This window comes from Lactuca sativa, chromosome 3, assembly GCF_002870075.4.
Source record: "Lactuca sativa cultivar Salinas chromosome 3, Lsat_Salinas_v11, whole genome shotgun sequence".
NCBI classification, from domain to species: domain Eukaryota; kingdom Viridiplantae; phylum Streptophyta; class Magnoliopsida; order Asterales; family Asteraceae; genus Lactuca; species Lactuca sativa.
Genome location: NC_056625.2, coordinates 75,627,109 through 75,699,197, shown reverse-complemented (window position 1 = coordinate 75,699,197; position 72,089 = coordinate 75,627,109). Strand labels below are relative to the sequence as shown.

The window sequence follows — 72,089 nt, the reverse complement described above, 5'->3', positions numbered from 1 at the left end:
TATAGCTGATCATTATACGTTGGTACTTCCTGAAACTGCAACTGAATTTTTGAATGTATGAATGTACATAACTTTTCCTGTCACATATGGTGTATGTAGTATAGACATATATTCTCAAAAGAAATGAAAACAAAAACAACTTTTTCATTTGTTTTCAACATTTTTGAATGTTTGGATGTACATAATTTTTTCTACATAATATGGTGTTTGACTGTTTGTAGTGTCGGAAGACACATATACTCAAAAAAAAATGAAAATATAACCAACTTTTTGCGTATACTTACAAAAAATAACAACAAACTTTCTACTACTACTTAAATTCATTACCGTCGCTGCAACGCGCAGCGGGTAAAATACTAGTTTTTTTTTTTTTTGAAACGGCAAACTATCTACTCCTAATTTAATTCTAAACATCATTTAAGTCTCGTAGTGAGACTTGAACCCATGACCTCTCATTTGAGAGTGTCTCGTTACCGCTAGGCCAAAGACCATTTGGTGTAAAATACTAATTATCTTCTATGAATGTTTTAAAACGACTAGAATCCTTTTAATTTAACAAGGATTATGGAGTTTCTTATTATTTTTGTTAGCAACTTTTCCTATACGGGGAGGAGTACTGCTTGTGTGCATTCAAAACCCACTTTTAAATTTAGTTCATTAATTATAATAACTAAAATTGATTAAGGTTAATTAATTTATAATTACGTCTTCGCGATATTTTAATAGAAACATGAACAGTAAGACATGCATATTCAACCACCATGAATCACATGATCAAATAGTACTTTAAAAAAATCTTATGAGTAGATAATATTTGTTAATTAACATAGTTATTTTGGGGGGAGGGGGGTATATATCAAAGGGAGGACATCTATATATAAATGGTAACGATGTGAGCAAGTAATCCTCATTCAAATTCTAACTAAAGAGATATGGGGCTAAGTAGTAGAACAGTTCAGATTAAGATCAAGTCAAGCGGTGATGTTTTTCACGAGTTATGGAAGACAGACCCCCATCAAGTTCCCAGCTTGACCCCGACTACCATCCAAAATTGTCAAACCCATGAAGGTGAAGTTGGAACCGTGGGCTCTGTGCTTTTATGGAACTATTTTCATGGTAAAAAAAACATATATATACATATATATATATATATATATATATATATATATATATATATATATATATATATATATATATATATATATATATATATATATATATATATATATATATATATATATATGCCCCTGAAATCTTTCTTTATGATCTGTTAGATGGAAATTTGATGTAAACTAATTTCTTTGTCGACACATTTTACACTTGAAATCAAAGTTTTGGTTGATATATATATTTTGTTGTAGATGGAAAAGACCGTGTTTCAAAAACACAAATCATGGAAATCGATGAGGGCAAAAAGTCAATCACCTTCAAGCTACTTGAAGGTGATCTCACGGAATTATATAAGACCTTTATTATACATGTTCATGTAGACACACATGGTTTAAGCAACCTTGTCACATGGACTGTGGAGTATGAGAAGCTAAGTCCTGATGTTCCTGATCCAGATACGCTTATGGAATTTTACGAGAAGGTCACCAAAGACATAGAGACTCACCATCTCAAGAATTAATCTAAGTCTCCATCTCTAGAAATTAAATAAACCAAAATCTAGATCGCATCATTTAATAATTGATTTTGGATGCGTCACATGTTGCATGCGCTATCTTGTTTATGCTATGTTTATTGGTTGTGTTATATGTAAAAATGGTGTTGCTTTAAGTAATCGTAATAATTTTATATGCTAAAGTTTAATTATGTAGCAAACTACTGTACTTATAGAAATTGGTTTAATTTTTTTTCTTTTTTTACAGCAAATTAATGGTATTATTAGTAACTAGTAATAACTAGTAACATGCTATGACTCTAAGCAAAACTAAGATCCATAGTTAACCTCTCTCAAGCCATCTACCGACTGATTACTGATGAATGAATTTGTTTGCAATTATTGATGTATATTTTGTCGCTAAATGTGATTAAAAGTCCCTTGATGTTTCGTCGATAAAATTTGTCATAATTTTATGATGATATAAGCATTTTGTGATGGAATATTCTGCCATCATTTTTTTTATGCCTAGTTGATGCAAATATGTCGTTTTTTCCATTATTTTGCGAGCGTGTTTATGATTTAGCTATAGATTTTTCCATTTTATATTTATCTTTAACATTTTGTAATCATAGGAACTAAAACGTCTTAATCAAAGAAAGCATAAAGGAGTATGTTGAAATAGTACAAGAGGCAAATAGGAAAGTCAACTAAGAATCCATTGGTTATTTTATCTGGTACTATATTTATAAATAAAGCATTTTTCCTATCTATCCTATTATATTTATAAATAAGAACCCATTGGTTATCTTATCTCCTCGGCTCTTTCTTCCTCTCTGTGTCCACCACCACCAACTCTATCATCATATTATCATATTATATTTATAAATAAAGTATTTTTCCTATCATTTCATATATTTTAAAGCCTCATACAAATTTACAAGCACCTTACATTTGAAACCTCCGCACATTTGAAACCTTCAAAGTAATTAATCACACATCATGATAAATTTAGAGCATGACATGAAAAAACAATTGATGCTACAAATTATATAATTATTTTCCCTTAAATCAACATAAAAAAGGCAATTTTGGAATTTTGTTTATAATTATTTTAATAAACAAAAATAAATCATATATTTATAAATTTTCCCTTAAATCATGGAACAGTTACAAATTATATAGATTAAGATCTTCTAAACCTTTTCGATCTGGAACAATCGTCATTACCAATTCACCTTATCAATCATTTGGTTCAACATCACCATACACGTCATCATCGGATATCTCAAAATCAGCCAACACCACCATTATCAGACCAGTTCATCTCCACCAACATACCATCTACAGCAAAGAACGACATTATTAGCACCAGATTCATGTCAAAAAGATCGATACACACACAGACTCGATTTGGTACTATTGCTTCAATCCAGAGAGAGAGACTTGATTTGGTACTATTGCTTCAATCCTTCCTTTCTTTCTATAACGACAATGATTTTTTTTCGATTATCATGACCTTAATGTTGTCACCCCAAATAAGTGGTGGCGTCAACCTTAATTTGGTTAGAATAAAAAAGAAACAAAAAAGAACCAACTCCGCAGAAACAAAAAACCAAGTCGGCAAAAAAAAAAGAAGGTTTGCTACTTTGCTTCTCTTTCAAACCCTACACAGCAACAAAGAAAAAGAATAAAAAAATCAGTGGCGAATCTAGAACAAAAAATCACGTGGTTCCTAAATTAAATGAGATCAATAAAAAAATCAACAACACTTTTGGGGTCGGGTCGGCTCATGTACCTTAAAAGAACTGAACCAGTTCAATCGGCTCATGTACCTTGTGCCACCGATTAAAAATTTTAAAAAACCGATTGAAATATAACTAAAAAATACGTACGGTTTAACGAAAAACTAGTTGATTATTAGTCCATTGATAAAGCGGCGAACTGAAAGTGTACCTTAAAAGAATTGAACCAGTTCAATCGGCTCATATACCTTAAAAGAACTGAACCAGATCAATTGACTCATGTACCTTGTGCCACCGATTAAAAATTAAAAAAACCGATTGAAATATAACTAAAAAATACGTACGGTTTAACCAAAAACTGTTGATTATTAGTTCATTAATAAAACAGCGAACTGAAAGTGAGTCTTTGGCATGTGGGCTTTCATTTTATTAGAGCTTATTTATTTATTAATATTTTGAGAGTGCCTATTAAGAGTGGTTAACTTTTTGTTATCAATCTTATAATTTAAAATAACAAATTATCCCTAATAACTTATATTTTTCTCTTTTTAAATTGGTTTTTTAAGAAAAAAATTTAAAAAACAAACTCAAGATAGGTCCTCTATTTTTTCTAAGGTAGTTCATAATTTGTCTACTATATACATTTTAAAAAAAATTAAGAATTTAGGTAGGTCCTAGGACCTAACTAAGCATATGATGGATATATACGCCCTGAAAAAAATAGCATATTTTGTCTTTGTTAATAGCAAAATAAGTTTATTTGGGATTTTTTACGTATGTTATTTATGAAATTATAAGGTTAATTATTTGAATTTAAATAAATTATTTTTATAATATATTGTTGTATTTAATTGTGTTGTAATCTATGAGTAGGTTATACGATTTTTCTACTTAATTGTGTATGTGTTTTTTGATGATTTTTTTGTTGGTTATAAAGTATTGTTGTATTTTTTCTTTAAACAGGAAAGGAAAAATAAACCATATGTTTGTGATTTTAAGTGTTTGATAAAACTTCCCAATAAAATGTTAATGCCATGGTTTTTCTTATGTTTTTTTTATATTTCCCTCTTTAAACCTTTATTTCATATGGTTTTCTTTGTGATAAGTAGTATAACATAGTTGAGGATTGATTTTTATTCTTTTGAGCATATACTTGCCTGATTTGTTTTGATTTGGTTCTTGTTGTGTTATATAATTAGGGTGTTCACGGTAAAAAAAAAATTATTGCTTATTAGCTTATAAGCTAATAAGTTAGAGTGATGTAACTTATAAAAAAATTCTTTATTAACGGTTTCTCACTGCTATAAATTATTTTTATCCAAACATTTTTTAGCTTAAAACTGTATAGAACAGCTAATAAGTTATTAAACTCATTTGCCAAACACCCCCTTAATTAGTTGCTCTATTTTTCATCAACACACAAAACATATTGAGATCGATGTTCATTTTATTAGTGACATGGTGTTTTCTGGTACTTTACGAGTTTGTTATCTTCCTTTGGTTGCTCAACTAGCCGATATTAATCTCACTAAGGGCTTATATGTCCCTCGTTTTGAAGATTGTATGTAATAAGTTTCGTGTTGCTCATGCCGTTTTGCCATTTCGCTTGTGAGGGGATGTTGAAATAGTACAAACATAAAAAGTCAAATAAGAAAGTCAATGAATAATCTAATTGGTTATTATTCAAATAATAAACTCCTTTAAGGATTCAAATTAGTATAAACATGTACTCAAAATAACTCTACATATAATCTTAGTTTATAAATACTAATGTGCTCTTTACATTTACAACATAATTTACGGTATTAAAATTACTCTCTTTTTTTCTTATCTATTTTTGAGAGAGAGAGAGAGAGAGAGAGTAGTTTTGGTGTTTTTTGATGGTTGTCGTTAGAGAAAGAGAGAGAGTGCATGGGCCTAGTTTTGGTGTTTTTTTGACGGTTATCGTTGGTTAAGTGGTGGTAGTCATAGTTGTCGACTCGTAACTCGACTCATAAGAGTTACACGACGCTAAAAATATAAAAAATTATATAACATCATGTATATACAAAATATAAGTTGACTATTTAAGCACATTCACTAATATGTTACACTAGCTATATAGGAGTCATACAGTCACAATTCATTGTCGTATACGCGTCAAAATGTATCAAAAGACACATATATAGTATTTAAATATAAAATAAAAGCAAATGACAAAAGACTTGTAGTGTTATAATCATAGAAATAATCTTTAGGATTAAATTGGTCGTCATTTTCATCTTCATCTTCAACCAAAGTTGTCTCAAAACAATCTTCCTCCTCATCATCATCTAAATTCTAAACCATCAATTGTGCTTTGTTAGACACTTTGTTTAGGTTCCTTGGTCCTACAAATTATAAAAGTAGTATTTGTTATTTGTTGGCACTTTCCAAAAGGTTAATACTTATTAGTTCTTATAATATATAGTGAAATCTTAGTGTATAATTTATCTCTCCTTCCTTTTATTGGCACTAGTTTCTTCTTCCTCTTTAAAGCATTCATGAACATCTCATCTATGAGATATCTTTGGGGAGACTTTCGGTAATCTATTCACCATCCAACTCTATGTTCGATAAACATATTGGATCATAGGTCTCTGTTCTTTTTTTTATATCTTGTGGAGTCTCATTTCAATGTTTATGAAATCAAAAGTGATCCAATTCCTCTCAAGAATTGGCATGTCACACCACCAAACCGGGACGGGTGAAACGTTCGGGGGTGGTTGACGTCATGCGTAGTATCACAACAGTTGTATCATAGCAAGCATAGTAAACACAACCAAACATTGAATACATATATGAAAAAGGTTTACACTGTCTTAATACAAAATTTTGTTTTTATCGAAAATAAAATAGAAAGACATGACTCTAACGCACTGACTTCTCCAAAAGTCCTGGAAGTACCTGTCTACTAATTCTCTGAGAATACAAGCAGTTTTGAAAGAATATCAGTATAAAGCTGGTGAGCTCATAAGCATTTAGTTTTGGTGGGAAAATGTCTCTTTGATCTTTTTGAAAAGTGTTACTCAAGAAAATCCTATATTTTCTTATGAAAAGCATGTTTGAAAGCTCATTCCTTCCATGACTTCCAGATTCGTACAAGGTATGTACAATCCAAGGGGTCGTGGAATGGATATAAATATCCGTTAGTTGCATGTTAAACAATTTGTTTATGAAAAGCCGAGTTATCCTAGGAAAATCCTATATTTTCCCTAAAAGTTGATGCTTGGTTATCCGTTCTAAACTGAGGTGTACAAGTATCTACCATACTTATATCGATAAACGTAGTTTTCATTTAAAAACTCTGGTTACTCCCAGTGAGGTATATTAGCCCTATTACGTAAATAAAACTAATAAAAGAAAACATGATTAACTAAATCCTGAAGGTATTGTTAATACCCTCCAATAATCAAATCGGTTATTACCATGAGGTTAGTTCACTTGATTCATTATTACAAAAGTAAATTTCTGCTATCTAGGTTGCGAGTTTCATAACCATAACTGACGGGCTATGCCCCGCAACGGCCGGTATCCTTTATGACTTTGTCACCCGTAGACCTGCCGGTCCGACTGTAGCTAGCAGTCAGGTGCGGGGTTGTCAGTCCGGTATAGATCTATACATAACAGTCACGCTCAAGAGATTCTGGTCACAAGTGCTAGTCCTACACTCTGTTTCTTGGGGTGAGTGTTACCAAGGACGTGTCTCCAACTTAGACTAACAAATTTACAAGTAATAAGATAGAAAATCCTTTTGTGATTAACATGAATCCTTTATAAAACGATACATTTTGCTACATAATTCATAAGTTCATTGCTCTACTTTTGAAAACTATTTCTACGAGTTGATTTGTTAATCGTTTGGTAAAACTGTTTTCCGTGTTAAAAGCATTCTAAAAATATAATTATCTTAAAAAAAATAATATACTTTGCGCACAAGTTTCCTTGTACTTTTGCTTGTATTCCCCCCCCCCCCCCCTGAAAACATGAAAAACTCGGAAAAACATACGGGTATGAACTCACCATGGGCGATTTGAATGAAAGATCGATACGGGATGTCAGATGTTCAAGTGAAGCCTTGAATACGATTTGATCCTAATTAACATGTAATGACACATAAAGGAGTTAAATGAAGGTATTTCTCTACTAAATGTGATGGAGAACCACTCTAAGAACTTGGGACTACCTACATTAAGTGCTAGAACCTTAAAGGATTGTGTGAGGGAGGTGTATGGACACCTTAAAGGTGTGTACGGCCATGGGTGTGCGGCCGTACACTCATGATAGAAGGTTCTTTTGAGGTGTTTTCAAGGTCTATACTTGCGTCCATGAAGTGTTCTAGGTCCATACTAAGTTGTAGTACAAGTTTAGGGTCTTAGAAATGAGTTTGTGGTCCTAGGGTGTGTGTGTGGTCGCACACGGGAGTGTGCTGCCGCACAAGGGTGTGTGCGGTCGTACACCCCACATGAAGATGCCCAAAATGTCAGCAAAACTAGGTTCATGTCCAACTCGAATATGGAAGTCCAACTCTCACTTTGGAGGGTCTTTTAGGAGTGTCCGACCCACCTTATGAAGGTGTGCGGTTGTACTCCTTCAAAGAGTGAAGAACATGATGATTCAAGGCTTAGATCAATAGGTCCTTCATGTATGATAAGCTAGGTGATGGAAAACTCACATTTTTTAGGCCTTGATAGGGTTTATGGTTGAAGAATCTTGAGAGAAAAGGAGTAGTGTGCTGCCAAGGAGTGAAAGTAATAAAGGGAAAAGGGTCTATCCTTTATATAGGGGTGGGTGTGTGGCCATGAGGGGTGTGTACGGCCGTACACCCTTGTGTGCGGCCACACACTCCTCCAAAAGGGGTGTATGGCCTGATTTTGTCACTATTTGACGTGTTGGTTCGTTCCTAATATCGACCTTGGTTGTACTCAAGTTTAGAATGCTTAAATGAACCCTTAATCAGTGTTAGGAGTTAAAAGAAACGAGTTTAACTTAGATTAACTGACTAGATGTACCAGGTGGAAGTTTCGGGTTGTCACATCATCCCCCCGTTAGAGGGAATTTCGTCCCGAAATTCAAGGACAAAGATATAACTCGTGGACTTGGAAATGATGGGGGTAATTTTGTTTCCTTGGATTCTCTTCCTCTGAAGTGAATTCAGGTTCCCGCTTGGCATTACAGCGGACCTTCACTATCAGGACGTGACGTTATTTCGCTGGCTTAACTTCTCGATTTGTGTATCCAATGAAGCGTAGACTCTTGTCTAGCTTGATATCGTTAAGTGAAAATCACAAGTGTCTCATCGGACAGACACTTCTTTGGTCCGACATAAGGAAGATGAGATGAATGCTTGCTAAGTGCTCGAGGTAACTGGAGTTTTTATGCTACGGGATCGATCCTAGCAAGGATCTCAGACGGTCCAACGTATTCTTGGATTTAGCTTTCTACGCTTTCCGGAGCGTATCAGGCCTTTCCAGGGTGAGACTTTTAAAAGGATAGGGTCACCAACTTGGAATTCCAAAGGTTTTGGTCTCTTATCGGCGTATCCCTTTCGTACGATCCCTTTTCAGTCGCCTTTCGTATGATTTCAGGACTCGTGAGGGTACTGGCGTGGACTTGACTCTTGACTAGTTGTGTGTCGCCCACCTCGGCCCAACACAGAGGGGATCTATACCTACAGCCATAGAGGGCTTCGAACGACGAAGCCATGATGCTAGAAAGGTCGTCGTTGTTGCAAGAAAGTTCCAGTAACGGTAGATGAGTGTCCCACGACTTATCTACAATTATCCGGATTGTCTCTTACTTTGCCCATTTCTTTGTGGGTGATACTCTTTGCATGAATACTTTTGGGTTTCGAAGAGAGAGGAATTTTCGAAGTTCACATCTAATTTGTCGTTACGAGCGGCAGGAGTTTTGCGATCGAATGATTTAAGACAAAAGGGTTTGGTATACATAGACCTAGTCGGACTAAGCGGGACGACGTCGTAGAGTCGCACGTTAAGTTAGTTTGGAAGGATCGTTTTGTTAGGACATTGTTGCCCTTGGGTGAATGTCTATGGTTTTTGCTGTGTTTGATTCAAAATTGTAGAGTACCGCAAGTACGAGGGTTCTGATGTAACGCCCGTAGATTCGGGCTAGTCAATTTAGAGGCAATAAATGTCGAAAATGACTTTTCGGCAAAATATTATTTAGAATAAATAATCTTAACCAAGTTGTAGTATATGTTACAAGGTTTCCGTACATATAAAGACCACCGAAATCCGAGTTATAACGAAGACGTTATGACTCGTCGAAGTTTCGCGACGGAACCAGCACGATAGCGGGAAACGTAAATAGTGAATTTACGATAGAGCGAGATTTAGCCTTAGAGATCTAAATGAAAGTCATAGAATATGTTAACCTGAGAACGTTCATAAAAAGAACGCCTAAATCTGATTTCTTATGAGGAAGTTATGATTTTTCGAAGTTTCGACTTAGCGGTGTACAGCCCGAAGTTCGAGTATTAGATCGAGCGGTTTTTAGCCGACACAACCTAAACGAGAATCGAAGATCTCGTTATTAGTAGCGTAACGATAAAAAGACATACGAAAATGGACATCGGATGAAAAAGTTATGAGATTTTAACGGACCAATCTTGTCCCAGCCTGTTAAAAATATAACTTCAAAAATAAAGTCAAAATTAGCCGACGGAGTCTAAACGAAAGTTGTAGAGTACGTCTCTACCTACACGTGGATATAAATAACGTCAAAAACGGAGTTCGTATGAACGAGTTAAAAATTATAATAGCATATTTACGTATGAAAATAAAATATAAATCATATATACGTACACATATATATACATATGTATATATCATTAGAAATGTATCGACGATGCGGTCATTATAAGACTAATGTTGAGTTCTTTCGACATTAGTTTAGTACAAATATCATTAAATCTATTTAAAATAGCATTATAAAAGGGTGTTTAGTTGTTTATATAACTAAAATGTCATTAAGTAATTATGGAGGGTAGTTTTTAAAAATTCAATTAGTATAAATAAGGGCCTCTAGCTCTCATATTTCTTGCACCATTCTCTTGATTCAAGAGTCTTTCTCTTCTTATCCCCCGAGCATTTTCGGTCCCTCGTGATTCGACTTCTCTTTCTGTAGTTTTAGTATAGTAAGGTGAGCATTGAAGCGCTTCACGAATCTTTCTTAGAAAGATTCAACAACAAAGTTCTGCCCCTGCAGAGCCCGACTCCTAGCTAAAATATCCTTGTAAGGAAGTTATGCTTACCCTATTTTAATATAGCTTATATTTAAAATTAATATTGTTATTATGAACTTATAATAAATATTTGAGCTATTATTTTGACTTATATAAGTGTCGTTATAATATCTTTTTAACTACTCGTGGTATGGGGAATCTGGTTTAAAGGGCCGCATAGGGTTGTTGGATTTCAGAAGTGTTATACGCCAAAATGGTCCTGCCCTCCGATGTTTTATGTCTGACCCTGTCTGTACATAGTGGTTGGAAAGTATTGTTTAAACGCTTATATAATAATAATAATAATAATAATAATAATAATAATAATAATAATAATAAGACTAATAATTAGCCACTATAAATATTAGACTAAAATCTAGTGGTAATAATACTAGGTTTCGTCGAAGGAAATTATTTTAAAGTAAACGAAGCGTTGTCCGAGTACCGAGTCACCACCTTCTCAGGTGAGTGCATAGTTACTTTCATCTTACACATAGATATGAAGTATTTTATATAAATTACGTGCTATGTGTGCATATTATCTGAATACTTGTTGTTTATGTTGGATGAACGATTTTATACATGTTTTAAATGATTTAAACTGTATATGTATTTTATATATACGATAATGTTGGGGTGAAACATGGGTAGATGTAATAGATGGAATATGAGTTGGATGATGAGTTGAGAGGTGTTATAGACCACGAGGTGAGGGTGAGAGGTGGACGACGTGAGAAGCATTTTCCCAAACGATGGCCCCGTCATTCAACAGAGTATGGATGACAACCACGGACTATTCTAGACAGTCCAGTAGAACACTAGCAGGCTCGCAACCTGTAGGTGTTGTGAACGATGTGTTCACCCGGTGTACTCTAAACCTTGGCGACCATGCAAACTTGGTGCCTAAACCTTGGCGATCATGCAGACTTGATACCTAAACCATGGCGACTATGTAGACTTAGTGCCCGTTGTGTAAACCTTGGCGATCATGCAAACTTGATACCTAACCCCTAGCGACTATGCAGACTTATTGTCTGTTGTGTAAATCGTGGCAACGATGGACTTCGTGAAGATTCCTTAGGATGATCCTTAGGAATAAATGAATGAGGAATAGCTGATTCTTAGGGTAGATCCTTAAGAGTAAAGAAGATAATGGGGATGGGTAATTTGGTTGATTGTTTAATGTTTAAACATAATAATTATATTATTGTGGGCTGAAAACCCTATGTACTCACCAGGTTTCCCAACTTGACCCACTCAGTTTATTTGTATCACAGGTGTCGATATCAAGTTACATTACACTAAGAGATTTAAAAGAGAGGTAGATCACTAGTGATAATGAATGTAAGTTCTGTTTATGCTTATGTTTATGTATTGACAATGATATCCCAAATGTTTTAAAATGAATAAAATACGTTTCTTCGGAAATGCTTTGATAACGTATTTATCGTGTTTTTCTAGGAATAAATTCCGCAACATTTTTATTAAAATAGGTACTCTGATTTTCATAAAGCATAAACAAAATCGGTCTTTTCTGGCCGTGAAAATGGGGATGTCACATCTGATACTTCGAAATCATGAACTTTTTATGAAATGATGCTTACTAGATCTTCCTATAATCACTTGGTGTATACAAGTCATGTATAACTACAACTGACCTTAGCGTTTTCACTAAACTATCATAATTTGCTCATTATGGCTTTAAACCTTATAAGGATTTCGTGATTTAATCCGGACGAGAAATTAATCACAATTATCGGGGTTTTCGAAAACGTATCAAAATATGGCAGGGTCCTTCAACGCCTCCTCATTCTCTGAGGTCGAACTCCTCCTGTTTCCTCATTGTTCTTCTCTGTTGGGCAGTCTCTTTTGAAATGTCCCACACTTCCACAGAGGTAACAGGTTGGACTTATCCCAACATTGGTAGTCGGAGTTATGAACTTGACTAGGGTTTTACAACTGCGGGCGGTGTGTCCCTTCCTGTTGCATCTAGTGCAATACAGCACTCGGCAGACTCCATGATCATGGTAGTTGCATTTGCTGCAGTGTGGGAGATTTCCACAGTAGGGTATGGTTGGTGTTGGAACAACAGGGATGACTGGGGTACTGACTATCCCGATTCTTTGCCTCTCAGTAGGTCTTTGGGTTGAACAACTCCCTTTGAACTTTCGTTTTAGGATGTTAGGTTGGAGATCAAGTGTGTCCCTTCTAGTAGGCACTTGTTTTTGAGATTGGTTAACACCAAGATTTGGATTTCCATTAACACTTCCACTCACATTTGTATTGTTGGCGTTAAGAACAGCTAGGGCGGCTGTCACCGCTGTTGTGACAATAGCTTGGAACGTAGCTGAGTCCATCTGGAGGATTGGCGTCTTACCGGTGGGTTGGTTATGTTTCTTCGGAGGCATGATCTGCCACATGTCAAAAAAAGAAGCTTGTAAGCAATGATGGTTGCCTCTGGATGTATCCTAAATGTTTGTCTATGCATTAAATTTTCATGTTTTGCTATCTGACTATCATTGATTCGACTCACATCCCTATGATGTGGTCCTAGCAAGATGTAACATCCAGATTTTCAGAGGTATTATGGTGTAGGTTAATCTTGTGATTAAAGGAGAGACTCGACGAGTTGAGGGTCCAACTCGCCGAGTCGAGTCGGGTTTCTCCCGTGGATTTAAGGAATGGACTCGATGAGTCCGAGGAAGGACTCGTTGAGTAGATGTTGGGCAGAGAAACCCTAATCTCCGGGGTTTGGGACCTATTTAAAGGCACTTATAGCCTCCTTGGCCCCTTCCCAATAGTGTCTTCGTCCCTTGAGAGAAACCCTAGAATTATTTATGATCTAGAGAGGAAAGAGGCTTCTTGGAGGTCATTTCTTTGAGAATAAGATCAAGGGAGTTGCAAGGATCTCAGAGGAGAGCTGGTGGATCAGTCTCATCTTCATTTCAAGCTTCAGATCTGGTACAACTCTTGCCTCCCTTGTGTTTGAGTAGATTTCCTTGGTTGTAAAGTTGGGCTTGTATCCATATTGATGGGGTTTTGGGTGCATCCAAACCCTTTTTCGAGTCAGTTGTAGATTTGGACCTTGTGAGGTCCAGAGATCCAGAAAGTAGGCAGCCATGAGTGAGTAACCTTGGAGCTTGGAAGCTATGGAGCTTCAATGGAGTCAAAATGGTGTATAGAGCAAAATACACCATGCATGAGCCTCAAGTTCAGACCTTTGCATGACTTTTGGGTAGTAGAAGGTTAGATCTATGATTTTGGGTTACAGATCTGGCCCCAAATGGCTGAATGAGAAATCTGTGGGAGCCAACTCGCCGAGTCCATGGGTGACTCAACGAGTCGTAGCGGGTTTGACCGAGTAGTCTTAACCAGTGTTGGCTTGCCGAGTTGGGAGTCAACTCGACGAGCTGAGTGACTCCTAGGTAGAGTTCAGTTGATGCGAGGGGACTCGACGATTCGCACGGGTGCACTTGACGAGTAGGGTCAAATGTGGATTGTTGACTTGAGCTTGACTTTTTTTGACTTTGGGGTTTTGGTCAACAAAAGTAATAGAGGCCTTGGAAGGGTAAAATGGTCTTTTACCCACTTTAGAGAGTCAAAAAGAGAAGGAACTGCCTTCGATTATCTGAGTCATGAAAAAGAGTTATTATAAGAGATATTCATCCTATGTGTTAGGCGGTGGCGAGTTCGAGATTTAAGTGTGAGGATAGCTGCTTTCTGCTTGCCATGTGAGTCTTCTCACTATACTTTACCTAGAGTGGTAATTAGAGTTATGTGACAGAGTGTTTTGTATACTATTTATGTGATGTGATGCACTACATTATTTTTATGTGATTTATGTTGTGTGTGTGTTCCAGAGTTTACAGAGTTAGGACCGAAAGGTCCACAGAGTTAGGACCAGAGGGTCCATAGAGTTATAGCCTCGAGTGGCTAATATGTGTTTTATGTGGTATTTTGGGGAACTCACCAAGCTTCGTGCTTACCGTGTTATGTGTTATGTGTTTCAGGTTCTCAGGATCGCGGGACGGCACCGGTTGATTGTACACACCAAAGAAAGAGTTATGAGGATCCTGGATTATTAATTACTAAAACATGGAGTTGTGTTTTGTGAATTGAACAAATGAGATTTTAATAAAATGTGTCATGAGGATTTATATGATTCTAAATGAAAAATTTCTTTTGAAAATTTACGTTGTTACATAAGAATAGATAAATATTTGATCGCAATAAAGTTCACATACAATAAACTTACGAACTCCTTGTTGTTAAGCTTATTGAGCTGGCTGGATAACTCTCAAATTCTCGTCGGCTCTAGACGCTATGGAGATTTTAGTTATAAGGGTAGTTCCGGGGATCAAGTCGATACGGGGTTCAACTTGACACTCGGAAGAAATCCTTGGAACGTCTTTGGGGAAGATATCAGGAAAGTTTCAGACTTCGGAGATGCTCTTGAGGTCTTTAACCTTTTGCGTCTCATCAATCACATGAGCCAGGAATGCATGACATCCCTTTCGCAGATACTTCTGGGCTTTGGCGCGAAAATGATACGAAGGTTTGAACAAATTTTATCACTATAATCAGTGAGGGCCTCGTCAGGGGGAAAGATTGAGACGAGTCACCCTTTCGAATGCAAAGAACATCAGCACGATTTGGGGCCCAACCATCTCATGTCGATTATGACATCGTAGCTTTTTATGGATACTGATATGAAATTTATGGGGAAAAGGAATGATCGTCTAAGTACATCCTATGAGACATGTATTGAGGCCAAAACAGTGATAGGACCTTGATAAAGTTGCTTAATTTGCATGCTATCGATCTAAAGTATACTTTTCACAAAGATAATCTTTAACTGAAATATGATCGTTGCCATCATAACTGAAACTGAGATTACACATATTTCGGAACTCGTGACCTAAAAATAAGTCTAAGTGATTCTAATAGGGAAAGAATCTTGGCAACATGAAGGACAGAGATGTTTACGAATAAGAGCTACTTAAAACATAAATATGAAAGTTATTCCTTAGACCAAAAAGGAAGGATGAGTAGAGTATTCTCCTATCGCCGACGGGCACTCCTCGTACGGATCCTTAAGTTAGCCAGCCGGCGCTCCATGTCAAGCAGGCGACCCTCGTATACTGTCTAGCATGCTCGGAGCTCTATGACCTCAGCTCGAGTGGTAGCTAGCTCTTGTTGCAGAGCTTCATTGTCCCTCATAGTTCTCCCGTAAGCAACTTCAAGATTGTGAATACAGTTTGTGTTGGCATCCGAGTCTCCCTCAAGCTCCATAGTTCGCAGAATGGCCGCCACGTTTAGTTCAACATTGCGGGCCACTCAGCAGACTATGATTGGAAGGGATCTGTCTGCGTAGCCTCCCTCGTTCATATTGTAGAAGCGGCGATCCCCATTGTACGGGCGGGGTTGGCCTTGTTCGTGACTCCACCTATCTAGGCTTTCGACCCACATAGGCGTTGGGCCTTCGAACTCAGGTCGGGGGTTAGGATTTGGTATCGGGGCTACTTGAGGTAGGCTCTCGACTTCGAGTTCTGAGTCATTCTCTTCAAAAAATGGTTCGGCGAAGTCATCGTCCAAAGGAATCTCATGGTTCTCTTCTAGCGCTAGTTCGAGCCATCCATCATCTCCTTGGTTGGGAAAGTACGAACTCGCCAGGGAGATGGAATCTGGCCATGCTATCTATGCGAGATGGTGGTAAAGGGATAGTTAATAGGAATTGAATCTAATAATACTTCCAATGTATTATAGTTACATGCTTGATTCTTCAAGAATGGATCCTTGGGTAAGTTTTCGGTTCGACCGTTATAGCATCCTAAAATACTCTTATAGTATTTTAACCCTTATGCTTGATTCTAGAACTCTTCTGGTGTTTAGGTAAGTTTTAGGCTTGCTGCAACACAACAATCACTCCCAAACACATGTTAGTCATGTCTCTAATGAATATAGTTGATCAGGCTATATTGACCCTAGACATGATTACATAACTGCCCAGGTTTTACCGCAATATCAAACATCCAAATACTTTTGTTTTGTTCTACTTATGACACGGTTTTTGGTACTCGGGTATACTTATATACTTTGTTATAAAAATACTAATATTTTTTTGGAAAGTATGCTTTTAGTTTAGAGAACTTAGGCCCCTTAGTATTTATAGTTGTATACCATGTAAGGTTTGGTATACTTAGTTCGCTATAAACAAGGGCTCTGATACCAATCTGTCACACCCCCAAGCTGGAACGGCGAAAACGTTCAGGGGTGGTTGACGTCATACGTAGTATCACAACAGTTGTATCATAGCAAGCATAGTAAAAACAACCAAACATTGAATACATATATGAAAAAGGTTTACAATGTCTTAATACAAAGTTTTGTTTTTATCGAAAATAAAATAGAAAGATGTGACTCTAGCGCACCGACTTCTCCAAAAGTCCTGGAAGTACCTGTCTACTAATTCCCTGAGAATACAAGCAGTTTTGAAAGAATATCAGCATAAAGCTAGTGAGTTCATAAGCATTTAGTTTTGGTGGGAAAATGTCTCTTTGATCTTTTTGAAAACTGTTATTCAAGAAAATCCTATATTTTCTTATGAAAAGCGTGTTTGAAAGCCCATTCCTTCCATGACTTCCAGATTCGTACAAGGTATGTACAATCCAAGGGTCCGTGGAATGGATATGAATATCCGTTAGTTGCATGCTAAACAATTTGTTTATGAAAAGCTGAGTTATCCTGGGAAAATCCTATATTTTCCTTAAAAGTTGATGCTTGGTTATCCGTTCTAAACTGAGGTGTACAAGTATCTACCATACTTATATCGATAAACGTAGTTTTCATTTAAAAACCCTGGTTACTCCCAGTGAGGTATATTAGCCCTATTACGTAAATAAAACTAATAAAAGAAAACATGATTAACTAAATCCTGAAGGTACTGTTAATACCCTCCAGTAATCAAATCGGTTATTACCATGAGGTTAGTTCACTTGATTCATTATTACAAAAGTAAACTTCTGCTATCTAGGTTGCGAGTTTCATAACCATAACTGACGGGCTATGCCCCGCAATGGCCGGTATCCTTTATGACTTTGTCACCCATAAACCTGTCGGTCCGACTGTAGCTAGCAGTCAGGTGCGGGGTTGTCAGTCCGATATAGATCTATACACAACAGTCACGCTCTCCCTACAAGAGATTTTGGTCATAATTGCTAGTCCTACACTCTGTTTCTTGTGGTGAGTGTTACCAAGGACGTGTCTCTAACTTAGACTAACAAATTTACAAGCAATAATATAGAAAATCCTTTTGTGATTAACATAAATCCTTTATAAAATGATACATTTTGCTACATGATTCATAAGTTCATTGCTATAGTTTTGAAAATTGTTTCTACGAGTTGATCTGTTAATCGTTTGGTAAAACTATTTTCCGTGTTAAAAGCATTCTGAAAATATAATTATCTTAAACAAAATAATATACTTTGCGCACAAGTTTCCTTGTACTTTTGCTTGTATTCCCCGCTAAAAACATGAAAAACTCGGAAAAACGAAGGGGTATGAACTCACCTTGGGCGATTTGAAGGAAAGATCGATACGGAATGTCGGATGTTCAAGTGAAGCCTTGAATACGATTTGATCCTAATTAACATGTAAGGACACATAAAGGAGTCAAATGAAGGTATTTCTCTACTAAATATGATGGAGAACCACTCTAAGAACTTGGGACTATGCTAGAACCTTAAAGGATTGCGTGAGGGAGGTGTATGGCCACCTTAAAGGTGTGTACGGCCATGGGTGTGCGGCCCAATGGGTGTGCGGCCGTACACTCATGATAGAAGGTGCTTTTGAGGTGTTTTCAAGGTCCATACTTGTGTCCATGAAGTGTTCTATGTCCGTACTAAGTTGTAGTACAAGTTTAGGGTCTTAGAAATGAGTTTGTGGTCCTAGGGTGTGTGTATGGCCGCATACGGGAGTGTGCTGCCGCACAAGGGTGTGTCCGGCCGTACAAAGGTATGTGCGGTCATAAACTCCACATGAAGATGCCCAAAATGTCAATTCCAAGGTACAGCAAAACTAGGTTCTTGTCCAACTCGAATATGGAAGTCCAACTCTTACTTTGGAGGGTCTTTAGGAGTGTGTGGCCCACCTTATGAAGGTGCGCGGCCATACTCCTTCAAAGAGTGAAGAACATGATGATTCAAGGCTTAGATCAATAGGTCCTTCATGTATGATAAGCTAGGTGATGGAAAATTCACATTTTTGAGGCCTTGAGAGGGTTTGTGGTTGAAGAATCTTAAGAGAAAAGGAGTAGTGTGCTGCCAAGGAGTGAAAGGAATGAAGGGAAAAGGGTCTACCCTTTATATAGGGGTGGGTGTGTGGCCATGAGGGGTGTATACGGCCGTACACCCATATGTGCGGCCGTACACCCGATTTCGTCACTATTTGACTTGTTGGTTCGTTCCTAATCTTGACATTGGTTGTACTCAAGTTTAGAACGCTTAAATGAACCCTTAATCAGTGTTAGAAGTTAAAAGAAATGAGTTTAACTTAGATTAACTGACTAGATGTACCAGGTGGAAGTTTCGGGTTGTCACATGACACTACATGTGAGGCTCAAGACATGAATAGCAAGATGTTGAAGTTCCAGGCACTCATCTACATAATTTGGCCACCGTTTGGCTACAATTTAATATATTAAAAGACTAATAAGTAATAAAGTTATTATTATGTATTTTACTCATGACCACTTGAAATTCCTAATACTAATAAATTATTGGATTGCATTTTATTCCTCAATTGAAAGAACTAGGATATACCAAACCACTTTGATGCTCTCATTGAACCGTACAAAGTTGTTCATGAATTTTTACCGGTGTTGGACTATCATAAGACATCATACAATCCACAATTTATATCATAATCGGAATGAAAGTTCTCCTCAAAATGATAACCAGTTTATAAAAGTAAGTGTTTAGTGGTTAAATAATAAATATTAGTGAAATAATAAAATTATATCACCGACTCTTCTTCCACTCTTGTTTATACTTATTCAACACATTCTACCTCTTTCTTTAGGTATATCACTCTCACCTCATGATAGGAAGGAAGTTTCAATCATTTCCCATACTCCCCCGCAAGTCTCAAAACTTCATTCCATAATGGAGACTTCACCAAATTAATAAAGTATTATTTATTTTACTCATGAACACGTGAAATTCCTAATACTAATAAATTACCATGTATTTTCTTCCTCGTTAGCACGACCACAAATATGCCAAACATTCTAAGCTCTCACTGGACTTTATAAGTTATTCATGAATTTTCATCATTGTTGGACTATCATACATCTTTTGAATGACATCATACGATCCACATTTTACTTCATAATCGGAATGAAAGTTCTTCTCGAAATAAAAACTATTTTATAAAATAAGAAAAATAATTATGTGTTTAGTGGCTAAATAATAAATGTTAGTGAAATAATAACAACATATACCTATTATCAGGATAATCTCTTGCGGCTTAAACAGGTTAACACATAAGCTAAAACACTATCAAGATGACTTGAACCACATTCTCTTCAATTTCTTCAACAATCGAATTAAGCATTTTAAATCATTTATTTGCATCTTTAGCAAATGCGGTTGTGTTAATCAATCTCACAAATATCATGCCACTTGGACTAAAAAAATTATGATTGGTCACTATTTTTAATCCACCTAACCCTCACACATAATAGTGCATCCACTCTTGCTTATACTCATTCAATACATGCTACCTCTTTCTTTAGGTATGTCACTCTTGCCTCATGATAGGAAGAAAGTTTCAATCCTTTCTCATAGTCTCAAAGCTTCTTTCCATAATATGGTGACTTCACCAGGTTAAATGGGAACATTTCACCATATAAAAATGATCATGAAGCAAGAGTTACTAGTTTTCTATTCTTCATTGCTTGATTTATTGTCTTTTATGTTCCTTTCTTGAAAAATGATTTCAATGTCCCATCACTCTCAGCTTGAAAACATTCATCATCCAATGCCTTAGACTTTTTTTTTCCCTCAAAACCCATCAACCAATTATTGAAAATTTGTATTATATCTTCATCAACCTTGGGGCATGCACAAATAACTTTTTTTGTTTTTGTTCCGACAAGGTGATTCTGCATTCCAAACATAACTTTGTTGCAGTAGTTACATTGCATGTTATTTCTATTTGTTGGGTCTCTTTGAGTACAATGTTCCTTACTTTTTCTTTTGGCATGATTAATATCTACAAATCAAATACAATGTCACAATGTTATAAGAAGTTAAGAACAACCAACTTGGATATGCAAATGTTCGTTTTGTTGAACTGAATAGTGACAGTTAAAACTAATCAGAGAAATATATGCATTATGTAATGAAGATGATGTTCCCATATGAAATATATAAGGGTGAGAAAGACCTCAACACAAAAGACTATGAAGTAAGAGTATGGAACTTGAGCATAAATTTTATATATATATATATATATATATATATATATATATATATATATATATATATATATATATATATATATTAAATCCAAAGTAGCTTAGGAATAGTACTTTTTTAGGCTTTAAGATTTTGCCACAAAATTTTGCTGAATATGACACTTTTAGTCCCTAAAGTCAAAAAATATATATTTTTGCCTTTTTGATTAAGTTTTTGTGCCTTAAGGTTTTTGCCACAAATCTTTAACGACTTTGACACTTTTAGTCCTTGCAGCAAAGGTTTTACATTTTGGTGTTTTTCCCACAAATTTTTAATGAATTTGACACTTTTCATCCTTGTAGTCAAAACTATACATTTTGACATAAAACACACACAGACACACACACACACAAAAAAAAAAAAAAAAAAAAAAAAAAAAAAAAAAAAAAACTCTTTTAAAATTTTGCCACCATATTTTTCCAACTTTGACAACTTTAACATTATTGGCACAACATTTTTGGATTTTCTCCACCAATGTCCCTTCTTTTTGTTGTACACTTTTGACATCTAATTTTAGGGGTTGTCGACTTTCTCCCCTATTTATGGTGATTTACAATTTAAGCACATATCTTTTAAAGTTGGCCGATTTTTTCATATTACCCCAAAAGCGACGTAGCCACGGGTTCTTTACTAGTTATATAAAACCTAAAACCAAAAAATGGAGATGTGTGTGTACTAATTTATTGTAGTTGTCAAACTCTAATCTTTCTCGTTAAAAAGATAGGAAAATCTCCGATAAAATCTCAACATTTTGCGTTAGTTTACGGTTTAATCTCAACTTTTATTTTTTGAATAGAAAAGTCTCAATTATTTTATATTTTACCCACATTAACGAAATAGTTCTTATTTTTTTCAACAGAAAATGACAAATTATCGTATAAAATTAGATAATAGGGACTTTTCTATTCAAAAAATAAATGTTGGGATTAAACCGTAAACTAACCCAAAATATTGGGACTTTATTGGAGATTTCCCTAAAAAGACATATCTAGTCCTAGCAAAGATTTTCTTCTTGATTTCAATGTAAGAAACTAGAATGTGATCATCAAAGGCAAAAACTCATAACTGATAAGAAGTATGTCTTTTTAGAAAAATAAAAATAAAGTTATGCTTACGGAGTTACCGGTTACCAATGAGAAAAGAAGAAAGCGTCGACTAAAAAGAAGACGAAGAAATCGGCAAAAGAATAATTGAAGAAGTCGAGTGAGATTTTTTTTTTGTTTTTTTTTTTGGACTTGATTTCAACTTTAAGAAAGTATATATATTGTTTCCTCCGGCCCAACCCAACATCTACCGGTCTTGCTCCCAAGTATGGTTAATAACCAATGGGCTTAACGATTACCCATTTGAGCACATGATTACCCACACACCTCATGACTCGTCCGAGTCATTTGTTGGCTCAACTCGCTACGAGTCAAGCATGACTTGTTAATTCTTACCGACTCGCATACAAAAATGAGTCAGTCTAATGAGTCGCCTATTTTGGGTTTTTAAATGACTCGTACGAGTCGACTCATGACTCATACGAGTGTGACAACTATGGTCATAACTTCGACTTTGGTCATTTAGTCAAATTTAACCTCCGATTTTTAACAGACTTATAAATTGAAAGGAAAACCATGCAAGATTTCATAATTGTAGGGGACCAAAGGTGTAGCATTGTCTACCGTATTATTCTTAAGTTGATAAATAGTATTTATGTAAACTTTAATAATAATAAATTTTTTTAAATTAATTTTTGAAACTTCAATTAAATTATTATTAGTTTCTTCTCCAAAAATAACTAAAACAAATTTTAATCATAATTCTATTTTAAGATTTTATGGTAACTTTTTTTCTTAATTTTCTAAACAATTTTTTTAGTTGATATATAATTATTGTTTAACTATTTAAATACATATAATATATATTTCAAGAGAAATAATTTATTCTTATATGCCATTTATTTAGCAATATAGTTTATTTAATTAGACATTATTTTTATAAAACAATAATTTTCTTTATTTATTTATCAATTTAATTCTAATTAACTTTCTATTTGTATATAACAAATTACAATTGTTCATTCCATTCCTTTTGAAACTTCATTACATTTGTTCATTCCATTCCTTTGTGATATCATTACATAAACCATATAGACACAAATAGTGCTCTATTTAGGTATTATTTACTTTTTTTTTAGTGTTTTCTGATTATAGAATAAACGAAAAAACCATAGAAACTTACAATTGTAACCCGTAAAAATTTCACATTGAAATTTAAAATAAAAGATCTTCACAAAGATTTCACAATAATCACAATTGTTAACTCAAAGATATAACAAAACTTCTTGGTTCAAAATATCAAACGTTAACAAGAACATAAACGAAACTAACAAATTATAATATTAACATAAAAATAATAAATATCAACACATCATCTTAAAGTAAACGTTCAAAAAGCCAAATTGGAAGAGATGTAAATTGGGATTCAAACTACTTGACTTCAAAAACTACTTTCCCTTGCTACTACAAAACAATCTTTAAAAGTACCCATTTTTTAAAACAACCAAGAAATAGCAATTAACTTATCTTAATAAATACCTATTAATTCACAAAATCTTGAGTAAATATCATACCTTTCTTCTAATCCAATCGACTTGGAGCTTTCCTTTTCCTGATGCTCCTCCTTGGCATCTTATCATGATGTCTACCACGCGTTTTCTGCTTCTTTTGATCCTTGTCAATTGACACGCCTTTTTTCTTCTTAAAACTACGTAGTTTTGATCGCTGCCCATTCATAAGTTTAGACACCGCACTTGATGATGTCTTTTTTTTCTGTTGCTTTTCTTCAGACAAATACTCAACACCTTTTGGCATATTCGACATTTTCTTTATTCTTGATTTTGTCCAAACTTGTTTGCCCTGAGTTTGAGGATTCTTCTCATGTAATTCACACTCAATCTCTTCATTATTTTGTTTCAAATTTGCTTCACTCGAATCTTGAAGTTGAGTGTCCTCATTTTTCTTTCCATTTTTACCCCTCTTTTTTGACTTCCGCTTCTTTTTGCCTTGTATTTCTTTTTGCCCCTTATCATTTGCACAAACTCCATTTTCTTGAACACATACATCCATCAAACTATCTCCTTCCTCATTTGTTTGATGATGTTCAATCTCTAAACATTCTGGTTCAAGCAATTCATTGTGTGTGACATTTTCTTGATCTTGAAACACTTCAATTATCTGTTTCTTGGTTTCCTGTAAATCCAACAAGCTTATTTCTTTTTTCGTGTTCTTCTTACGTTTCTTGTTATGCCTACTGCTTTTCTTCCCTGTGTCTGAATCTTGCTTCCTTTTCAAATATTTTTCAGATTTAGGGTTTGAAATTGGGCCAGAATCTACACCAGCAAGCAAATAACGTTTCTTCCGAGTTATGGAAATTTCTTTGCAATCACAAAGCTTCTCAAGGTGGTGTTTCAGCAATGTAGAGTGGGCCCAAGGCAAATCAACAAACTCCTGTTTTATGTAATTTGATATTGACTCCTCACTAGAACCTCTTTTCTCATTCAGCTCCCCAATGGCTTTATGAATCATCTGTATCCATGAATGATATAGATAAAATTAGCTCACATTGATCAAAATAAACGTGTTTAGGGTTCAAAAAGAATTGATATGAATAAATTGGGTTAATCCTCTGTCAGTATCAAATAAAAGCACTAATCAATAGCAATGTTGTAATATATACCCAGTTATATTTTAGATTTAAAACTAGTATGTACGCATGGGTTTGAACAAGATTCAAGAAAAATAGTTCCTTTTTAAGTTTTTACAACGTTTAATTTGATCACATTCAATTTCTCTCCAAAATCAAAAGAAAATTCTTGAAGACGTAAAAATGTTTGATCTTGGAAAAGATGATTGTGTATTTGACTGTAACAGAGGGAATACTTGCTTCAGTAGAATGCAATTACAAATTTTAGTTAAAAACATTGCAACGAACGAAACCTTCATCAATGAAACAACTCAAAAGTAACGCAAAAGAGTATTTCCGTCAATCAAACACCAAAAAGAAAACCCTAAATGAGAAGATTGTATCATGGGCGTTTGAGATTTTTTTTTATTCAAAAACAACCACCAATGTACTTACAGCTGCATAAGGCGGATGATTAGGCGTCTGAAAATCGAAGAAGAATTGAGAGAAGCGCTGTTCGATTAAGCTCGGATAGGAATTAAAACCGTCATGTCGGAATAAACTAGGGTTTGAATCGGCAAATTTAATGAGAGCTTCTTTCAACTTCTCCATGGCTGCGTTGAGGTTTCCCTTTGGTGTAACCGGTTCTGTAGTTAAGAGGGTTTGCGTTATGGGATCGAGGGTTGTGATTGGATACAGTTCCCATGGATTATAACGAGAATATATTATTGACTTCAAGATTCGGAGAGAGAAGAATGTGTCAACATACTTAACTTGTGCCTGAATTTTTGAAACCGTTTGAGGAGCAGCTGGCGCCTCGAACACATATATTTAAAAATAAATAAATAAAATATCTTTGTTTTTACTTTGATTTTTAAAAATAAATAAATTTCATTCTTATTAAATATGATATTTGTCATTGTTTAACATTAATAAGATTGATAGAATGATGGGAATAAAGAAATGTAAAAAGAATATATTATTTCTTTTTATTTTTTTTTTAGAGATGACTCATTATTGAAATTTAAAAGAGTAAATTACAGTAATGGTTCATGTGTCATGCTGAATTTCGTGATTTTAAATTTTAAGTTTTAACATTGCTAGTTTTTATGGCTTTATTTTTTTTTTTAATAGCGGTTGTCCCTAAGCTAATAAATCTATAAATTTAGTTGTTATTTGTTATTTGTTTTTGATGAGGTAAAATATATATACAATTTTTTTTACCACGATGTGGATTACAAGTTTGCAGTCTGCAAAAAAGTTATTTATATTTTAAAGTTCATATACTACATAAATTATATTAAATCATATCAAATACTAAATAAACAAAGCATATGTACATACCGATGGTGGTGACGCAATAGAGGTGGTGGTGGCGTTAGTGGTGGTGGCGTTGTCGGTGGTGACACAAGTAGCAAAGGAAGCAAATGTGTTGGAGGTGGTGGTGGTGAAGGTGGTGTCGCGGCCGAGGTGTTGATTGATTAAGTGGCAGTGGTGGTGATGGTTATGGTGGTGGTGGCGGCGAATGTAGTGGTGGTGGAAAAGGAAACAACAACTTATGGTTGTAACTTATAAGATGTCTTCCAAAAATAGAAGCTATCTTTTGTGAGATAAATAGTTTATTATTTTATTACAAGCTAATAAATTAATTAGAAACTAGTTATAATTAATTTGGAATTAATTAGAATTAATCAGAATTTATTTAAAAGCTACAAGAACTGAATGTTAATTATTCAATAGTTAAGCAAGATAAACATTCTGGAATCCTATGAGGGTGGATGATTTTGAGAGGTTCTAGAAACCTTCTTGGAATCGATCCAGGTAATAGATAAGGTAAGGATTTAAATTATGATTAAATCTTATTATTTAATTAATTAAAATTGGTTTTATCTGCAAGTTATCTCGCCTATATAAAGACCCATTTAGCCTTCATAAAATTTGATCCTACCTTCTGTAAGGCTGAGAATTCAGTTTTGCTATCCTTTATCCTCTCTCCTCAATTTTCTAGGGTTTCAGACGATTATCTTTGTTTGAAGACCGTCGACCTCCCTGATTACTACGTCCTCTCCCTAAGATAATTGTTTATTGCATAGGATTGTTGTCTGTTATGAAAGTTTTTTATAATGAGAATTGTACTAGATGATGAGTGATATGATTAAAATGAATTGTGTGTCCGATCATGCACTTGTTTCATGTTTTGCTCCTTGAGAAAAAGCATTAAGCAGGTCTCTAGAAAAGTTGGGATGGGGATTCGATCGCAAAGTAAGCGCGTAATGTAGTCGAACTTAAGTGAGAGAACGTTAATGGTATATGTAACTATGTTCATTTTCGATGATAATAGCAGCAATGTTATCTAATAAACTAATAATTATCTTGATATGGGTACAATAGTCGGATACATCTTGGTGATGGAATCAATACGAGTGCATTAAGCAGTGAGACTCAATTTGTTCTCTCAATGCATCTCATTTGAGGCGTTGAAGGTGAAGGATCAAAATAGAGAAGAAGAGGGTTGTGGTATTGGTCATGGCAAAATAGAGAAAAAGAGGGTTGATTGTAGACAAAAAGGAGGAAAGCCAAAAATTAGGTTTAGAGACATGAGAGAGGATGAGAAATTTAAGGAAAAACATGAAATATGCTCTTATACCATGATAATGAATATTTTCCCATGATTAATCTCATTATATAGATAAGAGTACAACAATTATATCGGTTATACACAATAAGGCCATGGGAAAATAAATATACATCAATATATTATAATACGGGTGTTACTAAAAACCAATAATTTGACATGTATGTGTGAGTGTAGGTATGAGGAACAAATGGCACATCATTGCAAGTTTATTTAAATTTCCCCTTATAGTACGATAACAAAATGAAATGTATTAATTGATTATTTTTCAAATTATATCATACCATTTAAAACATAAAATGGTAATATACTTCTATTTTTAGTAAATTATATTTAGGAAGGTGGAGATGATTATTGTAGATGATGAAAGGATGAAAGGTCACCTACGAAGAAAGTAGATTGATAATGTGATGATAGACTTTAAAGAGTTAGATCTTTCTAAGAACATGACCTCGTATAGGAGCGCGTAGAGGCATATGATCAAGGTAGTGGAGTAATATAATAGTTCTTTATGTCTAACCTATGTTTCTACCTGTTGCCTAGACATTTATCCCAATTTATTGTTTGCTTATATCTTCTAGTATTCACCTCAAGTGATGTGCCAACATTTGTTCCACGCTTCGTTCCTAGTATTTGCAGTGGCGGACCTTAGTGGAGCATTGGGGGTCCCGGACCACTGCTCAATTCCCGGCACGTAGTGTAATTTTTTTTTCTATTAGGTGCACCGACTTGAAATACGAGGGACAACCCTACTAAAAGAGTTTGCGTCTGCCACTGAGTATTTGTATAATTTATTGTGATAAGTAGCCCTTTCCGGTTGATTTTTGTTTGTTCGTCTCATCCTATGAGCCTGCCCATTTGTTTCCATGTAAGTGTTAGATGTATTTGCTCTAGTGTACATGTGTACTCCTTCCTTATTCTTTACTAATTATTTACAATGTTGTGTGTATTCTACCTCTAAAACTACATGTTTTCCATTTGTGCTATTTATACATTGACCTTGATATGTTTAAGTTATTTAACTATTCGTTTTTCTTGTTTTGTTTGACCATGGACTTGAAATTATTATGCATGAAATCTTATTTGAGTACGCATGCTCTTTGTCATTTCCACTGCATCGTATCTTTTTTCTTTTGTTTCATTTCTTCCTTTGTTTTTTTTTTCCACTTTTTCTTTTTATTTGTCGGATATCTTATTTGGAAAAAGTTAAGGTTGCCTACCATCTTACTCCCCTTACCCCGTTTTTATAGGATTTTCTTTTTGTTATATTTTGATGCAAATTAATTATTCAATTGTATTTTCCTAAATTTTAAGCAATATAGTAAAAGTTGTTTTTGCAACGTATTATTCTACAACTTTGTTTTAAACTACAAAAAACTAATTCCTCGAATTTCTTTCATCAACATTGGAGCACAATTCCTCCTTTCTTTTTCACCTTTAGTTACATTACACCATATATTCACATCTTAAAATATATCATTTTTACCATAATGGAGTATGCTGTTAAATCTTAATGATATTTCATCGGAAAACCCCTATTTTACAACAAATATCTCTTACAGATACAATTTACAAACATCATCAATTGCATACATACTGATATAGATCAGTCTTTCCATGCTCTAATTAAACAAACGTTACACAAATTACAAACATACATGAATACAACAAAATAATCATAACATACCTAAGAAATTCCAATACCTGCCACCTTCGAAAAGATGAAAATCCAAGGAGGAGCAGCAACAAAGAATGAAATAATATCTGTGGAATTAAACCAAAACACCCAAATCAGGACAATTCAAACAATTATTTATAAATAAATAAATACCACAATAATGTAACTAACTAAATTACCATTCTCATTTTTTGGAATCATAAATCAGATCCTTCTAGTCTTCTTTGAGTTTGACACTTGTTCTGCTTCAGAAGTTTTTGATATTCTCTTGGAGGACCTTGTTCGTCCTGAATCTTCTTGTTGCTCTTTTGAAGAATCGGGTTCCTTTTTAATTGAAAAAAGTAGTCAAAACTAAAGTAATTTGTATTAAAGTTTTATGTTTATCATCTAAGTTATGTTATGTTTGCTTGTGTATAAAAACAGTTAAACACTCTTGTAGCTCTCAATAAACTGGAACAAAGCAATTCTTCTGGTCTTAAAACCTTTATTTGGTTTCTTTAAAAACCAGACCAACATAAGGATTATATATATATATATAAATCTATATATATATTGTTAATTTTGTAGCATTGAATACCTCATTTATTGCTTCTGCAATTGTATTATTAGACCTCAAGCTTCTTCGAACGGGAACCACTTGTTCTTCTTTTTTCTAAAAATAAAAAACAATTAAATCAAATGTCGCATATTACTAAAAAAAAAACATTCAGTTTTTTGCAAGCGGTTTAACCACTAATTCCCTCAACTTTTCCCAATCAAACCATAAAGGTTTATCAGGTTTCACTAGTAATTTTCCGAATTTACCATTTTAAGTTTTTAGCTTCTTATATCATGTCAAAATGGTTAAATTAAAAAAAATATATCAGAAACTTTTATGGTTTCATGGGAAAAAAAATAAGGTATAAGTGGTTAAACTGCAAAATTTACCCAAAGACATAATAGTTTTCTCTATAATTTGTGCCCTCATTTGTTCTATAAAAATGTAGGGGTACCTTTGGAATTGGAGTTGTCTCTTGTTTCTTGATGCTAGACCTTAATCCTTGTCTCACTGGTCTCTTCTTCTCAGTTTTCTCAACACCTTGTAATGGTTTTTGTGGTTGACTTTTTTCTACAACGCCTTCTTGTATTGGTTTTTGTGGTTGACTTGTTCCTACAACGCCTTCTTTTAATGTTGTTTGTAGTTGACTCTTTTCTACAACACCTTCTTGTAATGGTTTTTGTGGTTGACTTTTTCCTACAACGCCTTCTTTTGATGGTGTTTGTGATTGACTTTTTCCTACAACACCTTCTTTTAATGGTGTTTGTGGTTGACTTCTTCCTACAATGCCTTCTTGTAATGGTTTTTCTGGTTGACTTTTTCCTACAACACCTCCTTGTAATGGCTTTTCCGGTTGACTTTTTACTACAATGCCTTCTTGGAATGGTTTTTGTGGTTGACTTTTTCTTACAACACCTTCTTGTAATGGCTTTTCTGGTTGACTTTTTCCTACAACACCTTCTTGTAATGGCTTTTCTGGTTGACTTTTTCCTACAACACCTTCTTGTAATGGCTTTTCTGGTTGACTTTTTCCTACAACACCTTCTTGTAATGGCTTTTCTGGTTGACTTTTTCCTACAACGCCCTCTTGGAATAATTTTTCTGGTTGACTTTTTCCTACAACACCTTCTTGTAATGGCTTTTCTGGTTGACTTTTTCCCACAACACCTTCTTGCAATGATTTTTCTGGTTGACTTTGTCCTACAACACCTTCTTGTAATGGCTTTTCTGGTTGAATTTTTCCTACAACACCTTCCTTTAATGGTGTTTGTGGTTGACTTTTTCCTACAACACCTTCTTTTAATGGTGTATTTGGTTGACTTTTTCTTACAACACCTTCTTTTAATGGTGTTTGTGGTTGACTTTCTCCTACAACATCTTCTTGTAATGGTTTTTCTGGTTGACTTTTTCCTACAACACCTTTCTTCAATGGTGTTTTTCGTTGTCTTTTTCCTACAACACCTTCTTTTAATGGTGTTTGTGGTTGACTTTTTCCTACAACACCTTCTTTTAATGGTGTTTGTGGTTGACTTTTTCCTATAACACCTTCTTTTGATGGTGTTTTTCGTTGTCTTTTTCTTACAACACCTTCTTTTAATGGTGTTTGTGGTCGACTTTTTCCTACAACAGTGTCATCTTGGGATCTTCTTTCAACCTTCATTAAACCTAGTACGACTTTAAGAACTGGCTTTCTGGGTTTAGATTCTTTACGTTTGGGTTGCAGTTCAGATGTTATTACAGTTTCTTCGTTTTTTACATCACCTTGTTCTTCTTTCTCATTCACTTTGTTTAGTTGTTCTTCTTGATTTCCATCTTCAAAAACTTCAACTTCTATTTGTGGATCAATTTGTTCATCGGTTTCCATCACAACTACTCCACTTTCTTTCTGATTTACTTCTGTTTCTTGTTCTTCATGTTGAGGTTGCTCTTTGGTTGACTCATTTTTCAACAAATCTTGACAACAAGATTCAAGTTCCTCATTAGTCCTTTCGACACATTGTTCTTGTGGAATCATTGGTTCTTGATTTACTTCTGACTCTTGTTCTTCATGTTGAGGTTGCTCTTCGGTTGACTTATTTTTCAGACAATCTTGACCAAAAGATTCAAGTTTTTCATTAGTCTCTTCAACACATTGTTCTTGTAGATGAATTGGTTGTTGATTGACTTCTGTTTGTTGTTCCTCATTAGTCCTTTCAACACATTGTTCTTGTGGAATTATTGGTTCTTGATTTGCTTCTGATTCTTGTTCTTCATGTTGAGGTTGCTCTTCAGTTGACTCATTTTTCAACAAATCTTGACCACAAGATTCAAGTTTTTTATTAGTCTCTTCAACACACTGTTCTTGTAGATGAATCGGTTGTTGATTGACTTCTGTTTCTTGCTCCTCATGTTCAACATTTCTCACTACTCTTTCTTCTTCATGTTTTATACATTCAACATACTCATCTACTTCATCACCATCACTATTGATGACATCATCAGACTGTTGTTGATATTCCTCTTTTACCCCTACCCTCTGTTCCTCACTAACACTATTTCTCCTTCTTCCTGATCGCCTCAATCCTACCACTTCTCCCTTCTTTTTTCCATCACTATCATCTTCTTCAACCTCCATATCTGTAGCTTCATTTTGATCTGAAGTTACTTGAATCATCATGGGTTTTCTACCCCTACCCCTACCCCTACCCCTACCCCTACCTCTACCCCTACCCCTACCCCTACCTCTACCCCTACCCCTACCCCTACCCCTGACCTGAACAATCTTAACCCTTCTACCCTTCTTTCTCTCCCTCTTTTTCTTTTTGTGTTTTCTGTGAGGAAGGCCCAAACCCATGCTAGAGCTGGATGAAGTGGGGCTAGGCCAATCACTATCTGATGAGGAGCTAGAAGAAGGACTTGAAATGGAGCTTGAAGTTGAAGATGAGCTGGGTAGAGAGCGTAAATATGTTCTATCATGTGTCATGACGATTTTGCCCTTCATGTGAAGATCTCTGATGTGATGATTTAGGATTGTAGCATGTGCCCATGGTAATTCATGGTATTCCTTCTTAATGAAGTTGGAAATGGCTTCCTCACTTGAACCACCTTCTGTGTTTAACTCCCAAAGTGCTGTTAGTATCATCTGTAACACAACCACAAAACAATAAATATACAAATTAGTAACAAGCCATCTATAAGATTCATTAATAAAGTAAGAACTAAAAAGTCACCTAAGATCAACAAATTTCTATTTGCACCTTTATCCTCTACCTCTAAATATATCTGAGTGTGAACTGTGAACAAACGAAATGTGCATTTATTCTATGTTCTGTGTTGATAAGGGGAAGGGTGCTGCATTATGTAATCACCATAATTTGATCTTATCTGATCTCTTTTTTTTTTTCTTTGTGGTTGTTTTTTGTCTACCTTCTGTGATACCCTAGGGTAAGGTCATCTCCTACTTATTGTTTCATCTAACTGAAAACAATGAAGAACAAGATTCCAAACAACTGAGTATCAACTTAACTGTAAACACGAATTCCATTCCTTCCTCCTAATGTCACAGTTCCCAAAGGCATTCCCCCAATATATTAGTGGTTAATGTTATTTTCTACACAAGATAAGATCAGAATTTGAGCACAAAATCTCTTCAATCTCAGTTCGAGGGCTTAGCACATCAAATAACAATCCCTCATTCCCTCCTTCGAAAAAGTTTCAAGCTTCTGGACATTTGCTGTCTGATTTTCAAAACGATAGACACTACATTCCAGATTTAATACCAACATTATTATATTCGGAACACCTGTTCCACATACTTAATGCAAAATTTTCCTTGTAAATGCTGAACTTTCATACCTGAATTTGAGAAGTAACCCCCCAGAATAACCAAAAGTAAACATCTATAAACGGAGGTCGAACAGGCATGCATTTGAGCAAATAATGTAAGATCATCCAAAGAATTGAAATTGAGCATCATAATAACGACTTACATCGGCATAAGGAGGGTGATCGGGGACGCGAGGCTCATCCGGGAAAATATCATCTAAGCGTCGTTCGATAAGCGATTGATTATCTGGTAATAATCTCTCGGTGAGCTTCGACACCAGTGCCTTGAAGTTATTCGTGTTTCCGTTCATACTCGGGTCGTCTTTCTGGTAACAATCGACGGGCGATGCATCGATTATTGCAGTAGGAGTGTGAGGGTTCTGCGGTGGCGGTGGCGGTGGTGGGGGAGATTTTTCTGGTAACGGTGGTGGAATGTAGGTGGGGTCCATAGTTGTTGAGTGAGATAGAAAAAATGGAAAAGCTCGGGGAAAGTGTTGAACTTATGTTGACCGGTGAATGGAGCTCCGTTGCATTAGATGGGTCCCACCAATACTATTATGTCAACAGCAACACGGCAGCTGCAATTTATGCCGTGTTGTTTTAACGTAAAATGCTAAATATATTTGAGTAAATTACATGCAGTTAATTCGTTTGTATTTTTATTCAAGTTTTGAATTGAAAGAGTGATATGGGTGGTTTTCATGGTTTTGAAATGCATCACTCCCCCACAGTTAGCCAGTGGTAAAATGACATTTTCGCTCCTATTAGAGGTGGGTTGTAGGTTGGGAATAGATATTTGGGTTCAAACTTCATGTTTTGTTAGGGGTTATGTGTTGCGAAAATCACTTATCATATTAATTATTTTTGTTGTTTTGTTCATATTTATGTAATTTTTTATACATTTGATCATTTAATTTGTTATATGTGTTCATATATTGTCATTGTCACCGGCAGGACCTGTCCATAGATTTTCGATGCCCTGGGCGAAAAGTTGTAAATTTGCCCCCATGGAATAGAATTTCTTAAAAACCATATCACCAAAGTTTCTACATAGAAAACTTATAAGCAAGTCTTTTTATTTAAGACAAAAGTACTAAGTTTTTTAGAACCTCAAAAACAAAATTCATAGAAAAAACAGATCGGACTAGCTAAAGAACAAAGATTACAAGAAACAAACATTACACTAACAATAGACAAACATTTGAAAGCTTCAAAGTTACATTAAAGTAACAAATAAAAAAATGAAAAGCAACACCAAAGCAAAACCACAACCAAATGAAACATGTGGAATTAGGATAATTGTAAATGAAACATGTGAAATTAGGATAATTGTAGAAGATCTTACAATTTAGAGCAACTCCTAATCACTAAAAATGGAATCAACAACATCATCAAAAACATTAAAATGTATTAAGGATCTCAACGAAAAATTGCAACTTTGTGGAACAAGACACCCCAAAAATAGCAATGAACTTTGTAAATCCACCTTAAAGTAGCAACAAACTTCCAGAAAAACCAAAACATATCAAAGTCTTATCATCTCATGATAAAGCCCATGCTTTCAAATTAAAAATGATAACATCAACAACAACCAAGCTTCACCGACACCCCCAAAAATGCAATGAACTCCTTATAATCTATCCAATCAGCAACAAAAACCATTGCCCTTGTTTACATAAGTACCTTTACATGTGGGTCTAACATTAACATGAACACAAAGAGCATGATCCAAACATATGTAGTTGAGCTCCATTTTATACACGATAGTTTGTCAACAAAAAACCAAAATAATAGCATATGTTTACTAAAAAAGTTAGAAGAACAAAATACTTAGACAAACAATTTAAATCCTAAAACCAAAAAATTAAAGTCAAACTACTCAAAAATCAGAATGCTGGAGTGTTTTCAATTTTTAATAATAAGTAATGAGTAATGAAGAACAAAACTTAAATCCTACAAACAATATGCTAACGTGAGGAGCTTTGAAACTGGTCGTCCCATACCTTCTGCCTGTGCTCACCATTGGAATCCCATAATAAATTAGCCATAACACTTTTCATCTTAGAAATCCGGGGGAGACCGCACTGCCAAGGTATGTATAGGAATAGGAAGGAGAGGCTAGAAAAGGCAGGGGCTCTCCATCTCTAGGAAGATTGTGTCCAGGATCTGGTAATCTAAAGCCTTGTCACCAAAAACCTTCCCCGATTGACAGAACGTTCCGCTACTGACACTTGAAAAAGCTGCTTCTTAGTTGAAAAAAAAATTATTGGTGGACCAGAAAGAAATTATTGACCTTGGAGAACAAAGTGGCGAACGGGTGCGTAACGCGTGGGCGTAGGAATTGCCCTTAACTGTCCGGAAGGCTGAAATAGCTTTCTCGGGAGCCGGATTGGTTTGCTTAGCAAACGTACAAAGTGGACGATCATAACCTCTGAGCTCAAAGATGGGTAAAGCCAAAGCCTTTAGCGACTAGCCTGACCTTTTCCTCCTAAGAGGAATCTGTGAAGTGCCCCATAAGCTATAAGGGCGAGCTATATGTATCAATTCCGTGAGCAGCGATTCATCCCGCTTTGGAGAAACCTCCTTCATTCTACCTCTTGCCATTGTCTTTTCAGTACCTTGGTTAGCTTCCTAATGATGCGATGGGTCCTAATCAATGTGATTGGCATAGTTCACTTTTAGCCCCAGCAACATATAGCAGTTGCATTTGACCGAGTTGAAGCAACAGATCCAACCAATCACATTTGAGGAAGGAAATGCTTAAATTAAAAATATATTTCATTGAGTATTGACCAAATCACTGAACTATTGAAAACATATATTATAAACACTATTAGTATGTGAAAAATGAAGCAAACAAAACATAAATTAGTTTATGAAAAACAGAATTCAGGATTCAGAATCAGAAATCAAGTAAACTATCAACTAGAAAATCAGAATATAAAAATCAAAACCCAAGAAAGAGAACGAGAAACTCAAAAATCGACACTCCAGAATTTTCACTGATAGTAGATTAGGTCGAAATCAAAATCAAAATCAGAATTAGAATATCTCATAGCTATATCAGAAATAGGAAATCCAAAAGCTTGATACCAGTTGAAATAAAAAAATCAGGTGTCTGATTTAGGGATTAAGGAAGAAGTCGAGAAGAATATAGCAATATCATTAATCGGAATCAGAAGTGTTTATATTCCAATTCCTCGTCTTATGTCCGACTCCTCGATTTCGATTTAGGCATGCAATAGTTAGATTACCAAGATGACCCCAGAAAAGCCGCTTAATTCTCGTTCTTGCGAATGTACGTACCGATAAGAGGAACTGAAAATTTGATGCCCCCAAACTCATTGATGCCCTGGGCTATGACCCAGCTCGCCCGCCCCTCGGGTCGACCCTGGTCACCGGCTATAGCAGGTGACAATGGTAATATGTGAACAAATTAACAAGTTAAATGGTTAAATATGTACAAAAAAAGAAAGTTGTCTAAACGTGAACAAAACGAAAAGTTAATTAGCCTAATAAATCATTTTCCCTACTTTTAATAATGATTTTATTTTTTCATATTTGTTTGTATTATTTTTTTCAAATGTTATTTTTAAAATATCCATAATTTTCTAAATATTGATCAATTTTAAACTTTACCTTTTAATTAATAAATATGCTTTTGTTTTGTGAAATATTTTATATAGTCTCTTATATTTTTTTTTCTTTTGTTTTTAAGCATATATAATATTTTTAAAGCAAATAATATCTAACAAGAAAATTAAATATGTAACAAAAAATATGGAGGGCCTTTTAAAAAAATAAAAAGAAAATATTACTTAGCAAATAAAAAACAAAAAAAAAATCTATGTAATGTAAATGTTTTAAAATTATTCCAATTTTTTAATATTTTTTAATTAGAAGTTTATAAATTGTTAATTTTTGTATAACGTTTTAAACTAGTATTTAACGAAAATATTTTAAAATGTTATAAAAAAATATCAAATTATCATATAAAATCTGTAAAACACTTTAAAATGATTATAAAAGAAACTTTAGAAATAAATGTATGAAAGTTATAAAAAAATTATATGAAAAAAAAACTTGTAAGAAAATTTTAAAACATTTATAAAATATTTGGTTTAAAAGCACTTGTATTAAAATTATATGAAAGTATAAAAAAAGTTTAAAAAAATTATAAATATAGTTTAAAACATTGTATTAGAAAAACATATAAGAAAAAAAAATCATAAAAATGTTGTAAGAAATCATGAAAAAATATAAGAAATCTATAAGAAAAAAATGTTCTCGTTTAAGTAACTTCATTTTTTTGTACCCAAGTTAAATGGTCAAATGTGTACAAAAAAAATGAAGTTACCTAAACGTGAACAAGACCAAAATGTAATTAACCTCGCAAGTCATTTTCCCGTTCTGAGAAACATAAAGAGATTTCGTTATGAGCGAAAAGACTATGACATAGCTAATCGTCAAATTATCCCTTATTGTTACATTGGAAGGATTTAATTTCATGATTAAATTTGGTTTTGAAATAACATAACAGTTAAAGTGTAAAAAATTTGGAGATTAGATCAGATTTATTAATTCATTAGTGTGTTGTACATTGTTATATTATAATCTTTAATATGTACATTGTTAGCCGGGATATATACACCAAAGTCCCAATATTTTCAACGATTTGACAAGAAAGTCTTAAACTTTATTTTATTTTTTTTACAGTAAAATCTTAACTACCGGCAGTTTTTGACATGTTTACCCTTTTTTTTCTAGTTAGCCGGTAATTAGGATTTAGTGTCAAAAAATAAAGTTTAAGACTTTTCTTGTCAAATTGTAAATTAGGACTTTACTGTCAACAAAACAAAGTTTAGGATTTTCTTGTCAAATCGTTGAAAATATTAGGACTTTAGTGTATAGTCTTCGTTTTCCTAGAAACAAATAATTTTATCAGCCTTGTGAGACCCAATTCCTATCCTAAGAACTTTTCATTGTGATTTTCGTCACAACACCGCTATTTTTCTTACCATCATCATTTCTACCTTGTTATAATCACGAGCAAGGGCAACAAATGAGAGAGAGAGAGAGAGAGAGAAATAAAGAAAGAGAGAGGGTGAGAAGACTTGTAAAGTTTTCTTCTTGGTTCACCACCAAATCTTGAACTGAAAAGAAGGGACACATTGTACAAACACAAACAACACACTCCTACTCAAAAGGGTGTGAATATGGAGAAGGGGTAAGAAGGGTAGTTTCGTCTTTTCAGCTTTCTTAGTTCTCTATTGTTAAGACTGCAAAAAGCCAACACAACCCTGATTTCTTAGTTCTCTATTGCTACACTAAAGTCTCAATATTTTCAATAATTTGACAAGAAAGTCTTAAACTTTATTTTTTTGACAGTAAAACCCTGATTACCGGCTAACCGGCAAAAAAAGGTAAGCGTGTCAAAAACTGCTGGTAGTTAGGACTTTACTATCAAAAAAATAAAGTTTAGGATTTTCTTGTCAAATCGTTGAAACTATTGGGACTTCAATGTATATATCCCTTGTTAGCCTGAGAGTAGCTATAATTACTTTGTATTTAAACACTTCTAAATGAATGAAATATTTATCATAATATATTCCACATTACATGGTATCAAAAACTACTTTTATTGGAAATAGTATCCACAATGACTCGGCAATATTACTATTAATAGTAGTCTTTTTGGGTTACACGCAAAGATAGATTTTAGCAACAAATGACATGAAATTTTATTGGGTCTAGTTTGTTAATTAATTAATAAGAAACATGTAGACTGATAGGGTTTAAGTGTAAATTTCTTTTAGGATAATTACTAAACTTATTGATAATTAATTAGAGGTGACCATGTAATTATCTCATAAGGGTTCAAAACCTTTCCCTATAAATAGAGCAGCCTTAGGAACTAAATGTAAGTGATTTCTAACCCTAAAATCGGATATCGTTTCATCACTCTCGAAAACCTCCGAAAACCTTGATTATGTTGTGCGTCGGTGATGGCAGAACACTAATCATTTAGGGTTCAGAGCTTTGCGATTCAAGATGATTGTCAAGGTTGTTGGTCTGTCTTCCTTAAGTGCGACTAGAAAAGAGGATTTCCAGTTTGGGTTCTTTATGTAAGAACTTGAAATTTAGAGAAGGTTGACTTTTAGTCAAATATTGACCGAAATGGTAAAATATTCAACTGTAAGAAAGATATGAGATTACGAAGTTGTGACTACATGAAAATGGATAATAAGAGTTGAAGTCACTTAGAAAATGTTAGATAAGTAAGTTGAAGAGAAAGAATACATGAGAAGATGCATTTTTGTTCAAAAGGGTAAAAAGGGAATTTTATGCTTTTTTGTCCAACTTTGTGACTTAATAGATTAAGACTCATATTAAGTTAGTGAGTTATGACTTAACAGATTTTTAAAGTATGTTCACACTTTCTCGTGGATATAAATATCATAGAAATGGGTAAGAAGTGAAGAAGTTATGAAGGTTAGAAGTTAGGAAAAAAATCTCCCAAAGCTGGAATGAAATTAGCTAAGAGTCGTTGCCAAGCAGTTACCACGTGGCGGTACATAGCTCACCACGCGCGTGGTAAGAGTTATGATGGATTCAGACGTGTTCTTCTCATAGAGAAAGAAATAGCAATGTAATTTTCCCCGCAACACGATGGCCAAAGTAGGATGCTATTGGAGAAGGCACCACGACTTGGCAAAAGGCTGACCACGACTAAAAAGCTCACACTACGACGTAATGAATAGATGTCACAACGCGGCGTCGACGATTTTAAGTCGGGTTCTAACCTGTTAGAGCCTCATTTCTGAATCAAAACACCCCAATCAGTTGTGAGTTAAATGCTGGAAATTTTGATGTTGGAATGAAGGAAAGAGAAGCTAGAGATGGAGCTTGATAAGGATTTTCATCCTCTCTCTAATAAGGTAAGATTTCTATATTTTGTTAAAATGTTTGATTAGAGTAGATTAGTTGAATAGATCAACCTATAGCTTGATTATGATATTAATGGAAGTGTGTAGATGCTTTAATCAAACTTAGAAAGTGATTTCCATGATGAAATCTATGTATGTGAAGTTAGGGTTTAAAACCCTAACTAATAAGAGTATGAATTGATGCATTATAAGAGATTGTAATGAAATAGGTATTATGAGATTCTTGATTCATTAATTGGATGAGATTAAGAAATAAAGAATGAAAAGATAGAATTATGATCCATTAAGTGGTTGTGGTAACTTACAGAGTCAAAGGCTCTTAATAGGCTAAGACAAGTATTAAGATGGTTGCATATATGTATGAATAAGCCTAAGAGCAAAGATGGATTAAGATGCATCAATGACTGAGTAGAGGGGAATGGGACAGTTAGTCTTCACTAACTAATAAGGTGAGTTATTACTCTCCCTCTCTATATAACTCACCTTATCAGTTAGTCTTCACTAACTGATAATGTGAGTTATATAGAAAGGGAGAGTAATAACTCACCTTATTAGTTAGTTATATAGAGGGTGAGTTATATATATATATATATATATATATATATATATATATATATATATATATATATATGAGAATTTAGAGGCACTAAGGGAATATTCCCAAGTAATGAGATGAAGATGGATTAAGAGTATACGTACAAGAACATGTATTAGAGCATGTACATATATTAAGAGGATACATGAGGTATGCGCACGATACATGTAGCAGAGCATGTATGTATACCTAGAATATGTAAGTTTAGATGAGATAGGTATTTGCTAAATACCTAAGAGATAGAATAAATACTTAGAAAATGATTATATGTAGTATAATCATAAGGTTAAGTATGTATGTCTAGACATTGTTGGTATTGTGTAGAATACCAATATGTTAGTAGAATAGATGGAGATTAAGTACTTAATGAGTTAAGTACTAGAAGAGAAAGATTAAAAGGTCTCTTGATAAGACAAGAGGTAAAGGTTCCTTCGAGGACAAGTGATATAGGTTCCTTTGAGGAAAAGAAACATGTTTGTTTTTAGCAAAGATTCTGATATTGTTAGTGGGATGTTGTCCCATTAGAGTATGATATGAAATGTAAGTGTTGGGTCTAGATGAGAACAAAGTGTTGCGACACTGGAGATGAGCATAGAGAAGAGAAAGAGTAGAGTAGAGATAGAGTGAAGAAGAGATAGGAAAGAGAACAGAGTAAGAGGTTGTTTGTTTTTTTTAGAAAAACTTCTCCATACCACTTTTTATTGTGCAACGCAACACACGAGCAACACTTGTCATCTCGCAGTAGTTGGTTTTTTGAAAATCTTCGGACTACAAAACCTCTGTGTGTATTATGCTTCAAACAACACTTAACTTGCCTCTTCAAACCTCTTCAACTTTCATTTTTTCCAAGTAATTTTTTTAGAAATTTGGTATAACTTTACTTTTCTTTAAACTTTGATTTTTTTATTTAAAAAAACTATAATTTACGAATTTGATACAATTTCTTTTTATAGTTTCCATAACTATTACAATTTGACTTTTTTTTTAAAAAAATACTTTATTATTTTTTTTAATTTTTTTTACCGTTTCTTTTAATAATATTTTCAATTTCGATTGCATTTTTTTTAACATGTCTGATTCTTTTACAAATTTTTCTAAACATTGTTTGCAATATTTTATTAAATTTTTTTTATAATTTTCCTTTTTTATGCTCTTTAAAATTACTTTTTTTTCTATAAAAATTGATAGCTTCTTTTACATTTTTTAGATTTTTTTAGAAATTTTATATTTTTTACATGTTCTTTTTAGTATTCTTTCAATGTTTTAAGATTAGAATTTTTAAAATTTCAGTGTTGAGAACTATTTTTAGTTTGTAAAATCAGTTTATTTAAATTTCAGTTTATTGCAGCAGCCTGCAGATGTTAAAAAGCAAACATGTTTATTATTACAGGCTGCAACTGTTTGGTCCACCTCTTCTGTTGCAAAGGGTTGTAGAGGAGGTCCGCAAACTTCATGAAACTTTTCTTCGAAAAAACAAACAACACGTAAGAGTTAGAGCAGAGAAAAGACAGTGTTAGAGGTGGTTTGCAGACTTCATGAATCTTTGCTTCGAAATAACAAACAAACAACACCTTCATGAATCTTCTTCTCAAGCTCTTCTCATACTCTGTCTATGTCTCTAACACTATATATACTCTATCTATGTCTCTAACATTGTCTTTTCTCTGCTCTAACTCTTATGAATCTTTGCTTCGAAAAAACAAACATCACCTAAGAGTTAGAGTAGAGAAGAGACAATGTTAGAGACAGAGACATAGTATGAGAAAAGCCTGGGAAGAGGCTAAGAAAGAGTATGAGATGAGATAGATGAAAGATAAGGAATAATCGTGTATGTTATTAGAGAAAGAGTTGGATGATAGAGTATGAGAAAAGAAGAAATATGAAAGATAAGAAAAGATAGAAGAATAACTCACCAGACACAACTCTGATATTACGTAGATGTTATGTTTTGCAGGTTCAGGTAGTTGTAGCTAGACCTAGCAATTTCAGACACGAAGACACGGATCTGTGAGAGACACGATACGACACGAATACACCTTAAAAATTGAGATAAAGCTTATTTCTCATCGTGTAATTGTATCGTATCAAATTCGTGGTTGACGCGTTTTCATGACACGGATACACGAATTGTCAGGTCTAGTTGTAGCCATAGTACCATAAGAGAAGATAAGAGCACAAGGAAGATTAGATAGTATGTTACTATTTATGTATTTTCCTTATTGTTCTAATTTGTATGTAAGATTTTATTGTAAACTCGTGACTATTCCTAGGATGTAAAGGTTTTAACTAGAGTATAATTTCTCCCCTTTAGATAAAACTTTGATATACCTTTAGATTAGATATATAGAAATCCAGGTTGTTACACTTTACATACTCTCTCCATCAAGAACTAGAAAGTTTTCAAAGGACTTAAAGTGTATGATTTTCATATTTCTATGTTGTTTTTAGTTGCATTAGATTTGGTTGAACATCGATCCTCTAGTGAATTATGGGATTGTGATTTCATTGCTTCCGTTCCGCCTTTGTTGCCTCTTTTATTTTTATGTTTGTATCCCATAACCCCAAAAATGGTATCAAAGCCATTTGTCCACCATTTTTGTATTAGATTTCCAATTTGCTTTGTGCTAACCGTATTTGCATGATAATGGATTTATAAGATCAAGGCATTATAAGTTTAAAAGTTTTAAAACCTTTTTTGCAACTAGAAAAATTATATTGAGGTTTAAGATGAAAAATGTTTCTACTTTGTCAATGTGGCGCATCGCCTTTGTGTGCGTGGCGTGTCGACAACCAGGTTCGAAAAATGAAGCATGGTGAGCATTACCTGGTCCATGACGAACTCAAATAGAGGTTGTATAATCCCGTTCCTTTTATTGTGTGTATTAATATTAGTTGTAGCACCAAAGATAGTAACTCTAGTAATTGATAAATGTTTTTGAAAGGTTTTATTTTAGTGTGATGGCTCATCATTATATCTATACAACCACTGCCCATTTATGTAAAGAAAAGTATGGATGTTAGAAATGGCCACATTGAAAAAGGATGATCTTAACGCGATTATCGGTACAATGTGGCGATTGATTTGGAAATATAAGAACGTGCTAAGCTTCATATTGGAAAATCCTAGAAAATACTACATTGTATTATGAATACAAAAGTTTTTTTCTTAAAAGATAAATTTTCTTTTGAAAATATTTTTTTAGATATGAATTGTCTTTCTAGAATATATTTAAAAATATAAGTAGTTTTTATGGAATAAAATTAAGCTGAAGCAGTTGTTTAAAATATAATGCTTTTTTGATTTTTTTTTTCATGAGTTTATTGTTTTTCATATTTTATACATCTTGTTTACATACATGTAATATAAATTATAAACTATAGCAACTTTATTACTTTAAAGATTAAATATTTATTTAATTGAATAATTAAGAGTTATTTTATATTAAAAAGGAAAAAAACAAAAAAGAATACCGAATGATAAAATCTTAAATGATATAATGCGTAAACTGCATATAAGCATATTCCCAAATTACCATAATACATTGTATTAATAGTACCAAGAACCAGAGCTGTACAATAATGTGGACGTGCCGGAGTGGTTATCGGGCATGACTAGAAATCATGTGGGCTTTGCCCGCGCAGGTTCGAATCCTGCCGTCCACGTCTTTTTATTTATGCAGTTCATATTTAAAGTTATTATGGTTAATTTGATATAAGTTTATGCTTACAAATTGAACATTATTTCACCCTTCTAAAATAGACAAAATTGCAAGAATGGTCCCTGTGGTTAGGTTGAAATTGCCATTTTGGGCCAAACAAGTTTGGACTAGCACTTATGGTCCACAGGTATTCATTTTCTTGCCACTTTGATCCAATTTACTTTAAATTCTTTTATAATGACCATTTTGCCCTTTGTTTTTAATTTTTTAGTTTATTTATTTATTTAAATAGTTTCATAATTAAAAGAAAAAGAAAAAAAACCCCTCTCTCTCTCTTAAACTCTCTCTCTCTCTCTTTCACACTCGTCTCTCTCTCTCTCTCTCTCTCTCTCTCTCTCTCTCTCTTCATTGCAGACCCTATATCTTCATCGTCCTCTTCTTCTTAAGGATATGCAGAAAAAAGAAACCCTAATTGTAATCTCCATTATCAAAAGCAACTTTGCCCATTAATCTGTATCTCAGCAAGATCCAATGGTTTTCAGACGAGCTTCTGTGAGATAAAGAGGGGAGAACCCTAATTGTTGTTCTAACTCTGAAACGAAGGTTTGTAAATGGGGGTTTCAGATCCGCCTCCTCCTAAGAATCAAAGAGCTCCATCTTTACAGACCAAAGCACAACGATGAAGACCAAACCACTGGCAACCCCTGAAAACACATACCGCCACCCCTCTTCACCACCATCCCCACCGTCTCTCGACTCTCCTGGCTCCGTCAAATGACCCTCAGGTGATCTTTAATTGAGTTTGAAGAAGGAAAGAACGCCAAATGACCCTCGGGTGAGCTTCAATCGAGTTTGAAGAAGGAAATAAGGAGACCCTATGGTTTTTAGAGGTTATCGCCATTCTCTTTTCTTTAAATCTTAGGGTTTTTAGAGGCCGCCGCTGCTAGAAACCTTAGTTTCGATCTGTATGCCGCCACCTGAAACTTTTAGGGTTAGGGTTTTGCTGCCAGAGCTTCGATATGGTGTCGTTTATCTTTTTCCGGCGGTAGTGTTCAAGCTTCCCAGCAGGAGTGAAGGTTGGGGGAGGGGTGAGGACGGTGACGTTCTTTAAACTGGAGAGAGAGAGAGGGAGGAGAGAGAGAGAGATTCCTTTCTTCTTTTTATTTTTTATTTTTTTGTTTGGAAAATAATTAAATAACAAAAAGAAAAAGCAAAAAACAAATAGAAAGGGGCAAATTCATCATTTTAAATCGTTTTGGACCAAACTCACAACAAAATGGAAACTTTTGGACCATTAGTGCTAGTCAAAACCTGTTTGGCCCAAAGTGACAATTTCCACCTAACCACAAGGACCATTCTTGCAATTTTGTCTCTAAAATATTGTGAAACCTATAATTACTATTAACTTTATTAAATTAAAGACAAAACTTCAAAAATGGTCCCTGTGGTTTTCGAAAATATCAAGTTTAGTCCCTAATTTCAAAAAACCTCACAGATGGTCCATGTGGTTTCAAAACTTTTAACATTTGGTCCTTCCGCCTAACTTCGTCAGCTTTCTACCGTTAAGTGAGGGATATTTTCGTCATTTCAACACCTAGGGACCATTTATGAGGTTTTCTATTTATTTTTTGAAAAAACATTAAATTTAAAGGGGTCCTCTCTCTCTCTCTCTCTCTCTCTCTCTCTTACGATTCTACACGGTAGCACCACCTTCCGCCATAAAACCACCACTGCCATCACCTCCTTCCCCACCGGAAATCACAACCCAGCCACCCATCTTTCATCCCGTTTGATCACTCAAACCCACCCTCAAATACCACCACTTACTGCCTTCCATTCACGTTTTTCTACTGCCCTTCCCTTTTTCCTTCACTACCGAGAAACACCACCACCCCCACGGGTGGTGTTGTTGTTGTTGTAACCCAAACACCTCATCGAGTGTGGCCTGTTCGAATTGAGAGCCAATCTTCTTCTCCAGGTTTGAAATTATACACTTTTAGTTTTGTGAAGTAACATTTCTTTCAGGTGTTTCATCGAGCACCTGGAGTGCATTATTCTCCTCGCAGTAGCAGCAAGCTGTGAAACATAGCAAATGGCCCTTAATTCAATCATCGACTCAAAAGAAAAAAAAACGCAAATGGCCCTTAATTCAATTGAGACTTCTGATTTATGATTAGATTGAAACATAGCAAAAAGAATGGTGGGGATGATTTTACAGTAGCAGCAAGCTGTGAGAGGTGGTGATGGTGGTCCACAGTGGGTCCCACGGTGGCAGCTCCACTGCCTCCATCGTTTTCTTCTGGGTTTCGTTGACAGCTACAGAAGTGGGAGAAGATGAGAGGTGTTAGACAATATTGGAGGTGGTTTTCGGATTTATGGAGTGGCAGAAAATGGTGGCAATGCTCGGTGGAAGAAGGGTGGCTGGATGATGACGGGGAGCTCCGGCAGCCTCCTGTTATCGATTTCTTCTTGTTGTTTGGTGTATATGAAGGGAAGGGGAAGCGAGTTCGGAGGTGGAGGAAGCTTGCCAGGTAGCAGTGCGTTTTTCAGTGGGAAGAAAAGAGGTGGCAGGGGGGACTCCGGTGGCTGCTTCCATTGTTTTGTCTTCTGTTTTGGAGGATATGCTGACGAGGGGAAGGGTTGGCTGGAGGTGTTGATGATCAAAAGGGATTATAAGGTGGTGTAGGGTCAGTTTAGGGGGGGGGGGGGTGGTTTGTGATGGTTTTAGGTAGTGTTGGGAGTTGGAGAGAGAGAGAGAGAGAGAGGACCCCTTTAAATTTAATGTTTTTTTTTCAAAAAAAAAAATAGAAAACCTCATAAATGGTCCCTTGGTGTTGAAATGACGAAAATACCCCTCACTTAACGGTAGAAAGCTGACGGAGTTAGGCGGAAGGACCAAATGTTAAAAGTTTTGAAACCACGGGGACCATCTGTGAGGTTTTTTGAAATTAGGGACTAAACTTGATATTTTCAAAAACCACAAGGACTATTTTTGAAGTTTTGTCTAAATTAAATGAACATTACTCCATATCCTATAATATTGTCAAAAACATAATTATCATTAACTTTATTAAATTATGATTATTAAATTAAATGAACATTACTCTTTATCCTATAATATTGTCAAAAACATAATTAACATTAACTTTATTAAATTACAATCATATCATTTTATTGCATTTAATTTCATTCTTTTATTGAATTTAATTTCATTGTAAGTTAACTAATAATGATGAGTATTTCAGTAAAAATTATATTTATTTTTAGAAATACGTTATTATTTTGGGATAAAACAAAAATAAAACATAAACTATTAATATGGGACAGAGAAGTACAACCTATTATTTTTGCGAATAAATGAATAAAAATATAACTAAAAAAATAAAATAAAGTATAATTAATAAAATTAAGTATTAAATGTACAAAAATACAAAACACAAAAACTATAGGTTTCAACTTTTAATAAAAAAAGTTAATATTAATAAGAAAAAATTGAACATTTAAAATCAATTTGCAAATTGAACACTTATAAAATACAACCTATTATTTTTGTGAATAAATAAATAAAAATATAACTAAAAAACAAAGTATATTTAATAAAATTAAGTATTAAATATACAAAAACACAAAACACAAAAACTATAGGTTTCAACTTTCAATAAAAAAAATTAATATTAATAAGAAAAAAATTGATCACTTAAGATCAATGCTTACAAATTGAACATTTACAAAATACTAACCTATTATTTTTGCGAATAAATGAATAAAAATATAAAATAAAATAAAATAAAGTATAATTAATAAAATTAAGTATTAAATACACAAAATACAAAACACAAAAACTATAGGCTTCAACTTTCAATAAAAAAAAATTAATATTAATAAGAAAAAAAATTGAACATTTAAAATCAATGCTTACAAACTGAACATTTACAAAATACAACCTATTATATTTGCAAACAAATGAATAAAAATATAACTAAAATATAAAATTAAGTATAATTAATAAAATTAAGTATTAAATATACAAAAATACAAAACATAAAATCTATAGGTTCCAACTTTCAGTAAAAAAATTAATATTAATAAAAAAAATATTGAACATTTAAAAACAGTTGATGCTTACAAATTGAACATTTACAAAATACAACTTATGCGAATAAATGAATAAAAATAAAATTAAAAAATAAAATAAAGTATAATTAATAAAGTTAAGTATTAAATATACAAAAATACAAAACACAAAAACTATAGGCTTCAACTTTCAATAAAAAAATTAATATTAATAAGAAAAAATTATACATTTAAGATCAATGCTTACAAATTGAACATTTACAAAATACAACCTATTATTCTTGTAAATAAATGAATAAAAATATAAATAAAATATAAAATAAATTATAATTAATAAAATTAAGTATTAAATATACAAAATACAAAACACAAAAACTATAGGTTTCAACTTTCAATAGAAAAAATTAATATTAATAAGAAAAAAAATCGAACATTTAAGACCAATTGATGCTTACAAATTGAAGATTTATAAAATACAACCTATTATTTTTGCAAATAAATGAATAAAAATATAACTAAAAAATAAAATAAAGTATAATTTATAACATTAAGTATTAAATATGCAAAAATACAAAACACAAAAACTATAGGTTTCAATTTTCAATAAAAAATTTAATATTAATAAGAAAAAAAACCCGATCTTAGATCCTGTATAAGAATGAGCAATGTGCACCCGCGTTACTCCGATGTGGCACGGCAAAAGTACCACCTCGGGCTCGCGTTTTTCAACGTTTGGGTATTGCATGTTATGGTGGTAACGGGAGGAAACGCTTGAATTGGCTTGCATTTTGAGGGGAACGGTCACATTTTTGACCGTTTGTAAACTGAAACATCCCAAAAATAAGACCCAAAAATTTCGTTTCAAATCATTATTAAAATCATAAACCATCCAAAGTTATAAGTAAAATCATAAATCATGTATCATAAAACATCATAGTATCTGTCTCAAATCAAAATCTCATAACAAACATCAGAGTAAACTCCTAGGTTGTGATTGTGGTGTGTGTCATGCGTTCATCCCGAGCCCTTCCCTTTGCTAGTGGAAGTACCTGAAACCAAAACTGAAAAACTGTATGTACGAAGCTTAGTGGGCTCCCCCAAACTACCACATATCATACAAACACATATAACACATATTGGGCCTTGCCCACTGCATCGGGCCCCGCCCGGCATCAGACCGAAGTCCGGTATAAATTGGGCTCCGCCGAGCATCGGACCGAAGTCCGGAATAACTTGGGCCCCGCCAACTGCATCGCCCCCCCGGGCATCGGACCGAAGTTCGGAATGTCTGAACATAACATAAACACGGACATATAGCATAATCACATATACTGCATCGGCTTTCCTCACATCGGATCGGAGTCCGGAACATATAACACATATCATAAACATGCATGAATCACAAAGACATCAAGAATACATAACTATTTATCGGGACCACCCCGGCATCGGACCGAAGTCCGGAAACATATAAACTGCATCAGGCTAACCCCGACATACTGCAACTACATAAACAGGCTGATATTAGTTCCTTAGACCCGTTCCTACTGGAGGAAAACTCACCTCGCAAGACTGACTGCTAAAAACTCGAGTGAGGAATCCATGCATGCTGCTTCGGCGACTCACCGGCTATCAATTCCACAATAATACTGAATCAAAATCTGATAATCCTCCTTAGGGTAAAATGACTATTTTAGCCCTGATCCAAGTCAACGTCTTGGTCAAAGTCAAAGTCAATGTCAACCCCTAGTCAACCCTAACTCGTCGAGTCACCTCCCAACTCGGCGAGTTCATGAACAATTCAAACACATGGTCAACTAAGTCAACTCGTCGAGTCCTTTCCCAGACTCGTTGAGTTCTTCTTGCCAAAATATCGGGACATATTGACCTTAACTCGTCGAGTCCCTCCTTGGACTCGTCGAGTTCTTCAGCTCCCGAGCCCTAATCATGTCCAACCCACTGAGTCGCCTCATAACTCAGTGGTTTCACTCACAAATAGAAAAGGAGTTGGGGTTCACGACCCGACTCGCCGAGTCCAAGAACAACTCGTCGATCCCTCCATGTGACATATCCATTCTGTCAATTCTAAACCACTCCAATGCTTCTAACTCATAGATCTAGACTTCTTAGACTAGCATTACACGTAAAGTTGCTAACTTTACGTGCATGCATGGTGTTATGAGGCTTAAACACAAAAACTTAGCTAATAATGAAGGCTTAATGCATAGAATGGGGACATGGCCGAATAAAGGTGGCAACTTTGAGCTTCTAGAGCTCATGAGTGCCTAGATCTGAAGTCCTTACATCCCCAAATGCTCACAACTCAAAAATGACCTTAGAAATGGCCCAAAAATAACAACAAGCAAGCTTTCATGAAGATCTAAGTGAGAAGAAGCCAAGGTATAAGCTTTATACCTTCAAAGGTTCTGAAATGCAACACAAGCACTGGATCTACTGCCTCTTCTTGAATCACCAAGGGTTTCCTTCCTTTTCCTAGCTTCAAATCACACAAAAATGGCAAGAAAAGCTTAAGAACACTCAATGGCTGCTTAGGGTTTCGGTAGTAAGGGGTGGAGGTAACGGAGGTTGGGATGGAGGCCTGATATGTTGCTTAAATAGTGTGCAAACCCTAAAGATTAGGGTTTCCCTCTGGCAGAACTACTCGTCGAGTCCATGCTTGGACTCGCCGAGTAGACTCTTTAAATCTCACGTCCTTTCTGCCACTTGCTCGACGAGTTAGAGCTACCAACTTGTCGAGTAGCTCAACTAAACACATGAATAATGTAAATAATTGCGTACCAGGAACGGGGCGTTACAATTCTCCCCCACTTATCTTAGACTTCGTTCTCGAAGTCTGCTATGTCTGAAAACAACTCTGAGTCGTGCTCCCTCATTTCCTCCTCGGGCTCCCACGTCCACTCTGAACCTTTGCGGTGCTGCCACTGCACCTTCACTAGCTCGACCCTCTTGTTCCTCAGCTCCTTAGTCTTGCGATCCAGAATCGCCACCGGTCTCTCTATGTAATTCAGGTTATCATCAACCTGAATATCCTCTAAGGGTACCACTGCTGAATCATCCACCAAGCAGTTCTGCAGCTGAGAAACATGGAAAGTGCTGTGGATTTGGCTGAGCTCTGCTGGAAGATCTAACTGGTAAGCAACCCGACCCACTCGGGCTAAAACCCTAAATGGACCAATAAACCTGGGGCCCAGCTTGCCCCGCTTCCAAAACCTGATAACACCCTTCCAGGGTAACACTTTCAGGAGGACCATATCGCCCACCTGGAACTCCAAGTCCAAACGCCGCTTGTCGGCATAACTCTTCTGCTGACTCTGAGCAGTCTGAAGCATGCTCTGGACCTGTTGGATCCACTCTGTGGTCTTGAGTATTACCTCCGTACTCCCTATGAACCTCTGACCGACCTCACCCCAACAACTCGGGTCCTACATTTCCTCCCGTAAAGCATCTCGAAAGGAGGCCGGTCTATACTGGAGTGGTAGCTGTTGTTATACGAAATTCCGCTAACGGAAGATACGTATCCCAACTACCACCGAAATCTAGCACGCATGCACGAAGCATGTCCTTGAGAGTCTGAATCGTCCTCTCGCTCTGACCGTCTGTCTGAGGGTGGAAAACGGTGCTAAAATGGAGACGAGTACCCATCTCATCGTGAAACCGCTTCCAAAACTTGGAAGTAAAACGGACATCTTGGTCTGACACCACCAAGACAGGCACTCCATGACGTGCCACTATCTCTCGCACATAAATCTCAGCCAGCTTCTCGGTCGAGATGCTCTCCTGGATTGGTATGAAATGAGCGCTCTTGGTCAACCGATCCACGATGACCCACATCAAATCGACCCCACATGTGATCTTGGGAAGCTTAGTAATGAAATCCATAGTGATATCCTCCCATTTCCACACAGGATTGTCTAACGGCTTCATCTTGTCGTGAGGCCTCTGGTGCTCTGCCTTGACCTTTCTACAGGTCAGACATATCTCCACGTACTAAGCTATGTCCCACTTCATGTAGGTCCACCAGTAATCGGGTCGGAGATCTCTATACATCTTCGTCACCCCTAGATGGATGGAAAATCCGGACTTGTGGGCCTCATCCATCAATACTTGCCGTACTCCTCCCCTGTACGGTACCCAAACCCTCCCATGCAGGGTCATGTAACATCCCAAAATTCAAGGCCAAAAATTTTGTTTTAATTAAGTTATTGCATAAAACCATCAGTATAAAAACATTCATAATAATATCTCGTGTCAACCAAAGTGTCAGTAATCAAAACATATTATCATAAAATAATATCAGAATGTAATCCCAAAGATCTCATGTGCAGAAAACATAGTGTGATGCGCTGCAATCAAGTCGGCTCCTTTCCTTTAAAAACGAGTACCTGAAACCAAAATTGTAAGCCGTAAGCACGAAGCTTAGTGAGTTCCCCCATCATACCACATACCATACATAACACGTACTGCCTAGAATATCTGGGTGCTGGCCTACCCCTTCGGTCTCTTTCAACCGGATACTGTCTAACATATAAATACATACTCGCATACTGTCATACATAACCATGAGCCATACATATATCATAATCATTAAAGATGCTATGTGCCAAACATAGTCTTGCCATTATGCCACGGACCGCCACGTGGTCTTCCTTGCCAAGCCAGGGGCCACCCCCTCGGTCTCACAGACAAGTGCCAATAGCCACCTCCTGGTCTTCCATGCAAGCATCACAAAGACAACTAGCATACATACTACTCTACTTAGCTAATCAGCATATAGTGTGCCAGGATCCACCTCCTGGTCTTTCATACATAATAGCATACAGTGCGCCAGGAGCCACCTCCTAATCTTTCATACATATTGCCTAGGGTTAACCCCCGGGTCTTCCTACCATACATAATAACATACTGTGTGGCGTGTGCCAGGAGTCGCCTCCTGGTCTTTCATGCATAATGCCTAGGGCTAACCCCCGGGTCTTCCTATCATACATAAACTAAATGGGTCGGCATTGGTGCCTTAGACCCATACAAACAGTGAGGAGACTCACCTCACACTGCTGAAGTCCCACGGATAAAGTTGTGGTTGTTGGCTGACAGATTCCTGAATCTGTCAACTTCAAAATAACACCCAATTAATAATTGGGCCCCAACATAAAAATCATAAGTCCATTCTTGGGGTAAAAGACTATTTTACCCATATCTTAGCTTGATTTAGGCTCAAGGCCCAATCCAAAGGCCCAAAGGTCAATCTGTGAATCAAGGCCCAACATATGGCCCAATTTTCCAAATTGGGCCCAAACATCTACATGGTCTCATGCTAAGGCCCAACCATTTATTCCAGTCCAACCTTTGACATTCAACTGGGCCAATATCATATAATCATTAAGGCATAAAACTATGGCCCAATTTTTCAAATTGGGCCCAACTCCTCATATGGGCCTTACCATAAAGCCCAACAACATATTCTAGTCCATATGATTATTCTTGGATGGCCCATTAATAATCCCATCACTAAAGCCCAATGGAAAGGCCCAACTCAAGGCCCAAGTGAAATTAGGGTTTTCACATAAAATGATGATTAGGGTTAAGTGTTTCAAACTTAACCCATTAAAGACTTAATCTATTAAGGTCTTAATCCATTAAGTCCATCATTCTTCTAAATAAGTCATATGGTGTGGTTAGGCTTAATTACACAATTCCATTCCAATGGCCCAAAAGTGGGTCCCGATAAGTCTAAGCCCATAAATCCAATATTAGGGTTTTCTAAACCCTAATTAGGGTTTCCAATCTCATCTTAGCCCAATAGGCCCACAACCAAGTCCTTAAGCCCATTAGGGTTTTCCTTAGGTCAATTAGGGTTTTCCAATCCAAATACTAGCCCATTTATCAATTTATTGGGCTTTTAGGTCCACTAGGGCTTCATTAGGCCCATTAGGATTTAATAGGCCCATTAGGGTTTTAGTCCTTTGTCCAAACATCCAACAAGCAATCCCAACACAACTAAGCACACCACCACCCTACACGATGGCCGGTAGTGGCAGGAGGCGGCAGCCACCACCTCACGGTGGTGGTTATGGATTTTCTATGATTATTCTGATTACAACACAATTTACAATAATATCCAAATAACACACACTCATAAAATAACACACACACACAGCCACACTATGGTGGCCGACGGTGGTGCATGGTGGCAGCCACCACCCTATGGTGGTGGTGATGCCATTTCCGAGAACTTCAACTACACACACACACACACACCAACTGAAACACGCACATCTTCACTTCTTTACTCGGAAAGGGAAGCCTACCACCCACCCGATGGCGAATGAGGGTGACAGCACCACAATAAGGCGGTAGCAGCCACCATAGCTAGCTGCCATGGTGGTTCTTCACGACCCTACTCACCTGAAGCCTAATTACACGAACACAGAGCGGTAAACGCTGACCGGAGCAGTGAAATGAAAGAATCGTGAGCGGCGGCGGCAACCAAAATGAGGCGAGACATCTGCCAAGAATAGCAGTGACACCATAGTGGAAAGAAATAGAGACGGAGGAGATTAGCGACCCAAATAGCGAACAGCAGTAGCACGATCCTTGATCTCCCGACCAACCCGCATCGGCTCGTGGCTCCTCGACTTCAACGGCAACAATGGTGATCGAACTCGACCTCACAGCGGCGACAACTCCGGTCTGCGAAGTGGTGAGTGGATGAAGCCTCAACTGACAGCGACTGAAGAAGGAGAATAAGGGGAAAAGGATGGTCGTCCGATGGTCGTTGGCTGATCGGGAACGTGGTGGTGGCGGCTCCGGTGAGGGGGCATAAGGGGGGATGACGACTGCTACATAAGGGAGGGTTTAGGGTTAGGGTGTAACACCCAGAATCAGAAAGACTAAGAAAGGAAAGGAAAACCCTAAGTCAAGGGGTCAACTCGTCGAGTCCAGGGTGGAACTCGACGAGTACGAGCGAGATTCGGGTCGAAGAGTAAGTGACTGACTCGACGAGTCGGCGAGTGAAATCGGCGAGTCCGGTGTAGATTGGGAAACCCTAAGTTCGGGACTTGGTGCCCTATTTAAACGTCTCATTCTCTTCCCTAGGGTACATATGCAGTCTCTCTCAACCAGAATACCGAACCCTAGCCACCATATCCATTTTGAGCAAGATCTAGCCTTGGTGAAGTGATTTGAAGCTTGGAAGAGAAGGAGGTTCATAGTTGTGCAAGAGGAAGCCTTGGATACAGAGTTAGTGTGACTTTTCAAATCCTTTGAGGTGATAAGCTAACCTTATTGCATTAAGATCTATCTTATGATTGAGATTTGGGCATTTTGAGTATAGAGAAGGTTTATTTCGAGTTTGGAGTAGATCTGAGGTTGCTACCTCAGATCTAGGCAATTAAGGATCCAGAAAGCCATAAAGTTTATGCCAATAAGTTTTTGGTTAAGCATGGTTGCCCCAAACCATAGCCCTAGAGTGTTTTAAGCCTATAGCTCCTTGGTTTCACGTAAAGTTTGCAACTTTACGTGAGGAATGGACTTTGGAAGAGTGGATCTACAAGATGGAGCCCCTGCATGGCTCGAAAAGCCACTGTATGGATTAAGAACTGAAGCTACTCGGCGAGTCACATGGGTGGACTCGCCGAGTTGGATGAAGATAGGCAGGAACTCGACGAGTTGGAAGAACAACTCGGCGAGTCTGTTGAATATTGCCATAGACTCGATGAGTCTGTTCTTGGACTCGATGAGTTGGGTCGCAAAACCTCAACCTTTTCTGGTTAAGACTTAGATCGGTGAGTTGAGTGGTGACTCAGTGAGTTGGGCAGGATAGGACTCAGAGATCGTTGAACTCGACGAGTCTTGGGGTGACTCGACGAGTTGAGTCGTTTTATGGGAGTATCTGAATTCATGGACTCGATGAGTCTTGGGGTGACTCGGCGAGTAGATTCAGTTAAGAGGGTTGACTTTGACCATGAATTTGACTTTGGCAAGAGTGGACTTAGATGGCTTCTAAGAGTTTTGCTTGGATCTAAGTGTTATGTATATTGATATTGGTAGCTCGGGGAGCTAGTGGAGCATCGGTTCAGAGAATTGTCGGTCAGCAGTTAGAGGGTTATCAGCAAGAGTTCCTCAGTGCAGGTGAATTTCCCTTTGTGTGAATGGGTCTAAGGCCACAATGTCGACCCATGTAGTTATGAGTAGGAAGACCCAGGGGTTAGCCCTAGGCACTGTTTGCTTGTATAATATTCAGGACCAAGGTCCAATGTCGAGCGGGTGCCCAAGGAATGGTTTGCATGATAGAGTATACTTGTTGTCTGTGTGATGCATGTATGTGCCTGGTAGGAAGGTGAGTGTGGGCGAGGTCCCGTATCTCACCAATAGCAGAGTATGGGCGGTGTTCCATATCTCATTAGTAGCAGAGCATGGGCGATGCCTGACATAGGTATGGAGTGAGTGTGGGCGGGGGATCGTATCTCACTTACCGTAGGAGCTTAGACGGGGTTCCACGACTCACTAGTGACAGGATAGGGGCGAGGCCCAAGACAGGCGAGGCCTTAGGACAGGAATACGGTAGGGTATGTTCAGTTACGTTTTATATGCTAATTTTATTATGTGGTTAGCGGGCGGGGCCCAGAGACAGGCGGGGCCTAAGAGAAACAGATATGTATCCGAGCGGGGCTCGAAGCCAGGCGGGGCCTGGAGCGGCGAGGCCATTGTAGCGGGCGAGGCCCGAGGTAGGGGCGAGGCCCAGAATAGCGGGCGTGGACCAGTATGTGCAGTATGTGTTTATGCAGGGTATGTGGTAGGTTGGGGAACTCACTAAGCTTCGTGCTTATGGTTTTCAGTTTTGGTTTCAGGTACTTCCGGTAGCGGAGGGAAGAGCTCGGTGTGATCGCATGGCACATACCATTGATTAGTCAGCCTGGGATGTTTTACTCTGATAATGAAATATGTTTTGGAATTAATACTCTAAATTTATGGTATGACTTATGATATGTTTTTATGAATATGGCTTTGGTAATGATTTAAAGAAAAAATTTTGGTATGAATTTTTGGGATGTTACATAGGGTTTGACTGATAATGAGGCTATATACCCGACTCCACTTAGAAGTTTGCCATAATGGCAACAACAGTCCCTCCATGCCCCTTTTCTTACAATGCAATCCAATATTTACCCTTTCTACACTAGCTTTGGAAATCTTCTTCAAATTAAATCTGATAATTACTATTTAAACCCTCAACACTAAAATCCTTTACACCTTCAGTACAAATTTACCAAATAGTCCCCAATATCATAATTATGACATAATCAACCCCTCCACCTCATTTCCTTTTAAATTAAATCCAAATAATTACCACGGAGCCCTTGTCGTCGTGCATATTTACAAACTGAGTCCGGAACTCACACTTTTAACCCCTGACTTCTAAAACTGTGACAATTAGCCCTTTGAGACCATCCTTTGATATGTAATTATTTATTTTAGGGCTACTATTTGTTCATTAATTAATTTATTTATCTAGTAAATAAAAGGGTGTTACAACTCTCCCCTACTTAAATTAGATTTCGTCCTCGAAATCATTCCTTACTCGTCCAACCACTCTAGTAGCATGGTCACCAACCTAGGCACACCCTAGCCTTCCCAGGGTAGCCACGACCAATCCTCATAAAGCTCTACAATCCGCAAGTGAATGAATTCCTTGCAGCAAGATCACCTGCATTCTATCCGAAATCTACTGTCTCGAGATGGTCTGAATCCCTGACAGACCACTCATACTGAATCTTTTATCGTTGAATCTAGTCCGCTTACCCCTCAACTGACTACTCAACTTCTGATAGCCTGAGTCTCCCACTAGAAAACTGAATCACACACCCAATCATCCTTGCAGTTCGTTAGCATAACCCAAGCAATTTTCTATTCCGTCTGTACTTGCAACCTAAAACACAAATACTAATACTGCCCAAACACTGAATCTGCCTGAAATAGCATGCTGCTACATGGCTGTTTTCACAAAACTATTTAGATCTTCCTGGTCTCAATTCACCCTTTAGTCATCTGAATTACCGGGTTCCAACCCGATCGCTGAGCTAAAAGGGCTCCCACATAGTCGTCTCACACGACTTCTGAACGAAATCCTTCTCTGGAACTAGTTGCCACTAGTTATCATGTCACTGTGGCTCTAACAACCTCCTGATCTAACCGATCAGGTCCATGCATCGAATCCTGTCATCATCCAATCCAAGACTAAAAGTGATTGCTACCTGACCAATGGTAGCCTTATTTCATACGTCCTTAAGCAGTCCATTGTTTCCCTGATCTCATAACTGTAGTGATGTTCCTACAGGCTCGTCAATGGCTCAACCAGATCTAATCCATCTCGATAATTCCGAATCCAATCCATGGATTTCCATATCTTCACTGCTACACCCGAACTGGTGGGTACTACTGTTCCTTCCGCATCCTAACAATGCACTCAAGCTATCCACCAACCTAATGAATGTTACGGCTACACCCGCAGACTTACAACACTCTATCACTATCAGGCTACTAGTGAATGCTACGACTACACCCGCAGACTTACAACACTCTAATACTATCTAACTGCTAGTGAATGCTACGGCTACACCCGCAAACTTACAAAACTCTAACACTATTTGGCTGCTAGTGAATGCTACGGCTACACCCGTAGACTTACAACACTCTAACACTATCTGGCTGCTAATGAATGTTATGACTACACCCGCAGACTTACGACACTCTAACACTATCTGCCAACCTGGTGAATGTTACGGCTACACCCACAGACTTACAACACCCCTCACACTATCTGCTGCTAATGAATGCTACGGATACACCCACAGACTTACAACACCCCTCACACTATCTGCTGCTAGTGAATGCTACGGATACACCCGTAGACTTACAACACTTCTTGAACCGGGTCAAACACGCACTCGACCTAGCACTCGACTGAACTTGTGTCCTAACTAAAACTCTAACCTGGTTCCTGAAACCTACTGTCTGAGATTCTCGAAGGTAGTCTGCTGCTCAGGCCCCAACAAAAGGTCACCGACTTCTTGATCAGTCGGGTCAAAGGAACTGTAATATCGGAGAAGTCCTGTATAAATCTCCAATAATAACCCGCTAGACCAAGGAAACTCCGAATCTCAGTTAGAGACCTTGGAATCTCCCACTGCATCACGACCTCTATCTTGGCCGGATCGACCAGAATACCCTTCTGGTTGACAAGGTGCCTAAGAGATTGCACCCCGTGCAACCATAACTCGCATTTGGAGAACTTCACAAAAGTCTCTCCCCTACTTAGATTCGACTAAATCTTCACCGTACATGAGAATTGAAGGATTCCCAATCCTTCTCGCTTTCTAATACCCTATTGATGACAACCTGTGCCTGCTAATGCTAGCATTTAATCACCGATTTAACCTTGAGATCTCCCATCCTCAGAAATCTTGATAAGGACTCTTGAAATCTGATCCAGTCTGACACCTCAATCTACCTCCCATTCTGACAACAGGAGGCCTTAATCTTCACTCTGGCTGACGAATCCTCGTTTCCACTACCATTATTTTTGCAGCACCATTGAAATCTAACCGAACATAGCCCACATGAGAAATGTAATTCTCCTGAACATCCAACGACTGAACACCCATGCGCCTAACACTCGCAACTGACTCCACTATCTTCATGCTACCAGTCCTGTGCTAGCAACGGTAGTGCCTTGAACTCCAAAGTTCATCCATGGACAATTGTCGACCACACCTGAACAATGATAGAACCCCTGAACACTGACCTCACTAGAGAACTATCACTCTAAACCTGACCGAGGATCTTCCAAACAATACTCCTACACAGATCTCGACTAAGATCCGAAATGATAACGGTACACGCGGAACCCGCTCCGCAAGATGCATCCCTCTGTGGGTTCATCAAGGACTTTTTGTAGATGTATAAAACCGGAAGGTATGGGTGAGAAACTTCCCTAACTTTTTGTGGGCCACAATACCATTTCTCTCACTTTCCTTTCCCTCACCTAAACCCAATGAATGGGTGTGAAGCTTCTCTCACTATTTTGTTTTTTTATTTTTTTAAACAAAATTAATTCTTTTTTATGATTTATAAATTTTAAATTAGTAATAAACATAAAATTTAATTAAAAGTAAAAAACATTTCATTAATTAAAATAAAAATTACATTAAACCTAATATTTAAATAAGTAGAAAGTTAAAAAAAAACACAAACAAAAAATCAAACAAGCCACAACATAGAAAACATAATTAATAATCTAATTTAAAAAAAACAAAATACGTCACTCGGAATCATCGTCCTCGTCATCGACCGCATCGTCTTCATTATTCTAATGAATGTCACTCTCGTCATCAGAATCTTCGCTCTCGACGAACATATCAGAATCCTCGTTTGATTCGTCAAACAAATTATCGTGATAATACTTTATCGGCGGTTGAATATGAGCCCTATAAATGTGCTCCACCAAATCAGCACGAAGGGCGTGATGAATGTCGCGATTGTGTACTTCTCTTCTATTTTCCATATACTCTTGTGTACCAATGACTACTCCTTCGACATTTGGCAAAACTTCATTTTCGTTGTACCGACATATCGCTCTTCCTTTGTCTTCAAGAATCATATTATGCAATTGTTGGATTAGTGTCTAAGTCCATAACTATTTTGGTATGTACTTGACTCGATTATGAGCATGGTCCTTTTGGGTTGCCTTCACCATAACAATATGTAGGATGAATTAAGGAGAAAAAGGTTTAATTATGATTTACTAATATATTATGAGAATAATATATTAATGGAGAAATCATATTGTTTAATTAATATTAGTCAAGAATTAATAAATAATTAATTTTGTGGCTAAAAGAGATTAATTAAACTTAAGGGACTTATTGTGTAATTATAAGATAATTACATAGATGGGCTAATGGACTCCATAGAAGTTGGAGTGGACGAATTCTATGGGGAAACCCATGAGAAATCGTCCAAGGCTTCTAAAAAGGGAGTCCATGGGCTGCTTAGGGCTTAAGCAGTCAGATTAGGGTTTCCTAGCTGTAAACCCTAATAGCCAGCATATATAAGGAACCCTTATTGCCCCAAAAACGTGGTGAATACTTCCTTTAGGGTTTCAAGCCATTTTTGTTGCCTCCTTTCTCCTCCCTCTTCATCCAAGTTGCTTAGTGGTGTTTGTGACTCCATTAGAGGTGCAACACTTGAGGCACTAAGCTTTCTGAAGCCAAGGATTGATTGTTATTTCTATATAACAATCAAAGGTAAGATCTAAACCCTAATTTCAATTATAGTTTATTAGATCTAGGTTTTATGGCTTTGGATAATCAATTGCATGTTCATTAGACAAACTAGATCCAAAGCTATTAGGGTTTGCATGTACACCATATGAATGATGTATTGCTCAAAACCCTTTAGCAATATGATACATGCATACATTACGTGTTGTAACCTTTTCACTTCATATGACCTTGCCCCAACTGCTAGTTCTTGCCAACGTCTCTTAAGTACACCAAATGTTCGCTCCACATCCTTCCTACCTGACTCTTGCGACTCTTTAAACTTTTTCCTTATTGGGTCGTAAGGATATGCAAACGATTTCACAAAAACAAACAAGGGAGGATATATACTGTCAGTAAGAGAGTATCCACGCTTATATGTTACCTCATGATTTTGTAGAAATCCTCATTTTGAATCAAGTATGATATGACATTACATATTTCATCTATCATTATAAAATTAAAACTATTTATTATCTTTGCTTGAAAAGGTACATCGTGCGACTTTCCAATGTAAATATCGTTGAATAGCGACGACTGGTCTAGCACATTGATGTCATGGTTTGCACCAACTGGACCAAAAAATGCATGCCATATCCAAAGATCATGCGATAGTCTCTAGAACGATTGTCGTCTCTTTGTGGTCACCTCTTATGTACTGACCACGCCATGCGTTGAGGCATAATGACCAACTCCAATGCATGCAATCGACACTACCTAGCATTCCAGGGAATCCATACTTTCCTTCATGCACCGTGTATAACTGGTGGATATCGTTACCCATAAATCAAACAGATTGCTTTGCAGAACTTGTACACACACTCCTGCACGGTATGTTTTGACATCCTAAAATACTCGTCCCATATGTCTACGTCCATGTTGTATGTTAATTGACGAATTACAGCCGTGCATTTTTTAATTGGAGATAAACCTTTTATCCGTCTCGCATCCATTTTCCATTGGAAATATGGAAAGTGGTATTCCAAATCGTCAACAATACGTAAGAATAGTTCCTTCCTCATCCGGAACTGACGTCGAAACTTTACAGCGTAGATGACGTCATCTGCAAAGTAGTATTCTATAAGATGATTGTGTCCGGCTTCGCGATTTCTACGCAATCGCGACTTTCTTGGTTTAGATCGTGCACGTGATGTTTCGCCTTCGGTTTTAAAAGTATGCAACCGTTTTCGCCATGACGGAACCGATAAACTTAGCCTCCTATAGAGCCGTCGAGTCGGATGATGAAGATTTCACATTTTGATTAATATTTTTTGGAGAGAGTAAGAAGATATGGATTGAAAAAATGGTTGAATGTCGTGGTATTTACAGTGTGATATATATATATATATATATATATATATATATATATATATATATATATATATATATATCTACCTCTCTAATAAAAGACTCTTAGTTTTGCCACTTGGCAATTTTCTAGAACTCACTCTGCCACGTGTCACTATTTTAGCTCCCTGCTAATTGTATTTCCCGCCCATGCCTATCAAACCAAATTAATCACGAAGAAACTGATCTTAAATCCCTTAAAATCAGTCTTATTTAGGTTATTCTTCCATAAATATCGCTGATTCGTTGCTTGACGATCCGTAAGTCTCGCCAATCCCATGTCTTTCTTTGTTGTTCTTAAACCATACTACTCTTTTTTCTACCTATCAATAGCTACGTTGAAAGAAGATTTATCTCCTCATCTCTAATTTTCTCTCCAAAACCATAGCTTTGCAAACCCTTTGATTTTATGCTTCTCCTACTTGGAGCATAACAATGGCGCATGACTTCCATAAAAATACAATAGTTGAGTTAGTTCTCTTCTTCTGTAAGTACTCTGTTTTTTTTCCTTCAATTCCTCTCTCCCCTGCTATTTTTCTCCATCTTGATTTGGTACTTTTTATAGATACCTGATGTTTCTCTTGAAATTGTTCTATCGCTATTTTAAGAAAACGATACATAAATCCTATATTTTTTAGTTCTATGGTTTTGTTGTCACCTACAAATTTAGGTCAAAACTGCTTACAGTTAATCAATAAAAAAAAAATCCATAAGTTCTTTACCTTGCTTTCTTTCAAGAATTTGTTCAGAGAAAGAGAGGGAGAGAAAAAAGAACGACCTTTTGGTTAAGAAAGGAGCAGGCCCAAATTTTATGTTAAATGGAAGATGTCGTATAAGGGGAAAAGTATGGCTTCTTTCTTTTTCTTTGATACAACTAACATTTCTTTATAATGGTGCTATTTTTATATTTTAACAGATAAGGGAATGGATGGAATTGAATTCCCTTTTGTCTTTGTAGGAATGTTCAATTCCATGAATGATGCGATTCAAAGGAACCCAATGGAATTAAATTCTTCATCTATCATGATTGAAATATGGTCAACTAAGAGTTGGTTTTCAAAATGTTAGCTTTTATTTTGTTTCAAAACTTGATAATTTAACTTCAAAGTGAGGATGTAAGAATGCCAAAAAAGATTTGCTAATATTGCAGGTTCAATCTTGTGCATCATATTGATTTACAACCTTTTGCTAATATTGCAAGTTCAAGGAGAGCTTCATACTATGTTGCTTCCGCAGCCAAGGTGATTCCTCAATTTTATTAATTTCAATCTAAGTATGTGTTTGTGCAGCCATTTGAAAATTTCTTTATTCTATTCTTTCTTATGTTAACAACTTAATATAAAGATTGGTAAATATTTAACAGGGTTGCATCTTAATTGTGTTGCAACTGGAGAATAAAAGATTGATAATTATTGACATGTTTTTTAGCTGGAGTGTTGTGTCCCGGTCAGAATATCACTTAAATATTCTCTTTTCTTTTATCTTAATCTTTTAAAGACAATTCTGAATTTTGGTTAATTAAGCTTTACATATTATGAAATTATGGGTTGATGTTTCAAATATTTTAAAAATACTTCACATGTAACATTTTTCACAAGTTAGTTTATTATTTGGAAGATCAGATGATGATGAGGTTGAAGTTGGATTAATTGATGTATAAGGGACTGTTCATAAAGAATGTAATATGCCTTGCATATACGAGCATAATGTTCTGGGTAAGTTTGCAAAAGGAATGTAGATTATAAAGATAATAACTCAAGTTAGAAAGGAAAATGATTAACTTTTTCTTTTGGTTTCCACTTGGATCCAATATAAGAGTTGGAATTAATCAGGTGCCAAGAAAATTAGCAAAAGGTTGTTGAAAATTCAGCATCTACTTTTCTTATTCTTATCTACATATCAGATTATTTCTTTGTGAAAAAAAATCTTAATTTGTGTTCATGAACTTCTGAATCGAATATGGTTAAATATTGTCTATGTGAAAAAGTTATGCTTAGCACGATTTTAGTTATGCCATTCGGTTTGATTTGTGGTTTGTAGAGATGAAGTGATTGACAAATTAGTGAAGGAACAACCCATTCTAGCTTTATGAGATATTAAATGATTGTAAAGATTTAATATGCTATATGCTTTCTCATTCTAAATTCAAGTATGTTTATGCTTTCTCATGAATATGCATTGTAGAAGATTGGAGTAGTGAGACTAATCTTATGCATTTAAAAAAAAGTTGATGTCTCTTGATAACAATGAACTTGCTGTTTTAAATATTAAATAACATGAAGATGCAGGTCTGATGCATTTTTTTTTAAACTTTTAAGATGGACCATTGTGCCCCTATACAAAAGATGACCATTCTACATTGGCATAATAACATATTACCTTTTTAATGAGTAATTTACCACTCGAACAAAAAATGATCACAGTTACCAAAAAAAATTAAAAAAACTCATGTGGTTGAGCAATTTTTTTTTTATAATAACTGATATATATGCTTGACTTTTTTTATATAGCTTTTATTTTGTTATATGTTTTTAACAAAATTGAAAAAATAAAAATAAAAATAATGGTCCATGTTAAAATTTATAGCAATGTTCTTTGAAATAGGGGCACTTGCGGTAGATTTTAAAAACATGGACCAATTTGGTCATTTATCAAAGTACAATGTTATAAATGGGTGTACATAATTTTGACAATGTGTAACAGGACCTGTTGTTTTTTAATGAAAATTAGTTTATAATGTCAGTTTACATTTTGGTCAATAATATCATTTCTTATGTTTCTTTATACCATCTTACTTTCATAGTTTCACTTCTGTTAACTGTTATAAATAAGGATTATATGTGTTAAATTTTGAATTATATAGAGACTATTTAAGAGATTTTTGAATATTATTAAAACATTTACCCCATTGGTCTTATTAATAGAACATGGAACATTTATGTTAAATAGCAATAAATTATGTTTAAAGATTTTAATAGCATTGAAGTTGCATGTTAATGCGTTTTCTTAAAAAAAAGGTATATTTTTTTGATGTCAATTAATAGCAATGAACTTGAATTTCTGTTACAGCTCTATTCATCGTCCTTTTGTAAAAAAATCCTATTACGTTAATCATTCAAGATTAAGTTGTTTCATAACCATTTTACAATACCATTTAGTTGTAACAACTTTATTTTTTATTCTGATGCTAAAAGTCTTATTATGTTATACTTTTAAAGAAATCATATCATACAAAATAGAATGAACAATGAGTGTATTGTCCTACAAAATTACTTTTTATTTTGGGTGCATGGAGATTCTCTTGGATGCTATATAAATTTATTTACCTCGATACATATATAAAGCTAGCCACGTGTAAGTATGACGGTATTGTCCTACAAAATTACTTTTAAAATTTTATTAACCGTGGTTTCTACGGGTTATAACCTAGTATATATATATATATATATATATATATATATATATATATATATATATATATATATATATATATATATATATATATATATATATATATATATATATATATATATATATATATATATAGCTGTTGAAAAAAAGAGAAAAAAAATTAAACACCCAATCATCATCGGAGAGAGAACACATCAAATGCACCCCTACCTACCTCCCCGTGCCACCCTTCCAGCACCACTGGTGTGGTGTTACTCCGTGTGGGACGCTTCCCGCGGCCCTCCCCGTTCCCCCATAATGTCCGGCCTAAGAGGGGACTATAATCTTGCTATATTTAGAAAGTATTCTGGAAGACAAAATTATTTTTAAATGGGATTCGGATGATATAAAATATTATTTTCTCTATGTCATCAAAGATATGTGTTATATTATATTATTATGTATTTGGTTTATATATATATATATATATATATATATATATATATATATATATATATATATATATATATATATATTCTATGGGGTTCCGATGACGTATCACCATATTAATGGTCCAGGTTATTAGTAATTATTAATCCACATTTATGGCTATTAAAAAATGATTATTTAAATAGAATCTTCATAACATAGAAAGTTTTGCATTGTAGGACTACTTAAAATAGAAATTACCGTGGTTAAGTAGCTTACTCAAAAATATTAATTTCTTTTTAAAATTAGATAAAATTAGTATCCTTTCTAAAAAAGATCTTTTTGATTTATCTTGCCAATGTAAATTTATGATTATTTTAAGTTAATTTATGTCATGATTTTTTTTCATTTTATTAAATCGTAGATAGTCAGTGGCGGACCTATGTAGGGCATTTGGGGTCCCGGGCTACTGCTCAATTTCCGGCACGCAGTGTAATTTTTTTTTTTTTTTCTATTAGGTGCACCCGTTTGAAGTACGAGGGACACCCCTACTAAAACAGTCTGCATCCACCACTATAGATAGTATTTATTTTCAATAATAAATGCATATCGATTTTATTAATGAAGTTTCTTTTTAATTTTAAAATTATCAAATTAAAGATTCATTAACTTTATTTATTTATTTATTTAAATTATTTGTTTAAATTTAGAAGAAAAAAATATTTTAATTTTTATAATTTAATATTTTTTTATTTTTCTTATAAATAATACTTTTCAAATGTTTACAATTTTATATTTAACTTTTTTTTAAAGAAAGTCTCACACACCTAGTATATTAATTAATACTCAGTGTTTAGTGTAGTTATTTAATACGTACAAATAATCAACTGTACACGTGATAATACTCCAGAAATCTCATTATTTGAAATTTTAAATAATACAACACAATATAATGATATATTATTAGAACTTAAATAAATTAAATTACATATAATAATTTTTATTTTATTTTATATAAAATAAGCCTACCCCACTCCCACCGGCCTGCTCTACTCTCTCCTCTCCAGAAAGGGATTTTTGTTGTAAAACCAATCGTCCCCTTTACATCTTCCAAGTCAAATATCACTTTCAGCTTTCAGATTTCATCTGCTCTCTTTTTCTCCACCTTCCTACCTAAAACTATACTACTATATATATAATATATTATATATATACTTGCACTAGATACCCGCACTCTACTGCTACTACTGCAGCTGCAACCACTATACTATCAAGAATCCTTCAAAATGGCGCAAGATCTTTCACAAGAAATAGCAAAAACAAGACGCACAAGGAGAAGAACAGATTCAAATCCAAGAATCCCACTTTTTGTCATTTGGGTCATCCTAATCTCCACCCAATTACCGTCGTCGTCCCCAGCTCACCACCACCACCACCACCACGATTCAATATCCTCCAGCCGAAAAGCTGAGTTCTTTAGAACTGCGGCACCACATTTCCATGCAGCAGCACGAAGCCGAGCAGCTGGAGAAGGCAATTTGTATGATGAAGATAAACGATTAGTTCACACAGGTCCAAACCCTCTTCACAATTAGTTAGTTAGTAAATTAAATGGCTTTGCTAATGTTGATTCTATAGTTTCAATTCAGTTTTCCTTTTTTTTTTTACCTTTTTAATGGTAGTATTTAAGTTGTGTAGAAAGTAGGATCAGAGCAACACTTATCTGTGTAAGTTCTTTCTGTTTTCATCTTATTCCTTTTCTTCATTTCACCCGACTTAGAATTAATGGTAGCATGGCTTTTTAGCTTTTTCAGTCCATGTTTAACGAGTGTGACAGTCCAGAAATGGTTGATACATATGAATATATGTGTATATATACACACATAGTATAATGAGAGAGAGAGAGAGAGAGAGAGAGAGAGAGAGAGAGAGAGAGAGAGAGAGAGAGAGAGAGTTTACTGCTCTTGTCTTCTTACTGGTGTCCATCTGAAACCTTCTGTTGAAGAAGTTAATGAATTTCTGTATTGAATTTGATGTAAATAACAGCAGCCATTAATTTACTGTTTCGCTCCATGTGGGAGATGTTTCTTTAGCAACAAACCATTGACTTACTGTTTTAAATCCTTTAAGTAGGGGCAAATAAGTCTTTTACTAGAGGTGTTAAGGCGTTGATTCTTCATGCTTTCATGCCATGGGTCCATGTTTGAGTTCTAACAATAACCAGCCAGGATATTTTTGTCTTTTGACAAACATGTGTATAGAAACATTAATCCTAGTACATTTTGGCATCGATAAGGGCAAGTTTGTCCTTCCCAAGCAGAGTGAGAAGGTATGTGTAGGAGTGTCAAATCGGATAATTGTGTTCGGATAATTGTGTTGTGTTTTTGTCTGACAAAACACGACACAGACAATGTTTTATGTAATACGAACACGACACGAAACAATGTCGTGTTTTTTTAACTAATACGAAAACGAATTGATTAAAAAACGACAAACATGATAAAGATAACATAAAATAACAATTAATTTATTTAATTAATACTTAATCATATATAACATGACAGACACGAAAAACACGACAAAAAATGTTAAATCATGTCAATTTCGTGTCGAATTTTGAACACGAACTCGACACGACACGACGTCATATTTTTTACAGTTGACACAAACACGGATTCGAATTTTGGTATCGTTCCAACTTCGTTTCATATCGTGTGTTTTTGTCGTGACGTGTCATCAATTTCCATCTCAAGATACAAATGTTAACGGTGCAATAAGATATATTTTAAAGTCAAAACCTCTCTACCGCACTATATATGTGAAATGGTTTAATCATTTTGACAAACAATAAATGATTTTTTCAAAAGAGTAATAAATGCAAAAGGTATAGAAGACAAACAATTTACGTGGTTCACATGATTAGGATGATTTGCTATGTTTACGAAAAATACGAAAGAGTATTATATGTGACTTTAAAGACTTTAGTATAGTACATTCGAATTTAAGGAATATAAATACTAATTGTCTGATCTAAAACTGTCAATAAGACAAACTCAAAAAGACATTAATGAAACTGGCCCGTTACATGTTTTGATAAAGGAACTAGCCCAGGAACTTTTTTTTCATGGAGCGGAACCCTTTGTTTGGGTTGCCTAGTGGTTATATAGTCAAATGGTGAATGAGTTTCCACAACTACACAATATGTCGTCTGAGCTTTTTGAAAACCGCTAAACAACATTGTAAAATTCTAAACAACGTTATGCGGTTCAGTTTGTTGTTGACAGTTTATATTTGTTTGTAATCATTCAATTTAAACATTCTTTTTTAAATTTTATTGAAAATAAATGCATTTGTGTTTTCCTTTCTCTAATTAAGGAAGTCTATTATAACTTTGTAAGTTGCATGATTGCACTTTCTTTGTCAAATTCGTACTTCTTATCTTCTTTGACAAAACCTATAACAAATGAAGAGCGACATTAAATAGTTTATAGTTTAAGCACAAATGTATCTTTGACATACAAAAAGGAACGAATGTTTGGTGCAATTTGTCCTTCGAAAGCTAGTATGATACACATTTACTAGTTGGTGTTAAAGTTTTCTTTTTCATATTTCAGTTCTCAAACAATACATGGTTCATTTTTTAACTAAAATATGGGTCAATTTTGTTTTTTGATGTTTAAGAGTTTGGATTTTTGCAAGTATAATTAATATATTTCATATATAAGATCTGTAATTTATTTAGAAAGTATTAAGAGGATGGTAATTATCGATTAGAAAATTCAATTTTTGAGCTTCAAAACTTATCTTTGGCGTACAATTATGGAGAGAACAAAAACACTTTGGATCCTTTAAGTATATAAGAGTTTTCTTTTATTTTGTTCCGACACATATTTGTCTTTCCACAACCACATATTAATACATTATTCTTGTCTTAGTCTATGCATATTTTTTTTCTATAACCACTAGCCATTCCTTGTGTTCCAAATCTGTCTACAAGTTCCGTTATACACATTAAGTACCATCATATTTCAATAATGTTAAAACTAACATTCCAATTTCAATCCAATTCATTCTTCTAGTTTTTGCCCCATCTTACATGACACTTTAATTCAAAGTCGCTCCCTCAAATTCTTGACATTAATGTGATTAACACTTGCTTATATGAACCATTTATATTAACACTTACTTGGTTCAAGCATACATACTCAATGTTTATCTTTCATAGTCGAACGTCCCAATAAAAATAATGTTATATAGGAAAATTTGAAGTTTCCATAATAATATACTTGTCTAACATCAATTTTACTAATATTTAGTTTACTACTTCAATATCTTTTAAGCAAACATCGACTCACGAACACACATTTAAGTGTTTTTGGTTCACATAATGAAATAACCAATATTTCTTGTTCTAAACATAAAATTGTAATGTATAAAGTTGCTAATCATGTTCATACTCCTATAATTTAACTCCATTTCAAACATACAAGTGAAAGTTATAACATTAAGGTTCATAAGTTATTCTTAATTTCACCAATATTCACCATTAAAATGTAATATTAAAGATGATTACCTTCCAAGCTAGGTAATAAACCTTGTATTTCCTTTTTTTTCTCACATGTTTGCACTAGTTTTGAGCCTTGATACCCAATTTTTGTGTACCACCCAGTTTCGTGTGATTTCTTAATTCAGGGTTGTAGACCAAAATTTGATCAGGAAAAGGCTTTGGGCTTGAGGAAGGAAAGCTTTGGCCTTATTGAAGGACTGTTAATGTTGGTTGTGAGATCTAATCCATTGATTTGTGTGCTGGAGCTGAAGGGTAGAAAAGGAAAAGTTATAGATTGGTTTTTTTTTT

General features: G+C 35.4%; 4 protein-coding genes and 1 non-coding gene across 8 annotated transcripts; 3 read left to right on the top strand and 2 right to left on the bottom strand.

The window, feature by feature from the left end:
* Nucleotides 1-866: 866 nt before the first annotated feature.
* On the top strand, nucleotides 867-1,824 carry LOC111920924 (kirola). Of its 2 annotated transcripts, none has more exons than XM_023916493.3 (2): nucleotides 867-1,068; nucleotides 1,362-1,824. In XM_023916493.3, the coding sequence occupies exons 1-2, from the start codon at nucleotides 933-935 to the stop codon at nucleotides 1,628-1,630; spliced, it is 405 nt and encodes a 134-aa protein (XP_023772261.1). In that variant the 5' UTR covers nucleotides 867-932; the 3' UTR covers nucleotides 1,631-1,824. The 2 variants fall into 2 exon arrangements, with proteins under 2 accessions (XP_023772261.1, XP_023772260.1); XM_023916492.3 differs by having other exon boundaries at nucleotides 879-1,116.
* Nucleotides 1,825-23,499: 21,675 nt separating this feature from the next.
* LOC111920923 (uncharacterized) lies at nucleotides 23,500-25,584 on the bottom strand. Its single transcript, XM_023916491.2, has 2 exons — nucleotides 25,258-25,584; nucleotides 23,500-24,704 (listed from the first exon to the last, which is right to left on the bottom strand). Exons 1-2 carry the CDS (start codon nucleotides 25,411-25,413, stop codon nucleotides 23,757-23,759), a joined length of 1,104 nt encoding a protein of 367 aa, XP_023772259.1. The 5' UTR covers nucleotides 25,414-25,584; the 3' UTR covers nucleotides 23,500-23,756.
* Nucleotides 25,585-28,934: 3,350 nt separating this feature from the next.
* On the bottom strand, nucleotides 28,935-33,940 carry LOC111920922 (uncharacterized). Of its 3 annotated transcripts, XM_023916490.3 has the most exons (7): nucleotides 33,621-33,742; nucleotides 33,487-33,530; nucleotides 33,158-33,390; nucleotides 30,107-32,773; nucleotides 29,692-29,766; nucleotides 29,294-29,438; nucleotides 28,935-29,200 (listed from the first exon to the last, which is right to left on the bottom strand). In XM_023916490.3, the coding sequence occupies exons 3-6, from the start codon at nucleotides 33,173-33,175 to the stop codon at nucleotides 29,319-29,321; spliced, it is 2,880 nt and encodes a 959-aa protein (XP_023772258.2). In that variant the 5' UTR covers nucleotides 33,176-33,390; nucleotides 33,487-33,530; nucleotides 33,621-33,742; the 3' UTR covers nucleotides 28,935-29,200; nucleotides 29,294-29,318. The 3 variants fall into 3 exon arrangements, with proteins under 3 accessions (XP_023772258.2, XP_042756128.2, XP_023772256.2); XM_042900194.2 differs by having other exon boundaries at nucleotides 33,158-33,530; XM_023916488.3 differs by lacking the exons at nucleotides 33,158-33,390; nucleotides 33,487-33,530 and having other exon boundaries at nucleotides 33,621-33,940.
* A 10,639-nt stretch (nucleotides 33,941-44,579) lies between these two features.
* TRNAS-AGA (transfer RNA serine (anticodon AGA)) lies at nucleotides 44,580-44,661 on the top strand. The gene has a single exon. It is a non-coding gene; the product is annotated as a tRNA-Ser (tRNA).
* A 23,859-nt stretch (nucleotides 44,662-68,520) lies between these two features.
* LOC111920929 (CLAVATA3/ESR (CLE)-related protein 22) lies at nucleotides 68,521-68,829 on the top strand. Its single transcript, XM_023916496.1, has one exon. The coding sequence runs from the start codon at nucleotides 68,521-68,523 to the stop codon at nucleotides 68,827-68,829; it is 309 nt and encodes a 102-aa protein (XP_023772264.1).
* The last annotated feature ends 3,260 nt before the right edge of the window (nucleotides 68,830-72,089 follow it).

What these genes read in the sequence shown, in the direction of transcription:
- LOC111920924 (XM_023916492.3), top strand. Translation starts at nt 933, where the DNA reads ATGGGGCTAAGTAGTAGAACAGTTCAGATTAAGATCAAGTCAAGCGGT. An exon ending in TTTATGGAACTATTTTCATG is followed by an intron (nt 1,117 to 1,361) that starts GTAAAAAAAACA and finishes ATTTTGTTGTAG; the next exon opens with ATGGAAAAGACCGTGTTTCA.
- LOC111920923 (XM_023916491.2), bottom strand. Translation starts at nt 25,413, where the DNA reads ATGGAGAAGTTGAAAGAAGCTCTCATTAAATTTGCCGATTCAAACCCT. An exon ending in ATCATCCGCCTTATGCAGCT is followed by an intron (nt 24,705 to 25,257) that starts GTAAGTACATTG and finishes TCATGGATACAG; the next exon opens with ATGATTCATAAAGCCATTGG.
- LOC111920929 (XM_023916496.1), top strand. Translation starts at nt 68,521, where the DNA reads ATGGCGCAAGATCTTTCACAAGAAATAGCAAAAACAAGACGCACAAGG.
- LOC111920922 (XM_023916488.3), bottom strand. Translation starts at nt 33,905, where the DNA reads ATGGACCCCACCTACATTCCACCACCGTTACCAGAAAAATCTCCCCCA. An exon ending in ATCACCCTCCTTATGCCGAT is followed by an intron (nt 32,774 to 33,620) that starts GTAAGTCGTTAT and finishes GTTGTGTTACAG; the next exon opens with ATGATACTAACAGCACTTTG. An exon ending in AGACAACTCCAATTCCAAAG is followed by an intron (nt 29,767 to 30,106) that starts GTACCCCTACAT and finishes TTTTATTTTTAG; the next exon opens with AAAAAAGAAGAACAAGTGGT.